The following is a 71,196-nucleotide window of genomic DNA, read 5'->3' on the forward strand; positions in this document are numbered from 1 at the left end:
CAGCAGTGAGCGATGGGACAATCTATCCTCAGTGTCTGAACATGTTTGCAGCTTGTCTGACTTCACACTTGATAGATATTCCACTAGAAAAACACCCGGCCCATGGTTTTGGAGAAGTAACTGGGGTTGGACTCACCCACTGCCAATATTTTCCAGTTCAGTATACTTCTTCATGGGATTTTCCATGTTCACCATTTTCCCTGAGGGAAACAAAATGGAAGATGCTCACTTTAAAGCAGAGATCCCAGCTTCCAGGAGATACAAAAGGCAGCCCCAGTGCCTGGGGCTCTGAACCCTTTGTGGCTGGGTAACAGCAACAGGAACCACACAGAGAGCTCTGCAGCACAGACAGATGGGCAGCACACAGACTCATTTTCCACAGCAGTTCCTGTGGGGATTCCAAAATGTCCCTGTGACATCAAACTGTGGAGGATCATTTGGTACACCTATGCTGGCACGTGCACACAATACACTGTCCCTTGGACAAGAAATACACAAGACATACTCAGTAGCTCCAGGGAGTCATCCTTGCTCTTGTGTTGCTGAGCAGCAGCTGTGTCAGTGCTGGGCATGAACAATCTGCCCGGGCTCTGCTTCTCGGGTTGGGTCACAAATGCCTCTTTACAGAGGCTGCAGGAGCCTCCTGCAGCAGCTTCAGTGACAGAGCCTGTGTAGATCTGAGACAAGAAATGAGTTTGTGTTAGAAAGCTGGCTGGCAGAGATTACCATGAGATCCCATTTCAAGTGCAAGCCCTCAGGAAGATGCTGTCAGCCATATGCAGGGCTCTTAAAATGGATTTTTGGAGGTCCACTTCTCAAACTGCATAGGTCAAAACCAAAGGTTGATTTTACTTGGGTTCATGGCCAGACTCATATTAAATTCTTGTGGATTTTCTGAAGGATGACTGCAACAATGACCATTCAGCTTCCTCCCAAGGATTCCTTTCCCTCTCCAAGGGCTATAGACACACTTGTAATTCCTGTTCAATTGTTCTACATCCCCCCGCTGAGTCCACTTTTCCTGCACCTTTTTTGACACATGCTGAACCCTCAGCTTCTCTGATTTTGGCTGTTCCTGTGCCTCACGCCGACCTTGGGACTCTTCATCTCCACTCATTTGCTGGATGCCTTTGCAGCCTGGCTGGTTAGATGTCAACACTTCCACCTGAAGTCAAACAGAACAAAGCAGTCAGAGACTAAAGCTTGGCCCTGTCAGCCAAGAGTCATTGACTGTGAGGAAAGGGACAAGGCAGGTTTATAAGGGATACAGACAGCTGGTTTCAATCCGCCCTCTGGGGCACCATGTTCTCCTGTAAAAACACCTCAAGAAACAAGGACAGCAGGAACAGGCCAGCAGGAATCAATTTGGATGACTGCTGGCCAAAAGGCCAGAGGATTAGTCCCATTGTCCAGGGCAACATTTGAGATTCAGCACACCAGGAAATGCCCTTCAGAAAGGCTGTGATAGACACTACAACAGGATGGCACTCAGAGGCATCCCACTACCCCTCTATGCTCTGCAGTAGAAAGGTGAGAAGGGCAGAAAACACCAGGCTGGTGACTGCAGTGTCTATTGCTCTTTCACTCACTTGCTTTTGTAGAGTCTGAGGGAGGGGACTAAATTTCTCTCTGATGGTTTGCATTTCTTGTTCCATGATCTTCTCCCTTGCATTGAACCTAGCTTTGGTTTCATGCAGCCGGGCTTGCAGCTTTTCCTTGATGTCTTGTAATAAGCAAGAGAGTGGAAGTTTTGTGACTGGAGTGGCTGCCACACTATCACTCTCTTGGTTTCCTTGATTGTCCTTCTCCTGATGAACATTAGTGTCTTCCTCGTGTCTCCTCTTCCCTACCACAATGTTACTCTGAGCTTCAGGCAACTCTGCTTGTGGCTCTGTCTTGATGTTCTGTACGCAAAAATGGAGAGCAAGTGACTTGGAGATGCCATCAGGCTCAGCTTTTTCCTCTTTCACCCTCAAAATCACACTCATTCAGTCACTTCTTTCTGCTTCCCCCCCATCTCTGCTTCCACTGTAACCCTCCTGTCCCTATGCTCATCTGTGCAGATTACAAGGCTCTGTGTTTTCAGTGCCTCTGGGACTCCTGGCCTCAGTCCCAAGAGCTGTGTTTTATGCCCCTCTTCCTGCCATTCACTCTGTCACCTGCTGAGTCAGGCTTACCTGGCCATTCTCCAGTGGCTCTTCCACCTGCTGCCCAAGCTGCTCTTCCTGCTCTCGGGCTGGCAACAGCTCTCTCTCAGTCTGGAACGGCGTCTCAGAAAAAATAATCTGCTCTTGCTCTTTCCCCAGAATGACCTGCACAGAAAGCAAGAGAACATGAGCTTCAACTTCCCATAAAACATTTGTGGGCCAAGACTCAAACACTGATTGGCTCACAGGTTCCCAAAGCACTGTGCTGCTGCTCTCCTGGCTTGTTCTCTGCCCATGGGGAGACCCAGATTCCAAAGGGACACTGGCAGTACAATCAGAGTCCATCTGGGTCTGAATCCCCAAGAGACTCTTGGGCAGCTGACAGGAAATGTGTGCCATTTCTCAAGGGTCTGCTGAGGGCCTCCCTCCCCTTCTCCTCTGTCCTCTTTGTCTTTCCATAGTGGCTGACACTCAGCCCTGTCCCACAGCTCCATCCTGGCTCTGCAGGTGGTTTCCTGTGTGATTTCATCCCTTGTGAGAGACACTTGTGGAGTTCATGTTCTCTTCAGGCCTGCACCAGCATTCCTGCCTTTCTGACATCTACACTCTTGTTAGAAATCCTGGTCATTGAGGAGAAAAGGATGTGTGCAATTTGATCCTCTGATGGAGGTCAGAGAGCCCCTATGGCCACCTGAGTATATGCAAGAGGACCAAGGTGTTTATCCTCCCTCTTTTGTCAGCTGAGAATTCTGAGCAGCACTAACAGAGACCCTCAAAAACGCCCATCAACAAATGAATTGACACACCCCTAGGGATGCCAATAAAGGAAACCATGTGTCATGTAATGCATGTATGGCCAGAGTCCCCAAAAACCACCTACAACATGGAATAGTTACACCTCACTAGGACAGGCAAAAATTTAAAGAATAAATTGGGGAATCAGGGCTGAAGAGGCAAGTGGAGGAAAAAAGCTCTGAGGGGAAAAAAAATAACCAGGTTTACATGGAGAAAAATCTCTGCCTGCTCAAGACAGATAGATAGATGGATAGACAGATAGATAGATAGATAGAACGACAGATGGACAGATAGAGAGATAGAGAGGAGAAATAGAGATAGATAGATAGATAGATAGATAGATAGATAGATAGATAGATAGATAGATAGAGAGATAGATAGAGAGATAGATAGATAGATAGATAGATAGATAGATAGATAGATAGATAGATAGATAGATAGATAGATAGATAGATCTCAGATATAGAGATTTGATAATTACAGACAAACCGTCATTACTATCCTTTCTATCCCTACACACTTCAACATTGTAGCCAGTGCCCTGATCAGCAGCAATGCTGAACTTGCTCTCCTGTTGCTTCAATAAACCACACTCTTGGGGAATCTGGAGCACACTGGTCCTTATGGAATGTGCTCTGGGAACTGCAGTCTTTGTCCATCTGTGTCCAGACAAGTTCTTCTCTTGGACTCACCCACACTGATGGTGCCTAAAGTGGCTGTAATCAGAAACAAACCCCAGCCCCTCCCAGTTCCACTGATCACTGAGGACTAGCTGGAGTGCAAGGGCACTGATTTCCAGCCCAATTCCCAAACACAACACATACTGCTCCCATGCCAGTGGCTGGAATGAGAGCGGCCAAAGACAGAAACACTGTTAATCAGAAAGCAAAGTGCAAGGGCCGACAATTGGCCAAGAACCAGAACAGCTCATTCTGGACCAAAATTCCAGCCTCAAATGAAGTGTTCATCTAAACTGCTCCTCCATCAGTCAGACCTGCGATGGGGAAAATTAAAATTATATCAGAACTTCTTTCAATACTGGAAAAAAAGCAAGAAATATTTAGCAAAAAAAAATATATTGGATGGAAAAAAAAAATAAAGAAGTCTTCACCGCCTAAAAAACAGTAAAGGAATAAAAAAAGGAAATAATTTAATAAGCTGCAATATATCAAATATTTAGATAGAGTCAGGGGATGCAGATTGTCCCTCATCAGATTCAAGTTCTAAAGAAGAATGAAGCCTCAGTACCTCCATATAGGACCTGTCCTCCACAGCCTTCCCCAGTGCCCTTGTCCTTCTCTGGACACGCTCCAGCCCCTCAATGACTTTCTGATCAGAGGGGCCCAGGACTGGACACAGCACTCCAGCTGCAGCCACGGCCCTGCCCAGCACAGGGGGACGCTCACTGCCCTGCTCCTGCCGCCCCACTATTGCTGGCACATGGCCAGCATGCCCCAGGCCTTCTTGGCCACCTGGGCCCAAGCTGGCTCACGTTCAGCTGCTCTTGAGCGGCACCCCTGGGTGCTTTGGGCCCAGGCAGCTGCCCAGGCACCACGTTGCGCATTTGACTTCAATGACCGCATCCAGAATTTGGAGATGCCTTTCCTGTTCTTAGCAACACAAGACAGCACAAAAAGAGACTTGCAGAGTCATCCCACATTGGAGGCTTCAAAGCAGCTTTCAAAGCTGCACTCCTCACCACAAAATGTATCCACAGAAGGTTGTTGCTTCTGCTTTTAGCCTCAGAGGAAGGCTTCAGAACCACGCAGTTTGTTTCTTTGGCCTCACGGGACAAGAATGGCCCCCCACAGCTTCATGGACATCACCCAGCAGCAGCTTAACAAAAGACAAAAGACTGGTGGGCCAACAGGCTCCGTAACGTTGGAGGTTAATTTTCTCACAGATGGGATGGGACTGCCAGGTGACACGTCATGAGCTTTTATTTTGGACATCAGTCTGTCCTGGGTTGATTATGATGTTAAATTGTATCCCTATTCGTCCACCTAACCCAGAGACAGGTTTTATATTCTTAAAATTCCATCTGAGACTAAAAGTGAGTGGAAAAGAAGCACCGAGTCTGTTATCAGAGACTGTACTTGCTCCCCCCGCATCGGGAGTTTTGACTACAGCACAGACAGACAAGAAGACACAGATCGCCTTGGCTTTCCAACTAGCCGGAGTAGAGAGGTCTTCCTGGACTGTTTTCTTTCCCTTTTTCTGAAACAAATCGAACCTGCTTTGGACTGGGGACTCGGGGGAGCACCGGGAGCTTGCACCCGTGGACTACCGGGAGCCCAGCCTGGGCAGCGGCATTTTCCAGCGCCAAAGGGACTTGTAACAGAGCGAACACCCACAGGAAAGAGACCCTCTGACGTTTGTCATCTTTTCTGAAGGGCAAGAGGTTTTGTAACTTGATATCATTCATTTTTGTGCTGGGTGGTGCTGTGCCTGTGAAATAAACAGGTTTTTTCCACTTCTCTCAGAGAAATCTCTTCCCGAACCGGTTGGGGGGTGGGGGAAAAGGGCCACGTGGGTTTGCTTCCCAGGAGGGGGGAGCCCCACTGGAGGTTTTCCCCTAAATTTGCCCTAAACCAGGACAAGTCTCACCTACAGATACAGGAGATGGCACAAGATCACCTCTACCATAAGCACCTTCAAAATCTCTTTTTTACAGAACATTTTATAAGGTCTTCAGCCAATAGCATATTGCTAAATCTTACAGACAATTCTTTTATCCAATCACGCAAAACATGCATACATCTTCTTCAAACAATGCTTGCTTGTTTGCTTTCTATTAACAATACTCAATACTCTGTTATTAGACTTAAAACTTTATACTATCTTGGTAAGCAGAGCCACGCAGTTTGTTTCTTTGGCCACATCAAACAAGAGTCACCTCCCCCAGCTTCATGGACAAGACAATCAGCGCCCAGCAGCAGCTTAACAAAAGCCAAAAGACAGATGGGCCAACAGACTCTGTAAGAATGAAGAATTACTCCAGACAACCACAGAACACTTCCACTGGCAGTACACAGGGTTCCAAAAAGGGAAAGCAAACAAACCAGACCCTTTGAGGCCCAGAACTCCCACCTGTGCCCTTGGCCATGGCATTGGAGAAGCCAAGAGACAGAGCTGCACTGAGCCAAGCAGCCGCATGCTCACCCGCAGATGAGCACCAGCGCTTTGGTGCCTCAGCACGACAGCTCAAAGCCCAATCCCCACCTGTCTTGTGCTGCAGGGAATCGCTAGGTGCTGCCAGGACTCCAGCCCTCAGCACCCTCAGCCTCCAACAGCAAGCGCTGGCTGGCCAGAAACTTGCAGCTCTGTCCCGCACTAAAGACAGCTCCACCCAGAACTGGCACTTACTGTCTGGAATGGCTCCGGCTCTTCTGTGAGCAACGCTGGATGCTCCTGCTCCTCTTGCTCAGATTCCCCCTCTTTGGCTTCTTCTCCTGGAGCAGAGGGAGCCAGGGGGGAGACTGCTCTTGGTTCTGGGCTCTGTGGAAAGAGACAAGCACGAGGGACAGGCCATTACCTATCACTTCCAACTTTCTTGCTTTTCACATCTACAGCCAACCTGCTCTACTCAGCAGAAATCATCAGCTTGGACAGCAAAGGGATTCTAAGTCACTCCCTCAAATTGAAAAAGGGCTAATTCAAGCCTACTGCATATGGCTCTGAATTCCATATTCCTCCTTGGCTACTAGCAGCAAGCAACATTCCCTGGGCAAAACAAGGCTTGTAGTTCTCTAAAGCCCTGACACGGAAAAGGAGGAAATAGCGCGCAATGCCTTTGCACTTCCTACTGGAGATCTGCAAAACTAAAAGTGTATGGGAATCTCATCCAGTGCTGGAAGAGTGCAACAAAGCTTGTGCAGAAGTAACTTTCTTTGCTGGAGCAAGGGAATAAGGAACCGGCCTTCTCCCCCTAGCAAAACAACAAACCAACAGATGAAAGTGTCACCTGCTCCAGTGTCTAATGTACTTGGAAGCAGGGAGGGCATCTTGGCCAGGGAAACGGCCCTTGTGGCGAGCACTGTCACGTAGGGATTGATGGAAGTCTGCCTGATGCTCCCTCATCATCCTGCCTGTCTGACACCAGGCTAAAGCTCCCTCAGCACCTCCTCACTGGACTTGTCCTTGTAGTGGTTGACATTTGCTAATTTCACTTTTCTGGCTAATGTACTAAAGAACGACATGGCTTTTAGTGCATGCCGCAATCACCAGGGAACTTACTCCATATATATATATATATATATTTATAGATTTATATATTTATTTATTTATTTATTTATTTTAGTGAGTTATGGATTAGGAGTAGGTTAAAACAGGTTGAAAACTTAGCCAGAATAAAGAAACTTTATTAACAGGATTGCAAGTATAAGAAACCAGAATAAAATTCCTAGATACTTTTCCTCCCCCTACGCAACTTTTTCTTTCCCTAACTGACTACGCAGAGACAAAACTTGGGATGGTAAAGCAGAACTAATTATACACTAGTCTTATATGAGTTTTCGTAGGATGAGGAGGGGGGTTTTGCTTATGTTAGGGAGACTTTTTTAGAAAAAACCAGGTTGTTTGTGTTTTTTCATTATCAGGAATTGCAGGAGCCCTGGAAAAAATTCTGCTATCCTCATATCCTTCTCATTTTCACAGCTTTCTCACAAGTATGTTTATGGGCTAGGAACTCATGGCGTATTATTTTATGGATGAGTTGTTGAAAGGCAAAGGTTTTTCTTCCTTGGTTTTTGCCATCATCTCTGGAAACAGAGGCTTTTATCTTCTCTCCCTGGGCGCAAAGGATTTGCATCACGCTCATCTCTTTCTCTCTGTAAAGTTTTGATGGGGTTACAGCTACTTTAACATTTGCTTGGCTTTATTACTGGATGTTTTGGTTCAGATTTACAGTCTTAGTACTTCATTCCCCCCCTACTCTCATGAATTAAAGGAGAAATTCTAGTCTATTATTGTTTATTTCTATGGTACTACTAAAAGAGTATTTTAGTCCTATTGGCCATTTTCTCATCCCTCTTTGATTTCAGGTTTGACTCATTCTTTTATTGACTTCAAGGTTTTTAGGTTGTTTTTTCCCATGCTGTCACTGTTCTTTTCTCTCCCGGGAGACAAGAACAAGGTCTGGAGGTCTCATCTGTCTATTTGAAAGGGTTCCATTTCTTATCTAGTGGCCACACCAGGCATGGTGCTGGATTTCAGGCCACTCTGGGCACCTCTCTGCCCTGGCAGGGGAAGCAGGCTCGGCCTGGAGCTGTCAAGCGCCACGGAGGACTCAGCGTCGGCAAGATGTCAGCAGCCGTGGCCAGGCCCAGCCTGGGGCCGGGCTCCTGCGGCCTCCATTCCTCGCCCGGGAGCCGCTGGCGTCCGGCCCGGCCTCCCCCAGGCCGCACAGGCCGTGGGCGAGCAGGGCCGGCCTCACCACAGCTCTGCTACCTCCTGGGTCCCGAAGCAAAAGGGTGAGCTCCCAGGCACGTGGATTTTACAGTGTTGCATTCCCAGGGGCAGACTGAATTTTTCAGTGCTGTTGTAAAATGTTGTCACTTCTCAAAACTGGCTAACTATTGGCTTCTTTCAGGCACAAAGGTAGTACCCAGCACCTTCTCACAAACAAATCATTTTTCCCCTGTGCTCCTTCCATCTTTCCCCAAATAACAAATAAATCAAACCACCACAGTCATCCACAGCCTTCCCCAGTGCCCTTGTCCTTCTCTGGACACGCTCCAGCCCCTCAATGACTTTCTGATCAGAGAGGCCCAGGACTGGACACAGCACTCCAGCTGCAGCCACGGCCCTGCCCAGCACAGGGGGACGCTCACTGCCCTGCTCCTGCCGCCCCACTATTGCTGGCACATGGCCAGCATGCCCCAGGCCTTCTTGGCCACCTGGGCCCAAGCTGGCTCACGTTCAGCTGCTCTTGAGCGGCACCCCTGGGTGCTTTGGGCCCAGGCAGCCGCCCAGGCACCACGTTCCGCATTTGACTTCAATGACCGCATCCGGAATTTGGAGATGCCTTTCCTGTTCTTAGCAACACAAGACAGCACAAAAAGAGACTTGCAGAGTCACCCCACATTGGAGGCTTCAAAGCAGCTTTCAAAGCTGCACTCCTCACCACAAAATGTATCCAACAGAAGCTTGCCGCTTCTGCCTTTAGCCTCAGAGCCACGCAGTTTGTTTCTTTGGCCACATCAAACAAGAGTCACCTCCCCCAGCTTCATGGACAAGACAATCAGCGCCCAGCAGCAGCTTAACAAAAGCCAAAAGACAGATGGGCCAACAGACTCTGTAAGAATGAAGAATTACTCCAGACAACCACAGAACACTTCCACTGGCAGTACACAGGGTTCCAAAAAGGGAAAGCAAACAAACCAGACCCTTTGAGGCCCAGAACTCCCACCTGTGCCCTTGGCCATGGCATTGGAGAAGCCAAGAGACAGAGCTGCACTGAGCCAAGCAGCCGCATGCTCACCCGCAGATGAGCACCAGCGCTTTGGTGCCTCAGCACGACAGCTCAAAGCCCAATCCCCACCTGTCTTGTGCTGCAGGGAATCGCTAGGTGCTGCCAGGACTCCAGCCCTCAGCACCCTCAGCCTCCAACAGCAAGCGCTGGCTGGCCAGAAACTTGCAGCTCTGTCCCGCACTAAAGACAGCTCCACCCAGAACTGGCACTTACTGTCTGGAATGGCTCCGGCTCTTCTGTGAGCAACGCTGGATGCTCCTGCTCCTCTTGCTCAGATTCCCCCTCTTTGGCTTCTTCTCCTGGAGCAGAGGGAGCCAGGGGGGAGACTGCTCTTGGTTCTGGGCTCTGTGGAAAGAGACAAGCACGAGGGACAGGCCATTACCTATCACTTCCAACTTTCTTGCTTTTCACATCTACAGCCAACCTGCTCTACTCAGCAGAAATCATCAGCTTGGACAGCAAAGGGATTCTAAGTCACTCCCTCAAATTGAAAAAGGGCTAATTCAAGCCTACTGCATATGGCTCTGAATTCCATATTCCTCCTTGGCTACTAGCAGCAAGCAACATTCCCTGGGCAAAACAAGGCTTGTAGTTCTCTAAAGCCCTGACACAGAAAAGGAGGAAAATAGCGCGCAATGCCTTTGCACTTCCTACTGGAGATCTGCAAAACTAAAAGTGTATGGGAATCTCATCCAGTGCTGGAAGAGTGCAACAAAGCTTGTGCAGAAGTAACTTTCTTTGCTGGAGCAAGGGAATAAGGAACCGGCCTTCTCCCCCTAGCAAAACAACAAACCAACAGATGAAAGTGTCACCTGCTCCAGTGTCTAATGTACTTGGAAGCAGGGAGGGCATCTTGGCCAGGGAAACGGCCCTTGTGGCGAGCACTGTCACATAGGGATTGATGGAAGTCTGCCTGATGCTCCCTCATCATCCTGCCTGTCTGACACCAGGCTAAAGCTCCCTCAGCACCTCCTCACTGGACTTGTCCTTGTAGTGGTTGACATTTGCTAATTTCACTTTTCTGGCTAATGTACTAAAGAACAACGTGGCTTTTAGTGCATGCCGCAATCACCAGGGAACTTACTCCATATATATATATATATATATATATATATATATATATATATATATTTATTTTAGTGAGTTATGGATTAGGAGTAGGTTAAAACAGGTTGAAAACTTAGCCAGAATAAAGAAACTTTATTAACAGGATTGCAAGTATAAGAAACCAGAATAAAATTCCTAGATACTTTTCCTCCCCCTACGCAACTTTTTCTTTCCCTAACTGACTACGCAGAGACAAAACTTGGGATGGTAAAGCAGAACTAATTATACACTAGTCTTATATGAGTTTTCGTAGGATGAGGAGGGGGGTTTTGCTTATGTTAGGGAGACTTTTTTAGAAAAAACCAGGTTGTTTGTGTTTTTTCATTATCAGGAATTGCAGGAGCCCTGGAAAAAATTCTGCTATCCTCATATCCTTCTCATTTTCACAGCTTTCTCACAAGTATGTTTATGGGCTAGGAACTCATGGCGTATTATTTTATGGATGAGTTGCTGAAAGGCAAAGGTTTTTCTTCCTTGGTTTTTGCCATCATCTCTGGAAACAGAGGCTTTTATCTTCTCTCCCTGGGCGCAAAGGATTTGCATCACGCTCATCTCTTTCTCTCTGTAAAGTTTTGATGGGGTTACAGCTACTTTAACATTTGCTTGGCTTTATTACTGGATGTTTTGGTTCAGATTTACAGTCTTAGTACTTCATTCCCCCCCTACTCTCATGAATTAAAGGAGAAATTCTAGTCTATTATTGTTTATTTCTATGGTACTACTAAAAGAGTATTTTAGTCCTATTGGCCATTTTCTCATCCCTCTTTGATTTCAGGTTTGACTCATTCTTTTATTGACTTCAAGGTTTTTAGGTTGTTTTTTCCCATGCTGTCACTGTTCTTTTCTCTCCCGGGAGACAAGAACAAGGTCTGGAGGTCTCATCTGTCTATTTGAAAGGGTTCCATTTCTTATCTAGTGGCCACACCAGGCATGGTGCTGGATTTCAGGCCACTCTGGGCACCTCTCTGCCCTGGCAGGGGAAGCAGGCTCGGCCTGGAGCTGTCAAGCGCCACGGAGGACTCAGCGTCGGCAAGATGTCAGCAGCCGTGGCCAGGCCCAGCCTGGGGCCGGGCTCCTGCGGCCTCCATTCCTCGCCCGGGAGCCGCTGGCGTCCGGCCCGGCCTCCCCCAGGCCGCACAGGCCGTGGGCGAGCAGGGCCGGCCTCACCACAGCTCTGCTACCTCCTGGGTCCCGAAGCAAAAGGGTGAGCTCCCAGGCACGTGGATTTTACAGTGTTGCATTCCCAGGGGCAGATTGAATTTTTCAGTGCTGTTGTAAAATGTTGTCACTTCTCAAAACTGGCTAACTATTGGCTTCTTTCAGGCACAAAGGTAGTACCCAGCACCTTCTCACAAACAAATCATTTTTCCCCTGTGCTCCTTCCATCTTTCCCCAAATAACAAATAAATCAAACCACCACAGTCATCCACAGCCTTCCCCAGTGCCCTTGTCCTTCTCTGGACACGCTCCAGCCCCTCAATGACTTTCTGATCAGAGAGGCCCAGGACTGGACACAGCACTCCAGCTGCAGCCACGGCCCTGCCCAGCACAGGGGGACGCTCACTGCCCTGCTCCTGCCGCCCCACTATTGCTGGCACATGGCCAGCATGCCCCAGGCCTTCTTGGCCACCTGGGCCCAAGCTGGCTCACGTTCAGCTGCTCTTGAGCGGCACCCCTGGGTGCTTTGGGCCCAGGCAGCCGCCCAGGCACCACGTTCCGCATTTGACTTCAATGACCGCATCCGGAATTTGGAGATGCCTTTCCTGTTCTTAGCAACACAAGACAGCACAAAAAGAGACTTGCAGAGTCACCCCACATTGGAGGCTTCAAAGCAGCTTTCAAAGCTGCACTCCTCACCACAAAATGTATCCAACAGAAGCTTGCCGCTTCTGCCTTTAGCCTCAGAGCCACGCAGTTTGTTTCTTTGGCCACATCAAACAAGAGTCACCTCCCCCAGCTTCATGGACAAGACAATCAGCGCCCAGCAGCAGCTTAACAAAAGCCAAAAGACAGATGGGCCAACAGACTCTGTAAGAATGAAGAATTACTCCAGACAACCGCAGAACACTTCCACTGGCAGTACACAGGGTTCCAAAAAGGGAAAGCAAACAAACCAGACCCTTTGAGGCCCAGAACTCCCACCTGTGCCCTTGGCCATGGCATTGGAGAAGCCAAGAGACAGAGCTGCACTGAGCCAAGCAGCCGCATGCTCACCCGCAGATGAGCACCAGCGCTTTGGTGCCTCAGCACGACAGCTCAAAGCCCAATCCCCACCTGTCTTGTGCTGCAGGGAATCGCTAGGTGCTGCCAGGACTCCAGCCCTCAGCACCCTCAGCCTCCAACAGCAAGCACTGGCTGGCCAGAAACTTGCAGCTCTGTCCCGCACTAAAGACAGCTCCACCCAGAACTGGCACTTACTGTCTGGAATGGCTCCGGCTCTTCTGTGAGCAACGCTGGATGCTCCTGCTCCTCTTGCTCAGATTCCCCCTCTTTGGCTTCTTCTCCTGGAGCAGAGGGAGCCAGGGGGGAGACTGCTCTTGGTTCTGGGCTCTGTGGAAAGAGACAAGCACGAGGGACAGGCCATTACCTATCACTTCCAACTTTCTTGCTTTTCACATCTACAGCCAACCTGCTCTACTCAGCAGAAATCATCAGCTTGGACAGCAAAGGGATTCTAAGTCACTCCCTCAAATTGAAAAAGGGCTAATTCAAGCCTACTGCATATGGCTCTGAATTCCATATTCCTCCTTGGCTACTAGCAGCAAGCAACATTCCCTGGGCAAAACAAGGCTTGTAGTTCTCTAAAGCCCTGACACAGAAAAGGAGGAAAATAGCGCGCAATGCCTTTGCACTTCCTACTGGAGATCTGCAAAACTAAAAGTGTATGGGAATCTCATCCAGTGCTGGAAGAGTGCAACAAAGCTTGTGCAGAAGTAACTTTCTTTGCTGGAGCAAGGGAATAAGGAACCGGCCTTCTCCCCCTAGCAAAACAACAAACCAACAGATGAAAGTGTCACCTGCTCCAGTGTCTAATGTACTTGGAAGCAGGGAGGGCATCTTGGCCAGGGAAACGGCCCTTGTGGCGAGCACTGTCACGTAGGGATTGATGGAAGTCTGCCTGATGCTCCCTCATCATCCTGCCTGTCTGACACCAGGCTAAAGCTCCCTCAGCACCTCCTCACTGGACTTGTCCTTGTAGTGGTTGACATTTGCTAATTTCACTTTTCTGGCTAATGTACTAAAGAACAACGTGGCTTTTAGTGCATGCCGCAATCACCAGGGAACTTACTCCATATATATATATATATATATATATATATATATATATTTATTTTAGTGAGTTATGGATTAGGAGTAGGTTAAAACAGGTTGAAAACTTAGCCAGAATAAAGAAACTTTATTAACAGGATTGCAAGTATAAGAAACCAGAATAAAATTCCTAGATACTTTTCCTCCCCCTACGCAACTTTTTCTTTCCCTAACTGACTACGCAGAGACAAAACTTGGGATGGTAAAGCAGAACTAATTATACACTAGTCTTATATGAGTTTTCGTAGGATGAGGAGGGGGGTTTTGCTTATGTTAGGGAGACTTTTTTAGAAAAAACCAGGTTGTTTGTGTTTTTTCATTATCAGGAATTGCAGGAGCCCTGGAAAAAATTCTGCTATCCTCATATCCTTCTCATTTTCACAGCTTTCTCACAAGTATGTTTATGGGCTAGGAACTCATGGCGTATTATTTTATGGATGAGTTGTTGAAAGGCAAAGGTTTTTCTTCCTTGGTTTTTGCCATCATCTCTGGAAACAGAGGCTTTTATCTTCTCTCCCTGGGCGCAAAGGATTTGCATCACGCTCATCTCTTTCTCTCTGTAAAGTTTTGATGGGGTTACAGCTACTTTAACATTTGCTTGGCTTTATTACTGGATGTTTTGGTTCAGATTTACAGTCTTAGTACTTCATTCCCCCCCTACTCTCATGAATTAAAGGAGAAATTCTAGTCTATTATTGTTTATTTCTATGGTACTACTAAAAGAGTATTTTAGTCCTATTGGCCATTTTCTCATCCCTCTTTGATTTCAGGTTTGACTCATTCTTTTATTGACTTCAAGGTTTTTAGGTTGTTTTTTCCCATGCTGTCACTGTTCTTTTCTCTCCCGGGAGACAAGAACAAGGTCTGGAGGTCTCATCTGTCTATTTGAAAGGGTTCCATTTCTTATCTAGTGGCCACACCAGGCATGGTGCTGGATTTCAGGCCACTCTGGGCACCTCTCTGCCCTGGCAGGGGAAGCAGGCTCGGCCTGGAGCTGTCAAGCGCCACGGAGGACTCAGCGTCGGCAAGATGTCAGCAGCCGTGGCCAGGCCCAGCCTGGGGCCGGGCTCCTGCGGCCTCCATTCCTCGCCCGGGAGCCGCTGGCGTCCGGCCCGGCCTCCCCCAGGCCGCACAGGCCGTGGGCGAGCAGGGCCGGCCTCACCACAGCTCTGCTACCTCCTGGGTCCCGAAGCAAAAGGGTGAGCTCCCAGGCACGTGGATTTTACAGTGTTGCATTCCCAGGGGCAGACTGAATTTTTCAGTGCTGTTGTAAAATGTTGTCACTTCTCAAAACTGGCTAACTATTGGCTTCTTTCAGGCACAAAGGTAGTACCCAGCACCTTCTCACAAACAAATCATTTTTCCCCTGTGCTCCTTCCATCTTTCCCCAAATAACAAATAAATCAAACCACCACAGTCATCCACAGCCTTCCCCAGTGCCCTTGTCCTTCTCTGGACACGCTCCAGCCCCTCAATGACTTTCTGATCAGAGAGGCCCAGGACTGGACACAGCACTCCAGCTGCAGCCACGGCCCTGCCCAGCACAGGGGGACGCTCACTGCCCTGCTCCTGCCGCCCCACTATTGCTGGCACATGGCCAGCATGCCCCAGGCCTTCTTGGCCACCTGGGCCCAAGCTGGCTCACGTTCAGCTGCTCTTGAGCGGCACCCCTGGGTGCTTTGGGCCCAGGCAGCCGCCCAGGCACCACGTTCCGCATTTGACTTCAATGACCGCATCCGGAATTTGGAGATGCCTTTCCTGTTCTTAGCAACACAAGACAGCACAAAAAGAGACTTGCAGAGTCACCCCACATTGGAGGCTTCAAAGCAGCTTTCAAAGCTGCACTCCTCACCACAAAATGTATCCAACAGAAGCTTGCCGCTTCTGCCTTTAGCCTCAGAGCCACGCAGTTTGTTTCTTTGGCCACATCAAACAAGAGTCACCTCCCCCAGCTTCATGGACAAGACAATCAGCGCCCAGCAGCAGCTTAACAAAAGCCAAAAGACAGATGGGCCAACAGACTCTGTAAGAATGAAGAATTACTCCAGACAACCACAGAACACTTCCACTGGCAGTACACAGGGTTCCAAAAAGGGAAAGCAAACAAACCAGACCCTTTGAGGCCCAGAACTCCCACCTGTGCCCTTGGCCATGGCATTGGAGAAGCCAAGAGACAGAGCTGCACTGAGCCAAGCAGCCGCATGCTCACCCGCAGATGAGCACCAGCGCTTTGGTGCCTCAGCACGACAGCTCAAAGCCCAATCCCCACCTGTCTTGTGCTGCAGGGAATCGCTAGGTGCTGCCAGGACTCCAGCCCTCAGCACCCTCAGCCTCCAACAGCAAGCGCTGGCTGGCCAGAAACTTGCAGCTCTGTCCCGCACTAAAGACAGCTCCACCCAGAACTGGCACTTACTGTCTGGAATGGCTCCGGCTCTTCTGTGAGCAACGCTGGATGCTCCTGCTCCTCTTGCTCAGATTCCCCCTCTTTGGCTTCTTCTCCTGGAGCAGAGGGAGCCAGGGGGGAGACTGCTCTTGGTTCTGGGCTCTGTGGAAAGAGACAAGCACGAGGGACAGGCCATTACCTATCACTTCCAACTTTCTTGCTTTTCACATCTACAGCCAACCTGCTCTACTCAGCAGAAATCATCAGCTTGGACAGCAAAGGGATTCTAAGTCACTCCCTCAAATTGAAAAAGGGCTAATTCAAGCCTACTGCATATGGCTCTGAATTCCATATTCCTCCTTGGCTACTAGCAGCAAGCAACATTCCCTGGGCAAAACAAGGCTTGTAGTTCTCTAAAGCCCTGACACAGAAAAGGAGGAAAATAGCGCGCAATGCCTTTGCACTTCCTACTGGAGATCTGCAAAACTAAAAGTGTATGGGAATCTCATCCAGTGCTGGAAGAGTGCAACAAAGCTTGTGCAGAAGTAACTTTCTTTGCTGGAGCAAGGGAATAAGGAACCGGCCTTCTCCCCCTAGCAAAACAACAAACCAACAGATGAAAGTGTCACCTGCTCCAGTGTCTAATGTACTTGGAAGCAGGGAGGGCATCTTGGCCAGGGAAACGGCCCTTGTGGCGAGCACTGTCACGTAGGGATTGATGGAAGTCTGCCTGATGCTCCCTCATCATCCTGCCTGTCTGACACCAGGCTAAAGCTCCCTCAGCACCTCCTCACTGGACTTGTCCTTGTAGTGGTTGACATTTGCTAATTTCACTTTTCTGGCTAATGTACTAAAGAACAACGTGGCTTTTAGTGCATGCCGCAATCACCAGGGAACTTACTCCATATATATATATATATATATATATATATATATATATATATATATTTATTTTAGTGAGTTATGGATTAGGAGTAGGTTAAAACAGGTTGAAAACTTAGCCAGAATAAAGAAACTTTATTAACAGGATTGCAAGTATAAGAAACCAGAATAAAATTCCTAGATACTTTTCCTCCCCCTACGCAACTTTTTCTTTCCCTAACTGACTACGCAGAGACAAAACTTGGGATGGTAAAGCAGAACTAATTATACACTAGTCTTATATGAGTTTTCGTAGGATGAGGAGGGGGGTTTTGCTTATGTTAGGGAGACTTTTTTAGAAAAAACCAGGTTGTTTGTGTTTTTTCATTATCAGGAATTGCAGGAGCCCTGGAAAAAATTCTGCTATCCTCATATCCTTCTCATTTTCACAGCTTTCTCACAAGTATGTTTATGGGCTAGGAACTCATGGCGTATTATTTTATGGATGAGTTGCTGAAAGGCAAAGGTTTTTCTTCCTTGGTTTTTGCCATCATCTCTGGAAACAGAGGCTTTTATCTTCTCTCCCTGGGCGCAAAGGATTTGCATCACGCTCATCTCTTTCTCTCTGTAAAGTTTTGATGGGGTTACAGCTACTTTAACATTTGCTTGGCTTTATTACTGGATGTTTTGGTTCAGATTTACAGTCTTAGTACTTCATTCCCCCCCTACTCTCATGAATTAAAGGAGAAATTCTAGTCTATTATTGTTTATTTCTATGGTACTACTAAAAGAGTATTTTAGTCCTATTGGCCATTTTCTCATCCCTCTTTGATTTCAGGTTTGACTCATTCTTTTATTGACTTCAAGGTTTTTAGGTTGTTTTTTCCCATGCTGTCACTGTTCTTTTCTCTCCCGGGAGACAAGAACAAGGTCTGGAGGTCTCATCTGTCTATTTGAAAGGGTTCCATTTCTTATCTAGTGGCCACACCAGGCATGGTGCTGGATTTCAGGCCACTCTGGGCACCTCTCTGCCCTGGCAGGGGAAGCAGGCTCGGCCTGGAGCTGTCAAGCGCCACGGAGGACTCAGCGTCGGCAAGATGTCAGCAGCCGTGGCCAGGCCCAGCCTGGGGCCGGGCTCCTGCGGCCTCCATTCCTCGCCCGGGAGCCGCTGGCGTCCGGCCCGGCCTCCCCCAGGCCGCACAGGCCGTGGGCGAGCAGGGCCGGCCTCACCACAGCTCTGCTACCTCCTGGGTCCCGAAGCAAAAGGGTGAGCTCCCAGGCACGTGGATTTTACAGTGTTGCATTCCCAGGGGCAGATTGAATTTTTCAGTGCTGTTGTAAAATGTTGTCACTTCTCAAAACTGGCTAACTATTGGCTTCTTTCAGGCACAAAGGTAGTACCCAGCACCTTCTCACAAACAAATCATTTTTCCCCTGTGCTCCTTCCATCTTTCCCCAAATAACAAATAAATCAAACCACCACAGTCATCCACAGCCTTCCCCAGTGCCCTTGTCCTTCTCTGGACACGCTCCAGCCCCTCAATGACTTTCTGATCAGAGAGGCCCAGGACTGGACACAGCACTCCAGCTGCAGCCACGGCCCTGCCCAGCACAGGGGGACGCTCACTGCCCTGCTCCTGCCGCCCCACTATTGCTGGCACATGGCCAGCATGCCCCAGGCCTTCTTGGCCACCTGGGCCCAAGCTGGCTCACGTTCAGCTGCTCTTGAGCGGCACCCCTGGGTGCTTTGGGCCCAGGCAGCCGCCCAGGCACCACGTTCCGCATTTGACTTCAATGACCGCATCCGGAATTTGGAGATGCCTTTCCTGTTCTTAGCAACACAAGACAGCACAAAAAGAGACTTGCAGAGTCACCCCACATTGGAGGCTTCAAAGCAGCTTTCAAAGCTGCACTCCTCACCACAAAATGTATCCAACAGAAGCTTGCCGCTTCTGCCTTTAGCCTCAGAGCCACGCAGTTTGTTTCTTTGGCCACATCAAACAAGAGTCACCTCCCCCAGCTTCATGGACAAGACAATCAGCGCCCAGCAGCAGCTTAACAAAAGCCAAAAGACAGATGGGCCAACAGACTCTGTAAGAATGAAGAATTACTCCAGACAACCGCAGAACACTTCCACTGGCAGTACACAGGGTTCCAAAAAGGGAAAGCAAACAAACCAGACCCTTTGAGGCCCAGAACTCCCACCTGTGCCCTTGGCCATGGCATTGGAGAAGCCAAGAGACAGAGCTGCACTGAGCCAAGCAGCCGCATGCTCACCCGCAGATGAGCACCAGCGCTTTGGTGCCTCAGCACGACAGCTCAAAGCCCAATCCCCACCTGTCTTGTGCTGCAGGGAATCGCTAGGTGCTGCCAGGACTCCAGCCCTCAGCACCCTCAGCCTCCAACAGCAAGCACTGGCTGGCCAGAAACTTGCAGCTCTGTCCCGCACTAAAGACAGCTCCACCCAGAACTGGCACTTACTGTCTGGAATGGCTCCGGCTCTTCTGTGAGCAACGCTGGATGCTCCTGCTCCTCTTGCTCAGATTCCCCCTCTTTGGCTTCTTCTCCTGGAGCAGAGGGAGCCAGGGGGGAGACTGCTCTTGGTTCTGGGCTCTGTGGAAAGAGACAAGCACGAGGGACAGGCCATTACCTATCACTTCCAACTTTCTTGCTTTTCACATCTACAGCCAACCTGCTCTACTCAGCAGAAATCATCAGCTTGGACAGCAAAGGGATTCTAAGTCACTCCCTCAAATTGAAAAAGGGCTAATTCAAGCCTACTGCATATGGCTCTGAATTCCATATTCCTCCTTGGCTACTAGCAGCAAGCAACATTCCCTGGGCAAAACAAGGCTTGTAGTTCTCTAAAGCCCTGACACAGAAAAGGAGGAAAATAGCGCGCAATGCCTTTGCACTTCCTACTGGAGATCTGCAAAACTAAAAGTGTATGGGAATCTCATCCAGTGCTGGAAGAGTGCAACAAAGCTTGTGCAGAAGTAACTTTCTTTGCTGGAGCAAGGGAATAAGGAACCGGCCTTCTCCCCCTAGCAAAACAACAAACCAACAGATGAAAGTGTCACCTGCTCCAGTGTCTAATGTACTTGGAAGCAGGGAGGGCATCTTGGCCAGGGAAACGGCCCTTGTGGCGAGCACTGTCACGTAGGGATTGATGGAAGTCTGCCTGATGCTCCCTCATCATCCTGCCTGTCTGACACCAGGCTAAAGCTCCCTCAGCACCTCCTCACTGGACTTGTCCTTGTAGTGGTTGACATTTGCTAATTTCACTTTTCTGGCTAATGTACTAAAGAACAACATGGCTTTTAGTGCATGCCGCAATCACCAGGGAACTTACTCCATATATATATATATATATATATATATATATATATATTTATTTTAGTGAGTTATGGATTAGGAGTAGGTTAAAACAGGTTGAAAACTTAGCCAGAATAAAGAAACTTTATTAACAGGATTGCAAGTATAAGAAACCAGAATAAAATTCCTAGATACTTTTCCTCCCCCTACGCAACTTTTTCTTTCCCTAACTGACTACGCAGAGACAAAACTTGGGATGGTAAAGCAGAACTAATTATACACTAGTCTTATATGAGTTTTCGTAGGATGAGGAGGGGGGTTTTGCTTATGTTAGGGAGACTTTTTTAGAAAAAACCAGGTTGTTTGTGTTTTTTCATTATCAGGAATTGCAGGAGCCCTGGAAAAAATTCTGCTATCCTCATATCCTTCTCATTTTCACAGCTTTCTCACAAGTATGTTTATGGGCTAGGAACTCATGGCGTATTATTTTATGGATGAGTTGTTGAAAGGCAAAGGTTTTTCTTCCTTGGTTTTTGCCATCATCTCTGGAAACAGAGGCTTTTATCTTCTCTCCCTGGGCGCAAAGGATTTGCATCACGCTCATCTCTTTCTCTCTGTAAAGTTTTGATGGGGTTACAGCTACTTTAACATTTGCTTGGCTTTATTACTGGATGTTTTGGTTCAGATTTACAGTCTTAGTACTTCATTCCCCCCCTACTCTCATGAATTAAAGGAGAAATTCTAGTCTATTATTGTTTATTTCTATGGTACTACTAAAAGAGTATTTTAGTCCTATTGGCCATTTTCTCATCCCTCTTTGATTTCAGGTTTGACTCATTCTTTTATTGACTTCAAGGTTTTTAGGTTGTTTTTTCCCATGCTGTCACTGTTCTTTTCTCTCCCGGGAGACAAGAACAAGGTCTGGAGGTCTCATCTGTCTATTTGAAAGGGTTCCATTTCTTATCTAGTGGCCACACCAGGCATGGTGCTGGATTTCAGGCCACTCTGGGCACCTCTCTGCCCTGGCAGGGGAAGCAGGCTCGGCCTGGAGCTGTCAAGCGCCACGGAGGACTCAGCGTCGGCAAGATGTCAGCAGCCGTGGCCAGGCCCAGCCTGGGGCCGGGCTCCTGCGGCCTCCATTCCTCGCCCGGGAGCCGCTGGCGTCCGGCCCGGCCTCCCCCAGGCCGCACAGGCCGTGGGCGAGCAGGGCCGGCCTCACCACAGCTCTGCTACCTCCTGGGTCCCGAAGCAAAAGGGTGAGCTCCCAGGCACGTGGATTTTACAGTGTTGCATTCCCAGGGGCAGATTGAATTTTTCAGTGCTGTTGTAAAATGTTGTCACTTCTCAAAACTGGCTAACTATTGGCTTCTTTCAGGCACAAAGGTAGTACCCAGCACCTTCTCACAAACAAATCATTTTTCCCCTGTGCTCCTTCCATCTTTCCCCAAATAACAAATAAATCAAACCACCACAGTCATCCACAGCCTTCCCCAGTGCCCTTGTCCTTCTCTGGACACGCTCCAGCCCCTCAATGACTTTCTGATCAGAGAGGCCCAGGACTGGACACAGCACTCCAGCTGCAGCCACGGCCCTGCCCAGCACAGGGGGACGCTCACTGCCCTGCTCCTGCCGCCCCACTATTGCTGGCACATGGCCAGCATGCCCCAGGCCTTCTTGGCCACCTGGGCCCAAGCTGGCTCACGTTCAGCTGCTCTTGAGCGGCACCCCTGGGTGCTTTGGGCCCAGGCAGCCGCCCAGGCACCACGTTCCGCATTTGACTTCAATGACCGCATCCGGAATTTGGATATGCCTTTCCTGTTCTTAGCAACACAAGACAGCACAAAAAGAGACTTGCAGAGTCACCCCACATTGGAGGCTTCAAAGCAGCTTTCAAAGCTGCACTCCTCACCACAAAATGTATCCAACAGAAGCTTGCCGCTTCTGCCTTTAGCCTCAGAGCCACGCAGTTTGTTTCTTTGGCCACATCAAACAAGAGTCACCTCCCCCAGCTTCATGGACAAGACAATCAGCGCCCAGCAGCAGCTTAACAAAAGCCAAAAGACAGATGGGCCAACAGACTCTGTAAGAATGAAGAATTACTCCAGACAACCACAGAACACTTCCACTGGCAGTACACAGGGTTCCAAAAAGGGAAAGCAAACAAACCAGACCCTTTGAGGCCCAGAACTCCCACCTGTGCCCTTGGCCATGGCATTGGAGAAGCCAAGAGACAGAGCTGCACTGAGCCAAGCAGCCGCATGCTCACCCGCAGATGAGCACCAGCGCTTTGGTGCCTCAGCACGACAGCTCAAAGCCCAATCCCCACCTGTCTTGTGCTGCAGGGAATCGCTAGGTGCTGCCAGGACTCCAGCCCTCAGCACCCTCAGCCTCCAACAGCAAGCGCTGGCTGGCCAGAAACTTGCAGCTCTGTCCCGCACTAAAGACAGCTCCACCCAGAACTGGCACTTACTGTCTGGAATGGCTCCGGCTCTTCTGTGAGCAACGCTGGATGCTCCTGCTCCTCTTGCTCAGATTCCCCCTCTTTGGCTTCTTCTCCTGGAGCAGAGGGAGCCAGGGGGGAGACTGCTCTTGGTTCTGGGCTCTGTGGAAAGAGACAAGCACGAGGGACAGGCCATTACCTATCACTTCCAACTTTCTTGCTTTTCACATCTACAGCCAACCTGCTCTACTCAGCAGAAATCATCAGCTTGGACAGCAAAGGGATTCTAAGTCACTCCCTCAAATTGAAAAAGGGCTAATTCAAGCCTACTGCATATGGCTCTGAATTCCATATTCCTCCTTGGCTACTAGCAGCAAGCAACATTCCCTGGGCAAAACAAGGCTTGTAGTTCTCTAAAGCCCTGACACAGAAAAGGAGGAAAATAGCGCGCAATGCCTTTGCACTTCCTACTGGAGATCTGCAAAACTAAAAGTGTATGGGAATCTCATCCAGTGCTGGAAGAGTGCAACAAAGCTTGTGCAGAAGTAACTTTCTTTGCTGGAGCAAGGGAATAAGGAACCGGCCTTCTCCCCCTAGCAAAACAACAAACCAACAGATGAAAGTGTCACCTGCTCCAGTGTCTAATGTACTTGGAAGCAGGGAGGGCATCTTGGCCAGGGAAACGGCCCTTGTGGCGAGCACTGTCACGTAGGGATTGATGGAAGTCTGCCTGATGCTCCCTCATCATCCTGCCTGTCTGACACCAGGCTAAAGCTCCCTCAGCACCTCCTCACTGGACTTGTCCTTGTAGTGGTTGACATTTGCTAATTTCACTTTTCTGGCTAATGTACTAAAGAACAACGTGGCTTTTAGTGCATGCCGCAATCACCAGGGAACTTACTCCATATATATATATATATATATATATATATATATATATATATATATATATATATATATATATATATATATATATATATTTATTTTAGTGAGTTATGGATTAGGAGTAGGTTAAAACAGGTTGAAAACTTAGCCAGAATAAAGAAACTTTATTAACAGGATTGCAAGTATAAGAAACCAGAATAAAATTCCTAGATACTTTTCCTCCCCCTACGCAACTTTTTCTTTCCCTAACTGACTACGCAGAGACAAAACTTGGGATGGTAAAGCAGAACTAATTATACACTAGTCTTATATGAGTTTTCGTAGGATGAGGAGGGGGGTTTTGCTTATGTTAGGGAGACTTTTTTAGAAAAAACCAGGTTGTTTGTGTTTTTTCATTATCAGGAATTGCAGGAGCCCTGGAAAAAATTCTGCTATCCTCATATCCTTCTCATTTTCACAGCTTTCTCACAAGTATGTTTATGGGCTAGGAACTCATGGCGTATTATTTTATGGATGAGTTGTTGAAAGGCAAAGGTTTTTCTTCCTTGGTTTTTGCCATCATCTCTGGAAACAGAGGCTTTTATCTTCTCTCCCTGGGCGCAAAGGATTTGCATCACGCTCATCTCTTTCTCTCTGTAAAGTTTTGATGGGGTTACAGCTACTTTAACATTTGCTTGGCTTTATTACTGGATGTTTTGGTTCAGATTTACAGTCTTAGTACTTCATTCCCCCCCTACTCTCATGAATTAAAGGAGAAATTCTAGTCTATTATTGTTTATTTCTATGGTACTACTAAAAGAGTATTTTAGTCCTATTGGCCATTTTCTCATCCCTCTTTGATTTCAGGTTTGACTCATTCTTTTATTGACTTCAAGGTTTTTAGGTTGTTTTTTCCCATGCTGTCACTGTTCTTTTCTCTCCCGGGAAACAAGAACAAGGTCTGGAGGTCTCATCTGTCTATTTGAAAGGGTTCCATTTCTTATCTAGTGGCCACACCAGGCATGGTGCTGGATTTCAGGCCACTCTGGGCACCTCTCTGCCCTGGCAGGGGAAGCAGGCTCGGCCTGGAGCTGTCAAGCGCCACGGAGGACTCAGCGTCGGCAAGATGTCAGCAGCCGTGGCCAGGCCCAGCCTGGGGCCGGGCTCCTGCGGCCTCCATTCCTCGCCCGGGAGCCGCTGGCGTCCGGCCCGGCCTCCCCCAGGCCGCACAGGCCGTGGGCGAGCAGGGCCGGCCTCACCACAGCTCTGCTACCTCCTGGGTCCCGAAGCAAAAGGGTGAGCTCCCAGGCACGTGGATTTTACAGTGTTGCATTCCCAGGGGCAGATTGAATTTTTCAGTGCTGTTGTAAAATGTTGTCACTTCTCAAAACTGGCTAACTATTGGCTTCTTTCAGGCACAAAGGTAGTACCCAGCACCTTCTCACAAACAAATCATTTTTCCCCTGTGCTCCTTCCATCTTTCCCCAAATAACAAATAAATCAAACCACCACAGTCATCCACAGCCTTCCCCAGTGCCCTTGTCCTTCTCTGGACACGCTCCAGCCCCTCAATGACTTTCTGATCAGAGAGGCCCAGGACTGGACACAGCACTCCAGCTGCAGCCACGGCCCTGCCCAGCACAGGGGGACGCTCACTGCCCTGCTCCTGCCGCCCCACTATTGCTGGCACATGGCCAGCATGCCCCAGGCCTTCTTGGCCACCTGGGCCCAAGCTGGCTCACGTTCAGCTGCTCTTGAGCGGCACCCCTGGGTGCTTTGGGCCCAGGCAGCCGCCCAGGCACCACGTTCCGCATTTGACTTCAATGACCGCATCCGGAATTTGGAGATGCCTTTCCTGTTCTTAGCAACACAAGACAGCACAAAAAGAGACTTGCAGAGTCACCCCACATTGGAGGCTTCAAAGCAGCTTTCAAAGCTGCACTCCTCACCACAAAATGTATCCAACAGAAGCTTGCCGCTTCTGCCTTTAGCCTCAGAGCCACGCAGTTTGTTTCTTTGGCCACATCAAACAAGAGTCACCTCCCCCAGCTTCATGGACAAGACAATCAGCGCCCAGCAGCAGCTTAACAAAAGCCAAAAGACAGATGGGCCAACAGACTCTGTAAGAATGAAGAATTACTCCAGACAACCACAGAACACTTCCACTGGCAGTACACAGGGTTCCAAAAAGGGAAAGCAAACAAACCAGACCCTTTGAGGCCCAGAACTCCCACCTGTGCCCTTGGCCATGGCATTGGAGAAGCCAAGAGACAGAGCTGCACTGAGCCAAGCAGCCGCATGCTCACCCGCAGATGAGCACCAGCGCTTTGGTGCCTCAGCACGACAGCTCAAAGCCCAATCCCCACCTGTCTTGTGCTGCAGGGAATCGCTAGGTGCTGCCAGGACTCCAGCCCTCAGCACCCTCAGCCTCCAACAGCAAGCGCTGGCTGGCCAGAAACTTGCAGCTCTGTCCCGCACTAAAGACAGCTCCACCCAGAACTGGCACTTACTGTCTGGAATGGCTCCGGCTCTTCTGTGAGCAACGCTGGACGCTCCTGCTCCTCTTGCTCAGATTCCCCCTCTTTGGCTTCTTCTCCTGGAGCAGAGGGAGCCAGGGGGGAGACTGCTCTTGGTTCTGGGCTCTGTGGAAAGAGACAAGCACGAGGGACAGGCCATTACCTATCACTTCCAACTTTCTTGCTTTTCACATCTACAGCCAACCTGCTCTACTCAGCAGAAATCATCAGCTTGGACAGCAAAGGGATTCTAAGTCACTCCCTCAAATTGAAAAAGGGCTAATTCAAGCCTACTGCATATGGCTCTGAATTCCATATTCCTCCTTGGCTACTAGCAGCAAGCAACATTCCCTGGGCAAAACAAGGCTTGTAGTTCTCTAAAGCCCTGACACAGAAAAGGAGGAAATAGCGCGCAATGCCTTTGCACTTCCTACTGGAGATCTGCAAAACTAAAAGTGTATGGGAATCTCATCCAGTGCTGGAAGAGTGCAACAAAGCTTGTGCAGAAGTAACTTTCTTTGCTGGAGCAAGGGAATAAGGAACCGGCCTTCTCCCCCTAGCAAAACAACAAACCAACAGATGAAAGTGTCACCTGCTCCAGTGTCTAATGTACTTGGAAGCAGGGAGGGCATCTTGGCCAGGGAAACGGCCCTTGTGGCGAGCACTGTCACGTAGGGATTGATGGAAGTCTGCCTGATGCTCCCTCATCATCCTGCCTGTCTGACACCAGGCTAAAGCTCCCTCAGCACCTCCTCACTGGACTTGTCCTTGTAGTGGTTGACATTTGCTAATTTCACTTTTCTGGCTAATGTACTAAAGAACGACATGGCTTTTAGTGCATGCCGCAATCACCAGGGAACTTACTCCATATATATATATATATATATTTATAGATTTATATATTTATTTATTTATTTATTTATTTTAGTGAGTTATGGATTAGGAGTAGGTTAAAACAGGTTGAAAACTTAGCCAGAATAAAGAAACTTTATTAACAGGATTGCAAGTATAAGAAACCAGAATAAAATTCCTAGATACTTTTCCTCCCCCTACGCAACTTTTTCTTTCCCTAACTGACTACGCAGAGACAAAACTTGGGATGGTAAAGCAGAACTAATTATACACTAGTCTTATATGAGTTTTCGTAGGATGAGGAGGGGGGTTTTGCTTATGTTAGGGAGACTTTTTTAGAAAAAACCAGGTTGTTTGTGTTTTTTCATTATCAGGAATTGCAGGAGCCCTGGAAAAAATTCTGCTATCCTCATATCCTTCTCATTTTCACAGCTTTCTCACAAGTATGTTTATGGGCTAGGAACTCATGGCGTATTATTTTATGGATGAGTTGTTGAAAGGCAAAGGTTTTTCTTCCTTGGTTTTTGCCATCATCTCTGGAAACAGAGGCTTTTATCTTCTCTCCCTGGGCGCAAAGGATTTGCATCACGCTCATCTCTTTCTCTCTGTAAAGTTTTGATGGGGTTACAGCTACTTTAACATTTGCTTGGCTTTATTACTGGATGTTTTGGTTCAGATTTACAGTCTTAGTACTTCATTCCCCCCCTACTCTCATGAATTAAAGGAGAAATTCTAGTCTATTATTGTTTATTTCTATGGTACTACTAAAAGAGTATTTTAGTCCTATTGGCCATTTTCTCATCCCTCTTTGATTTCAGGTTTGACTCATTCTTTTATTGACTTCAAGGTTTTTAGGTTGTTTTTTCCCATGCTGTCACTGTTCTTTTCTCTCCCGGGAAACAAGAACAAGGTCTGGAGGTCTCATCTGTCTATTTGAAAGGGTTCCATTTCTTATCTAGTGGCCACACCAGGCATGGTGCTGGATTTCAGGCCACTCTGGGCACCTCTCTGCCCTGGCAGGGGAAGCAGGCTCGGCCTGGAGCTGTCAAGCGCCACGGAGGACTCAGCGTCGGCAAGATGTCAGCAGCCGTGGCCAGGCCCAGCCTGGGGCCGGGCTCCTGCGGCCTCCATTCCTCGCCCGGGAGCCGCTGGCGTCCGGCCCGGCCTCCCCCAGGCCGCACAGGCCGTGGGCGAGCAGGGCCGGCCTCACCACAGCTCTGCTACCTCCTGGGTCCCGAAGCAAAAGGGTGAGCTCCCAGGCACGTGGATTTTACAGTGTTGCATTCCCAGGGGCAGATTGAATTTTTCAGTGCTGTTGTAAAATGTTGTCACTTCTCAAAACTGGCTAACTATTGGCTTCTTTCAGGCACAAAGGTAGTACCCAGCACCTTCTCACAAACAAATCATTTTTCCCCTGTGCTCCTTCCATCTTTCCCCAAATAACAAATAAATCAAACCACCACAGTCATCCACAGCCTTCCCCAGTGCCCTTGTCCTTCTCTGGACACGCTCCAGCCCCTCAATGACTTTCTGATCAGAGAGGCCCAGGACTGGACACAGCACTCCAGCTGCAGCCACGGCCCTGCCCAGCACAGGGGGACGCTCACTGCCCTGCTCCTGCCGCCCCACTATTGCTGGCACATGGCCAGCATGCCCCAGGCCTTCTTGGCCACCTGGGCCCAAGCTGGCTCACGTTCAGCTGCTCTTGAGCGGCACCCCTGGGTGCTTTGGGCCCAGGCAGCCGCCCAGGCACCACGTTCCGCATTTGACTTCAATGACCGCATCCGGAATTTGGAGATGCCTTTCCTGTTCTTAGCAACACAAGACAGCACAAAAAGAGACTTGCAGAGTCACCCCACATTGGAGGCTTCAAAGCAGCTTTCAAAGCTGCACTCCTCACCACAAAATGTATCCAACAGAAGCTTGCCGCTTCTGCCTTTAGCCTCAGAGCCACGCAGTTTGTTTCTTTGGCCACATCAAACAAGAGTCACCTCCCCCAGCTTCATGGACAAGACAATCAGCGCCCAGCAGCAGCTTAACAAAAGCCAAAAGACAGATGGGCCAACAGACTCTGTAAGAATGAAGAATTACTCCAGACAACCACAGAACACTTCCACTGGCAGTACACAGGGTTCCAAAAAGGGAAAGCAAACAAACCAGACCCTTTGAGGCCCAGAACTCCCACCTGTGCCCTTGGCCATGGCATTGGAGAAGCCAAGAGACAGAGCTGCACTGAGCCAAGCAGCCGCATGCTCACCCGCAGATGAGCACCAGCGCTTTGGTGCCTCAGCACGACAGCTCAAAGCCCAATCCCCACCTGTCTTGTGCTGCAGGGAATCGCTAGGTGCTGCCAGGACTCCAGCCCTCAGCACCCTCAGCCTCCAACAGCAAGCGCTGGCTGGCCAGAAACTTGCAGCTCTGTCCCGCACTAAAGACAGCTCCACCCAGAACTGGCACTTACTGTCTGGAATGGCTCCGGCTCTTCTGTGAGCAACGCTGGACGCTCCTGCTCCTCTTGCTCAGATTCCCCCTCTTTGGCTTCTTCTCCTGGAGCAGAGGGAGCCAGGGGGGAGACTGCTCTTGGTTCTGGGCTCTGTGGAAAGAGACAAGCACGAGGGACAGGCCATTACCTATCACTTCCAACTTTCTTGCTTTTCACATCTACAGCCAACCTGCTCTACTCAGCAGAAATCATCAGCTTGGACAGCAAAGGGATTCTAAGTCACTCCCTCAAATTGAAAAAGGGCTAATTCAAGCCTACTGCATATGGCTCTGAATTCCATATTCCTCCTTGGCTACTAGCAGCAAGCAACATTCCCTGGGCAAAACAAGGCTTGTAGTTCTCTAAAGCCCTGACACAGAAAAGGAGGAAATAGCGCGCAATGCCTTTGCACTTCCTACTGGAGATCTGCAAAACTAAAAGTGTATGGGAATCTCATCCAGTGCTGGAAGAGTGCAACAAAGCTTGTGCAGAAGTAACTTTCTTTGCTGGAGCAAGGGAATAAGGAACCGGCCTTCTCCCCCTAGCAAAACAACAAACCAACAGATGAAAGTGTCACCTGCTCCAGTGTCTAATGTACTTGGAAGCAGGGAGGGCATCTTGGCCAGGGAAACGGCCCTTGTGGCGAGCACTGTCACGTAGGGATTGATGGAAGTCTGCCTGATGCTCCCTCATCATCCTGCCTGTCTGACACCAGGCTAAAGCTCCCTCAGCACCTCCTCACTGGACTTGTCCTTGTAGTGGTTGACATTTGCTAATTTCACTTTTCTGGCTAATGTACTAAAGAACGACATGGCTTTTAGTGCATGCCGCAATCACCAGGGAACTTACTCCATATATATATATATATATATTTTTATAGATTTATATATTTATTTATTTATTTATTTATTTTAGTGAGTTATGGATTAGGAGTAGGTTAAAACAGGTTGAAAACTTAGCCAGAATAAAGAAACTTTATTAACAGGATTGCAAGTATAAGAAACCAGAATAAAATTCCTAGATACTTTTCCTCCCCCTACGCAACTTTTTCTTTCCCTAACTGACTACGCAGAGACAAAACTTGGGATGGTAAAGCAGAACTAATTATACACTAGTCTTATATGAGTTTTCGTAGGATGAGGAGGGGGGTTTTGCTTATGTTAGGGAGACTTTTTTAGAAAAAACCAGGTTGTTTGTGTTTTTTCATTATCAGGAATTGCAGGAGCCCTGGAAAAAATTCTGCTATCCTCATATCCTTCTCATTTTCACAGCTTTCTCACAAGTATGTTTATGGGCTAGGAACTCATGGCGTATTATTTTATGGATGAGTTGTTGAAAGGCAAAGGTTTTTCTTCCTTGGTTTTTGCCATCATCTCTGGAAACAGAGGCTTTTATCTTCTCTCCCTGGGCGCAAAGGATTTGCATCACGCTCATCTCTTTCTCTCTGTAAAGTTTTGATGGGGTTACAGCTACTTTAACATTTGCTTGGCTTTATTACTGGATGTTTTGGTTCAGATTTACAGTCTTAGTACTTCATTCCCCCCCTACTCTCATGAATTAAAGGAGAAATTCTAGTCTATTATTGTTTATTTCTATGGTACTACTAAAAGAGTATTTTAGTCCTATTGGCCATTTTCTCATCCCTCTTTGATTTCAGGTTTGACTCATTCTTTTATTGACTTCAAGGTTTTTAGGTTGTTTTTTCCCATGCTGTCACTGTTCTTTTCTCTCCCGGGAAACAAGAACAAGGTCTGGAGGTCTCATCTGTCTATTTGAAAGGGTTCCATTTCTTATCTAGTGGCCACACCAGGCATGGTGCTGGATTTCAGGCCACTCTGGGCACCTCTCTGCCCTGGCAGGGGAAGCAGGCTCGGCCTGGAGCTGTCAAGCGCCACGGAGGACTCAGCGTCGGCAAGATGTCAGCAGCCGTGGCCAGGCCCAGCCTGGGGCCGGGCTCCTGCGGCCTCCATTCCTCGCCCGGGAGCCGCTGGCGTCCGGCCCGGCCTCCCCCAGGCCGCACAGGCCGTGGGCGAGCAGGGCCGGCCTCACCACAGCTCTGCTACCTCCTGGGTCCCGAAGCAAAAGGGTGAGCTCCCAGGCACGTGGATTTTACAGTGTTGCATTCCCAGGGGCAGATTGAATTTTTCAGTGCTGTTGTAAAATGTTGTCACTTCTCAAAACTGGCTAACTATTGGCTTCTTTCAGGCACAAAGGTAGTACCCAGCACCTTCTCACAAACAAATCATTTTTCCCCTGTGCTCCTTCCATCTTTCCCCAAATAACAAATAAATCAAACCACCACAGTCATCCACAGCCTTCCCCAGTGCCCTTGTCCTTCTCTGGACACGCTCCAGCCCCTCAATGACTTTCTGATCAGAGAGGCCCAGGACTGGACACAGCACTCCAGCTGCAGCCACGGCCCTGCCCAGCACAGGGGGACGCTCACTGCCCTGCTCCTGCCGCCCCACTATTGCTGGCACATGGCCAGCATGCCCCAGGCCTTCTTGGCCACCTGGGCCCAAGCTGGCTCACGTTCAGCTGCTCTTGAGCGGCACCCCTGGGTGCTTTGGGCCCAGGCAGCCGCCCAGGCACCACGTTCCGCATTTGACTTCAATGACCGCATCCGGAATTTGGAGATACCTTTCCTGTTCTTAGCAACACAAGACAGCACAAAAAGAGACTTGCAGAGTCACCCCACATTGGAGGCTTCAAAGCAGCTTTCAAAGCTGCACTCCTCACCACAAAATGTATCCAACAGAAGCTTGCCGCTTCTGCCTTTAGCCTCAGAGCCACGCAGTTTGTTTCTTTGGCCACATCAAACAAGAGTCACCTCCCCCAGCTTCATGGACAAGACAATCAGCGCCCAGCAGCAGCTTAACAAAAGCCAAAAGACAGATGGGCCAACAGACTCTGTAAGAATGAAGAATTACTCCAGACAACCGCAGAACACTTCCACTGGCAGTACACAGGGTTCCAAAAAGGGAAAGCAAACAAACCAGACCCTTTGAGGCCCAGAACTCCCACCTGTGCCCTTGGCCATGGCATTGGAGAAGCCAAGAGACAGAGCTGCACTGAGCCAAGCAGCCGCATGCTCACCCGCAGATGAGCACCAGCGCTTTGGTGCCTCAGCACGACAGCTCAAAGCCCAATCCCCACCTGTCTTGTGCTGCAGGGAATCGCTAGGTGCTGCCAGGACTCCAGCCCTCAGCACCCTCAGCCTCCAACAGCAAGCGCTGGCTGGCCAGAAACTTGCAGCTCTGTCCCGCACTAAAGACAGCTCCACCCAGAACTGGCACTTACTGTCTGGAATGGCTCCGGCTCTTCTGTGAGCAACGCTGGACGCTCCTGCTCCTCTTGCTCAGATTCCCCCTCTTTGGCTTCTTCTCCTGGAGCAGAGGGAGCCAGGGGGGAGACTGCTCTTGGTTCTGGGCTCTGTGGAAAGAGACAAGCACGAGGGACAGGCCATTACCTATCACTTCCAACTTTCTTGCTTTTCACATCTACAGCCAACCTGCTCTACTCAGCAGAAATCATCAGCTTGGACAGCAAAGGGATTCTAAGTCACTCCCTCAAATTGAAAAAGGGCTAATTCAAGCCTACTGCATATGGCTCTGAATTCCATATTCCTCCTTGGCTACTAGCAGCAAGCAACATTCCCTGGGCAAAACAAGGCTTGTAGTTCTCTAAAGCCCTGACACAGAAAAGGAGGAAATAGCACGCAATGCCTTTGCACTTCCTACTGGAGATCTGCAAAACTAAAAGTGTATGGGAATCTCATCCAGTGCTGGAAGAGTGCAACAAAGCTTGTGCAGAAGTAACTTTCTTTGCTGGAGCAAGGGAATAAGGAACCGGCCTTCTCCCCCTAGCAAAACAACAAACCAACAGATGAAAGTGTCACCTGCTCCAGTGTCTAATGTACTTGGAAGCAGGGAGGGCATCTTGGCCAGGGAAACGGCCCTTGTGGCGAGCACTGTCACGTAGGGATTGATGGAAGTCTGCCTGATGCTCCCTCATCATCCTGCCTGTCTGACACCAGGCTAAAGCTCCCTCAGCACCTCCTCACTGGACTTGTCCTTGTAGTGGTTGACATTTGCTAATTTCACTTTTCTGGCTAATGTACTAAAGAACGACATGGCTTTTAGTGCATGCCGCAATCACCAGGGAACTTACTCCATATATATATATATATATATTTTTATAGATTTATATATTTATTTATTTATTTATTTATTTTAGTGAGTTATGGATTAGGAGTAGGTTAAAACAGGTTGAAAACTTAGCCAGAATAAAGAAACTTTATTAACAGGATTGCAAGTATAAGAAACCAGAATAAAATTCCTAGATACTTTTCCTCCCCCTACGCAACTTTTTCTTTCCCTAACTGACTACGCAGAGACAAAACTTGGGATGGTAAAGCAGAACTAATTATACACTAGTCTTATATGAGTTTTCGTAGGATGAGGAGGGGGGTTTTGCTTATGTTAGGGAGACTTTTTTAGAAAAAACCAGGTTGTTTGTGTTTTTTCATTATCAGGAATTGCAGGAGCCCTGGAAAAAATTCTGCTATCCTCATATCCTTCTCATTTTCACAGCTTTCTCACAAGTATGTTTATGGGCTAGGAACTCATGGCGTATTATTTTATGGATGAGTTGTTGAAAGGCAAAGGTTTTTCTTCCTTGGTTTTTGCCATCATCTCTGGAAACAGAGGCTTTTATCTTCTCTCCCTGGGCGCAAAGGATTTGCATCACGCTCATCTCTTTCTCTCTGTAAAGTTTTGATGGGGTTACAGCTACTTTAACATTTGCTTGGCTTTATTACTGGATGTTTTGGTTCAGATTTACAGTCTTAGTACTTCATTCCCCCCCTACTCTCATGAATTAAAGGAGAAATTCTAGTCTATTATTGTTTATTTCTATGGTACTACTAAAAGAGTATTTTAGTCCTATTGGCCATTTTCTCATCCCTCTTTGATTTCAGGTTTGACTCATTCTTTTATTGACTTCAAGGTTTTTAGGTTGTTTTTTCCCATGCTGTCACTGTTCTTTTCTCTCCCGGGAAACAAGAACAAGGTCTGGAGGTCTCATCTGTCTATTTGAAAGGGTTCCATTTCTTATCTAGTGGCCACACCAGGCATGGTGCTGGATTTCAGGCCACTCTGGGCACCTCTCTGCCCTGGCAGGGGAAGCAGGCTCGGCCTGGAGCTGTCAAGCGCCACGGAGGACTCAGCGTCGGCAAGATGTCAGCAGCCGTGGCCAGGCCCAGCCTGGGGCCGGGCTCCTGCGGCCTCCATTCCTCGCCTGGGAGCCGCTGGCGTCCGGCCCGGCCTCCCCCAGGCCGCACAGGCCGTGGGCGAGCAGGGCCGGCCTCACCACAGCTCTGCTACCTCCTGGGTCCCGAAGCAAAAGGGTGAGCTCCCAGGCACGTGGATTTTACAGTGTTGCATTCCCAGGGGCAGATTGAATTTTTCAGTGCTGTTGTAAAATGTTGTCACTTCTCAAAACTGGCTAACTATTGGCTTCTTTCAGGCACAAAGGTAGTACCCAGCACCTTCTCACAAACAAATCATTTTTCCCCTGTGCTCCTTCCATCTTTCCCCAAATAACAAATAAATCAAACCACCACAGTCATCCACAGCCTTCCCCAGTGCCCTTGTCCTTCTCTGGACACGCTCCAGCCCCTCAATGACTTTCTGATCAGAGAGGCCCAGGACTGGACACAGCACTCCAGCTGCAGCCACGGCCCTGCCCAGCACAGGGGGACGCTCACTGCCCTGCTCCTGCCGCCCCACTATTGCTGGCACATGGCCAGCATGCCCCAGGCCTTCTTGGCCACCTGGGCCCAAGCTGGCTCACGTTCAGCTGCTCTTGAGCGGCACCCCTGGGTGCTTTGGGCCCAGGCAGCCGCCCAGGCACCACGTTCCGCATTTGACTTCAATGACCGCATCCGGAATTTGGAGATACCTTTCCTGTTCTTAGCAACACAAGACAGCACAAAAAGAGACTTGCAGAGTCACCCCACATTGGAGGCTTCAAAGCAGCTTTCAAAGCTGCACTCCTCACCACAAAATGTATCCAACAGAAGCTTGCCGCTTCTGCCTTTAGCCTCAGAGCCACGCAGTTTGTTTCTTTGGCCACATCAAACAAGAGTCACCTCCCCCAGCTTCATGGACAAGACAATCAGCGCCCAGCAGCAGCTTAACAAAAGCCAAAAGACAGATGGGCCAACAGACTCTGTAAGAATGAAGAATTACTCCAGACAACCGCAGAACACTTCCACTGGCAGTACACAGGGTTCCAAAAAGGGAAAGCAAACAAACCAGACCCTTTGAGGCCCAGAACTCCCACCTGTGCCCTTGGCCATGGCATTGGAGAAGCCAAGAGACAGAGCTGCACTGAGCCAAGCAGCCGCATGCTCACCCGCAGATGAGCACCAGCGCTTTGGTGCCTCAGCACGACAGCTCAAAGCCCAATCCCCACCTGTCTTGTGCTGCAGGGAATCGCTAGGTGCTGCCAGGACTCCAGCCCTCAGCACCCTCAGCCTCCAACAGCAAGCGCTGGCTGGCCAGAAACTTGCAGCTCTGTCCCGCACTAAAGACAGCTCCACCCAGAACTGGCACTTACTGTCTGGAATGGCTCCGGCTCTTCTGTGAGCAACGCTGGACGCTCCTGCTCCTCTTGCTCAGATTCCCCCTCTTTGGCTCCTTCTCCTGGAGCAGAGGGAGCCAGGGGGGAGACTCCTGTTGCTCTTGCTGTGCGCTGTGGAGAGAGGCAAGCACGAGGGACAGGCCATTACCTATCACTTCCAACTTTCTTGCTTTTCACATCTACAGCCAACCTGCTCTACTCAGCAGAAATCATCAGCTTGGACAGCAAAGGGATTCTAAGTCACTCCCATTAATTGAAAAGGGCTAATTCAAGCCTACTGCATATGGCTCTTAATGCCACCTTCATCCCTGGCTACTAGCAGGAAGCTAGGTTCCCTGGGTAAAACTGGGTTTTTATTTCTTTAAAGCTTTGAAATGGATAATTAGAAAATAAATAGCCACACCTTTCCTATTGCTGCTGCACACATGTTAAATATTTACTTTCAGCCTTGTCTACTGGCTATCTATACTCTTGTGTTACAGGCTAAGGTTACCCCTTGCTCTACCATTCCTAAACACCTGCAATACCAAAGATTGCTTTCTTACTCACCTTTGAATGGCCACATCTGCATACGCGCCTCAGGTGACCTGCAGTGAGCAAGCGAAAATTAACCCAATGGGGTGAGAAAACTGCCTGGGCTGCTGAATCCCACAGATTAAGTTAATTCAAACAGAGGGTCTTTTTCTTCGACAGCCTTCCACAGGAGACACAATTCTTTCACACATCCAGCGAGGAACTGGGCAATATTCTTGCTTGTGCCTACATTTTGGCCTCTTTTGCTAGTATATGATTACAAACTTGATCAAGATAATGCCATTTCTTCTTTAACACTCAATGCTTTTGTTCTACCCAGGACATAAAGCAGCTTTTTCATTTCTCTCCTTCAAGTACTCCTTTTTTTCTTTTTTTTTTTTTTAATTTTATTTGTTGCATGCAGTAGTTCTCATTAACTTGCTGAAAAGAATTCCTCAGAAAATCTTCCCCCAAATCTGGGCTGTGGCAGATCTATTGTGAAACAGAGCAGCACCAGCTCCAGGCTTCAGGAGCAGACACTGCTTCGGAGTTTGCCCTTCATTGCAAAGGGAATTACTATTTTAGCCCTCAGAAAAGGGTGAACTTAGATAGTCATATCCTTTCATGATTTTTTTTTTTTTTTAAGAAGCTTTCTTTGAATTCTGGGAACAACTGCAGAGATTTTAGAAGGCCTTTCAAGAAGGTCTCTCAGTCTACATTTTCAAAGTTGTCCTCCTTCATCCAGCAAACTGAGGAAATGACAGACTCTGCTGCCACAGACTCCCCTTCTCTCCTTTTCCTCACTTGTGGAGGGAATGGAACCCCTGCAGGTTGCCCTGCAAATGCTGCCTGCAGACCCCTGGCTACAGACACCCTGTTTTTTGCTGAATGTGTTGACAAGAGCTCTACCATACCAGTAGCATCCTAATAGTCTTTCTGTTTCAAAATCAACCCAGGCGCTAAGAAAAAGCAGGAAAACATACAAAAGCTGGGTTAGGTTACACCCAGGGAAAACCTCTACTTACATGCCAAGTTTGTCAGATAATAGCCAGAATAAATGATGCCATAAACAGTGCCTACTGCAGCAGCAAATTGCTCCATAATTGGAGCACTGCTGTGGCAGTTTGTAGACTGTGCTCCAACACAAGAAAGAATAAGGCTCCTTTGCACTGCCCACTGACAAACGCTTCAAGCAGGAGAACGCTCCTGCACTGAGCAAGCCCAAGAGCTGCTCTGACCCTGAGGCCTTCCATGCACCAAGGCAACCTTCTGATGTCACCCCGACAATGGTGGCAACCATGCCCTGACATCACAAAGCAAGTGTTCTGCGTTGGAATTTATGCAAATTTATGCAAAGCAACCCAACCTTCCCTACAGCAAGCACAAAATAGCCTGGGAAGTTCTCCTCTGTCACAAAGCTGCACAAACTCCCCTGGTGAAACAAACCCTGTTGTTCAAGGGATCCAAGAGTAAAAGCAAGAGTGGCCCAAGCACCTACAGCCTGTTCCCCAATTGAGCACCCAGATGAGACCAAAGACAAGGAAACCAGTCCAAGAAAATTGCCCAAAACATTGCACAGAACCATGAAAGAAAGCACTGTTGCCATAACAGCTGAAATAATTCCTAACAAATCTCTCCACATATTTGCACATTTATTGGACATGCCCAGGGTTCCTTTGTATGTCGGTCTCTACCTCGGCCTTTATTCCCCTTTGGAAGCAGCCAAACTGGCAGGATTTGCTCACCAGCAGCAGCTGCTGCTCTAAGCTGGGAATAATGACTGGTGGTGCTGATTTCCAGAGGATTCTGTCCCCCTGGTGAAGCCAAGGCAGGAGCAGGATGAAAGGTGCTGGCACTGCTGCTGCTGCTGCTGCCCTGTGCCATAGTCCTGGCTGGGCAGGGCACAGTGCCCTCTGTGCTGTGGGCTCTTTCTCCTGACAGAACTGGACACACCTGGGAACAAGTCATGATGGGAAAATCATGGTGTTGGGAAATCCAAGGCGTTTGTGGGGACTGCATTGCTCCTCACACACTCAGGCCACCTGCAGCACAGAGCTTTGGCCCCCAAAAAGGTAAACCAGAGGGAAACTGCAGCAGCGCAACAGGAGCTGCTAAAGCCTTCCCGAGAGCTCTGTGTCTCCAATGGAAAGGGATAGCTCTGAGCACCAAGCACTCATGCACCACTGCGTTGTCTGAGGGTTGACAAATAAGTACGAGAGGTGTTCTTTCTATGGCGTTCCTGTGGAGTCTATTGCTCTCACACAGAAGGGAACCAGGGACAAAGAACCCAGAACAGAGGAGGGACTACGGTTATCCACAGATAGGGAACATCAGAACTGAGGACCACTGGTTGAGGGCACAGGGGCAGTGCAAAAGTGGAGCCAACCAGGGTCTTGGTGGTGGGGTGACAGGGAATGGCAACCAACAGGGAAAACAAAAGCAGGGAACATTCTAGAACTGGAGTAGAGACTAGGGATGATATAATTCTTGGCTGGGACAAGGAATGACATAACTAGGATGCTGTAAATGGGGTACATAAAACACCAAAGGAAACATAGGAGAACATTCTTTAAACAGAGGTCACATCCCAGGGCATCTTGCTAACAACTTCCCCCACCAGCTCCTGGGGTGCAACAGGAAACAGTTGGAAAATGTTTCATTTGGACTTTTCTTACCTGCTCAACAGAAATTGCCAAACTTAACATCACCAAGCAAGGCCCAATCCCCATGGCCAGCTCAGGGTTAGAAAGGAGGCATTACTTTATTTCTGCTCTGGGAGTGTGGGGAATCCCTTCCCTAACTTGTGCACACCCAGCAATCTCACCTACTAGTTTGTATCCATGGAACTAAGACATATTCAATACTTTGCTGAAACTCACAGGCTAAACACTGCCCCAAATTATTGGACATACTTAAATCACTTCTCAGAATTTATTGACATGAGAGCAGGGCTGTCCTGAGGCTCTCTGGTAGTCATTGTCATAGGTTCAAGAGGAAACCAACACACAAAAGAACCTGACCCAACTGGGGTTGCAAAGCAAATTTATTCTAGTAGTTGCAGTAGCAAATAATACATACCAACCCCTGAATTCTCAAAAACCCACTGAGTAGAAGAAGGAGAGGAAGCATAGTGCTTGGCAGGAGGGCAGGTAGGCAGTGCACTTTTAGGACATCCCATGCATCAAAATGGTGATTGTTTTGTATCTCACCCTTCTCACCCCTCCAGCCCAGAACCAGGCCTTATATCTCCTGCTCAGGAGTGGAATTTTCCCAGTGACAGCATCAGCTCCCACATGGCCAGCACATGAGATGAGACCACGATGGCTCAGAATACCGACTCCATGCCAACAACGTCTCCATTATGTACTGTTCCTCTTTCAAAAGTTAACTGCCCACCTATTAACCAATACATTGTTTCTATTGCAAGAGCCAAGTTCCCACCCATTAAACTGTATAGTTTTCTTTGAGTTTTCTGAAAGAGTCAGAAGGAGGGGAATCTTCCAAATGAGTTGATGTTTCAGAAAACTTTATTTATTTGCAATCCTACTCTATAATCCTACTTTACAAAACTACTAGGCAAACCTACACTACAGTCCTACTCTACACTAGTTATGAAGATAATGTCTATGTCTTCTGTCACATTTTTGTCATCATCTTCTTCTTCAATGAAGTGATGAGTGGTGACAGGGTGGATGCTGGCTTGGCTGATGTTACAAATGGATGCTGTCCACAGGAAAAAAAACAAAAAAAAAAAGCATTGAATCATGACTTCCCAAGCTCAAGAGCTTCACAGGCTCACTCAGGATTCCTCTGCTTCCTAGAAAGACCCAGAAAGGGGGCAGACAAGACCATCTGCACCTCCATCTTCATGTGCAGTACCACAGGCAAACCTGGCCCAGAGTGCCACTCATCCATTAATTCTGGTGTCTAAACTTGATGGGACTTTTTCCCCACCAGTGCTCTAGAAATGGTGCTTTCTGTCCCTGGGGTTTCTACCTTTCAGGAAACTCCAAAGCCTCACATAGGTCCCTCTCTTTGAAAAACAGGCACTGTGCTAATTTCCACAGGCAGACAGAGCAGTGTCTACCTTTCCATGCTCTGCTCCTCCAGTGCTGAATGGCACCTTCCTTCCCAGCAGGGACAGCCGAGTGGCACTGGGTCCTGCAGTTCCCTTTCTGCCACACAACCTGGCAGTAACCCTGGGGTTAGTTGCTGTCTGCTTGACTGTGCCAGGCTGAGGATGGGGCAGGGACAAGTCCCTCTCAGCTGTCCCTTTTTGCGTGGCAGAAAGCTGTAAGAGAGGGGCAGGGGGCACAAACCAGGGCCCCTCAGAGTCTCACAGTGAGCCCTCGACAGCCCCTCCTTCCCACAGCCAAATCTCTGACTGCTCGGCCGGGACTGGTTTCCTTGGCTTCCTCCACCACCATTTCACACCTCTGTACCCTGGATTGCTCTACTTCAATTCTCTTGCCATTAGATAAAACTGAACACCCCACCAAATTACAGAACAGGGCAACAGAAACAGTCCAGGAACAGAGCACCTCTCCTCTGAGAACAGGCTGAGAGACCTGGAGTTATTCAGCCTGAAGAAGAATAGACCCCAGGGAGACTTCATTGCCACTTTCCAAATCTTCAAACTGGCTTCAGAGGGAGTGTGGGACATCTTTTTGAACAGGTCCAGTTACAACAGGATGTGGGCTACTATTTTTAAGAAAAAGGGGAGTGAGTCAGTGTCCCTAAGGTCTAAGGAAGAACTTCACTCAGACCATGGTGCAACACTAGCACAGATTGCCCTAAGAGCTTGTAGGTGCCTCGTCCCTAGAACCATTCCAGGTTAGGTGGGAAGGGGCTCTGAGCATCCTGATCCCTTTAAAGATCTCTCTGCTCATTGCAGGGCACTTGGATCAGGTGACCTTTACAGGTCCCTACAGGTGAGGAGGAGAGGGGCTCTTCTGATGCCTTGGATTTCAGTGGAGGAGGAGCCCATCCCTGGGTCACTGTTTCACCTACAGCCCCTTGGCATTTTACCTGCAGGAGCTCCTTGGCAGACCAGCGCCGCGCCTCGTCTGTCTGCAGGCAGCAGCACAGGAAATCACACAGGCATGGTGAGAATCGGTTGGGCTGCCGGAGCTTTGGTCTCCCTCCTGTGGCTATCCGTTGATGCTGGAGAAAAAGGAAACACAAGGCTCCACCTGTTTCTTTCCCATCTCTAACTGCTCTCCCAGAGTCCATTGTTTAAGCTCCACTCTGCACTGGCAGTTTCTGCCATGGCAGAGAGGCAGAGATGACTGTCCTATACCAAGAAAAAACCTAATCCCGATGCAGCTTTTCCAACATCCAGCAGAACTTGCCTTGGCAGCTGATTTCATTGACTGACTTGGTTATGGGAACTGCATCACCAAAAGCATGTTTCCTTCTCTGAGGATTCACACCAGCTTGACATACTTTGTCATATGACTATTTTGGAGACTTAGCTATACTAACTCTACTGTTTCCAAGGATTATTACATGAATAATCTCTGCAGTGCTTGTTGGTCCCTTAAGCACAGCTGACAGAAAACAAAACTCATCAAGCTGTTTCCACTGTTGTTCTTGAAAACAATGGTAATTGGAAGAAAAGAAAGGAAATCCACCAGGCATTCCTCAGGCAAGGAAACAAGCATTTGGAATCTCTTATTCAACAGACACATTAAGATGCCTGTACAAATGTATTGGGATGAAAATGCCAGTTTGGGCATAAAGGAGCAAACAAGGGCTGCCTGCAGCTCTGTGTCTCATCAGTCTGCAGGTTTCAGCTTCTTTACGTGGCAAAAGGAAACCTTTTCATGGTCAACTCAGAAGAAGGAGAAGTGCCATCCCTATGGTAACCCTCTGCTCACTTGGATACTCAAGTCAATGCATTAAGGATGTGCCCATTCCACAAAGTGCCAGGCAAGAAATGGGAGGTGTTAGGAAGTTGCCCATGACACCAGGCTCTGCCATGGTCTCTGTAAAAGTACCCATCCCAATGCTAACAGCTCTGTGCTGGTGGCACTGAAGTAGGGGGTAACCAAAGAGACTTTGTTATCGTGTGTTCTTCAATCCAGAGGACAATTTCCAATCCTAAAACAGCCAACATATTCCCCGTGAGTAAAAGTAATTCTTGCAGCTTTCTTTCCTTTTCCCACATCACCAGAGGTCACAAAGGAGGTTTTAATCTGTCCCTGTGGAGCTGAGCTCAGCCACAGGACATGGTGGGGAGCTGGAGTCCTCACTGTCACTGTCACTGTGCAACCCAAGGATGGCCCTGCTCCTGTGCTAAAGGAACAGCACCAGTGTCAACTACACACCTTGGATCCCGGCCCCAGGCACCTGACTGCAAGTTCATCCACTTGTTAAACGACCAAGAAACAGACAAGGGTGATTTTTTTTTGTCTTTCTCTTTTTCTTTTTTCTTTTTCTTTTTCCTTTTGCTACTTCTATTTCTTTTCCTTCTCCTCTTTTCTTATGTTTTCTGTAAAACTGAAACTGGGAAGATTCAACCTCCATTTTGAAAGATATTTATCACACATCTTACTGTTCCACTGAAATATTCAGAGACAAAGCTCCAACAGTGTTCAAAAAGCAAAAGAGAAATGTCAGGAATGGCAGAAGGACCAAATGGCACGTTTCTGAACTGGGTACCTACCACTTCTCTTCTGATGCAACCAAACCTACAGCAGATGCTGATGTGCTGCAGGGGCATTTTTAGAAGGGGACCTTGGTGGAAGTGGTGCCAGCAGATGGCAATGGCATTTTGTCCAGTGGCACACAGAACATGGGACAGGTGAGAAAATCAGCAGGATCAGAGAGTATTTGCTCCTTACCAAGACAGGAATTTCATTCCAGGAAGGAACTTCTCGTTCCACCATTTCGATGCCCACAATTCCAAAAGACCATATGTCCATTTTGGGGCCATATGGTTGACCTGTCACGACTTCAGGCACCCTACACCCAGAAGTGCCGGCCACTGAGCACCGTCTTCTCTGCTCAGGGGTGAGCTGAGCAGAAAGGCCAAAGTCAGCTGTGGAGAAAACAACACACCATGAAAGGCAGCTCCAATTAAGAAACCAAGCAAAAGAATTTCCCACTCCCAGTCTCAGAATTGTTGTTCAATCTCCTGGAGAACTTTCCATTCTCGGTTTCCTTGGAGCCGTAGCCAAGAGAGTATGGTATTGGCCACCTCCCAGAAAACCCAGGGTTTTAAGCACTGCTCACAGCAATGGCCTTTATTCCCCTGAAGGTTCAGAATGTTGCTCCCTCCCTCTGGTAGGGACACACACACACACACAGGCCAATGCCACTCTTGACTGCTTGTGCTTCCTTGTCATACCTCTGTGCACATCGCAACTGTGCCTTCAGCTCACATCAGGGCCCCTGCCCCGGCAGCAGCACAATTTTTGGGGAGCTAGCAGTCACTGAAAGCAGCCCCACACTGTTACCGCTGAAGATGAACAGATCACACGGACACAGGTCGAGGTGTGGTGAAGAGAAGAGCGAGGTTTATTTTTCCCTCCAGGATTTATAGGCTCCTGACCACAGCCAGGGATTGGATGGTCAGGATAACACTTTCTCACAGCACTGGCCATGAGAGATGTCCATCACAAGACGTGTAACAGAAAGAATGTACACATATCTATGTTTACAGTTACTGTCCTGGGAAAGTCTTTAGAAAACCATGTCAGCAAGCTCAGAAGCTGAGTTTTCAGGGCGACACCACACCCCACATCCCTGGAAGGCTGAACCTGACCAAGAATACACTGACCCAGCTTGACAGAGCCGTCAGTTCTGAGAAGGATGTTGCAGCTCTTCACATCTCGATGGATGACATGGTTGGAATGAAGAAAATCCAGTCCTTGCAGGCACTGAGAGAGAAAACAGAAACAGGGGGGCAAAAAGGAGTGATGTGATTTAATCACACAAGAAAGGAAACAGCTGTAAAAATTCCCTTTCCCGGGGAATAGGGAGCAATGGCAGAACACAGTGCCACTGAGAGGAAGAGCCTGCTGCTGCAACAGTAGCAGAGCAGGAGCTTTGTCAGGAAAGGCATGCCAGCTTTTGAACCAGCAGCAGCAACTGCTGTTGTAGACTGTCCCCTGCAAACCAGGCAGAGTGACTGCAGCTGCAGTGGATGTCCTCTCCCCATCCAGAGGACAAAGGAAGGCTCTCCAAGACAGAAAAAGTCCCTCCCTTTGGTGTGAAGTGGATCACTTTTGGGTGTGAGGCTGCATGACAAAGGATTTATTGCTGGCCTCAGCAGAGACTTGGAAGCATCACATCAGTCACCTGCCAGAAGCAAACAGCATTTTTGACGCATTACTACCCTTTCCAGCTGAGGACTGTGAGAAATGAGCCTCTTTTTCTTCTCTGCTGTTCATTTCAAGTCCTGCCAACCAGCACCTTTGCTTTTACAGGCAAGGAATGCAGTGCAGGCAGGCTCAAGATAAACGTTTAGAGAGGCAAGGTGGAGAACAGCAAATCCAAATACAAGTGACAGAACTAGAATACAACAGCAGGAGATAAGAGTACAAGAAGTGAGTACAGTGAGTGCAGGGACACTGGCAGGCAGTTCACTTGAGATGCTCTTGATTGCTCATAGCATACCAGCAACACAGAAACAAAGCCTGGCACATGAAATCACTCCCATTCTGAGCCCCAGTTTCCCAGACAATCCTGCCCAAATTCTTGGAAGCATAGATGGGATCACTGACCTCCCGACTGATGGCTGCCATCTCGTCTTCAGACAGGTAGGTCTGGCTGATAACATCACTCAGAGTGCCTCCGTCCATGTACTCCATCACCAGCCACAATTGCTCATCCACAAGGTAGCTGAAAGAGGGAAACGAGTACATGGAGACACACATGCATGACTACTTTGTTTTCTTGGTTGATTCTTGTTTCTAGGTGTCTTTGTGATGAGGACAGAATAACAGGAATAGCCACCTCCTCTAGGCTGTGCAGTGTTTGCAATCTGTCTCAAGAAGAAAGACACAAACTGCAAAAAGGAGATGTCTTTAGGTGGCCAGCAAGTGAAAAATGCAGCTTAGTAACAGATAAGAAATCCTGTCACGCCATGTCGTTCTGGAAACAAGCACCTTGTCTTTCTGGCATGGACAGCTATGGGAAAAAGGGGACCCAATTCAAGGGAAATCCTTGTTTCTTTATCCGCACATAAGAAATCATTTGAAAAAAATCAAGCCCCAAAAGAACGTGGTGAGCATGTGAACTTACAGGCTATTGATTTAGTAAGATATGACTGATCCAGGTTTTTGAGCAATTCTCAAACTACATGTGCAGGAGAAGACTCATGCAGACAAGATGCACTCTCTGCTGATACTTTGGAGATGAGCAATGTCAGGAAAATCCATCCACAAACACCAGAGGTTTACGTCCAGAAATGAGACAGAGGAGTCCTTTTACTTCATTTGAATAAAGAGAGAGGCCATGGGGCATTCGCCTGGGGTCTCTCAAATTTTTGGAGGGCACAGCCTCCTTTTCATCCTCATTTGCCAGCCGCATGTCCCTTCTCTCTTTCCCCATTGGCTGAGGTACTTGAGCGATACAGACTTCCCAGAATGCCTAATACCTAAGATTCCCCTCTAATGTATAACTCCCCTCGTAATTCTTAACTCTTGTGGAATTTATAGTGTTTCCCCATGTCTCAGCAATAATAATTCACCAGTAATTAACAGCTCTATTTTCTGCCAGGGACCAAAGTGGGTTTTTGCCTTGCATGTCTGCAGTATGTAAGCAAACATTCATGGGCAAAAAGCACAACAACTCACCTGTCTAAACAGGTAACCACGTTGGGATTCCTATTCTTCTTCAGGACCATGAGTTCATTGATTCTTAGTCCCTTCTTCCTCAGTCCTTGGAGATTTATTTTCTTTATGGCCACCTAAAATGACATTGAAAATCAGTAACTTAAGAAGTTGGTGGCACAAGACCACAACGCACACGGCGTGAGTAATTTTGCAGTGACACAGCTGAGCTGTGCCAAAGTGCCTTTGGTTAGACATTGGAGTAATTAGGAACTGACATTCCAACAGCCCATTTTCTCTGCTCCCTTGGGTGTCAGTGACAGGACACATGGCCACTGACATTTTGCCTTGCCCACTTGGCTACAAAGATGTCCCAGCTATCACCCACAAAGCTCTGACCACACTCTTTTCTGCTCAGTCTGGGATTCAGAAGAAACACTCCATCCCTTAGTACTCAGTGGATACGTCGTGTGCTATGGGCAGCGCTTGGGGCTTTTAGGAGCACATTGCAGATCTCTCCCTGCATGTGGCTCCCAAGTGCAGCACTGCAGGTGGCTAAGCAGCTACCAGTAACATTCAGATGTATTTGCTGGCAGTCAGAAATGACTCTTCAGGACTCTGAATTGTAGCCTCAAAGAGCAGTGAGATGCCTTAAGGCACCACCTTTGTTTTAGCAATTGAGAGTGAGTGGGCTCCTTGCCTTCCTACTGGCAGCTGAGAAGGACAAAGACTGTCCCAAGTGCAATTTGCAGGCTGGCACCAGTCTGTGCTTCTTGTGCCTTTTCAGCACAGCTCTACCCAAAGTTCCAGGCACAGCTCCCATCAGTGGGGAAACGCCTTGAGAGCAGCAGAGTCTGTGAGGGTTGTTGACATTTACCTCTCCTCCTGTGGCAGTGTCAAGTGCTCTACAAACATTTCCAAAAGCCCTAGAAACAAAACAGCAGCAAAGAAAGGAGAAGCCACTTAGATCTTGGAGTGAAAGCCAGTCCAGACAGGAAATCTCTGCTGTAAATGCCTAAAAGCTGCAGGATGCAGGAGGGGTCTGCCAGAAGGCAGATGATGCATTTTCCCCTCAAGTCCACGGGCAATGGGCCTGTTCCTGAAGCATTGGGCTTTCCTGCCTCAGCTCAAAAAGACAGCTTATTCCTTCATCTCAGCTATCAGTTTCTAAACTGTGCAGTTCTAATCCTGAGCATGGAGTATTTCCTTTAGCAAACTCTTGGAAATAAATGCTCTCGAGAGCTGTTATCTGACAGCTCTCATTAGGGGTAGCTTCTTCTCCTTTTATTAGTGTGGATGTATGATTTGGAGATATGCAGAAATGCCAAGGAAATTAACACAGAGCTGTCCCACACTTGAGAGACAAGACTGTCTTCTTCCACGTCCTCCTCCTCGCTGCAGTCAAGACCTTGACAGCATGGAGATGTCTTTGACAATGCTTTCTGACCACACTTGCCAATTTGAGCCAGCAGTGAGCGATGGGACAATCTATCCTCAGTGTCTGAACATGTTTGCAGCTTGTCTGACTTCACACTTGATAGATATTCCACTAGAAAAACACCCGGCCCATGGTTTTGGAGAAGTAACTGGGGTTGGACTCACCCACTGCCAATATTTTCCAGTTCAGTATACTTCTTCATGGGATTTTCCATGTTCACCATTTTCCCTGAGGGAAACAAAATGGAAGATGCTCACTTTAAAGCAGAGATCCCAGCTTCCAGGAGATACAAAAGGCAGCCCCAGTGCCTGGGGCTCTGAACCCTTTGTGGCTGGGTAACAGCAACAGGAACCACACAGAGAGCTCTGCAGCACAGACAGATGGGCAGCACACAGACTCATTTTCCACAGCAGTTCCTGTGGGGATTCCAAAATGTCCCTGTGACATCAAACTGTGGAGGATCATTTGGTACACCTATGCTGGCACGTGCACACAATACACTGTCCCTTGGACAAGAAATACACAAGACATACTCAGTAGCTCCAGGGAGTCATCCTTGCTCTTGTGTTGCTGAGCAGCAGCTGTGTCAGTGCTGGACATGAGCAATCTGCCTGGGCTCTGCTTCTCAGGTTGGGGAACAAAGGCTTCTTTGCAGAATACTGATGCTGCAGGAGGTTCAGTGACAGAGCCTGTGTAGATCTTAGAGAAGAAATGAGTTTTTAAATAAATTGGGTAAGACTAGAGGTCCTTTTTTAATGCCTTTATTCTAAGAATCAGCTTAGGCAGCACCTCCACTGCTCCCAGATTCCACGCAGAGGAGTAGGAGGTTGACTTTGCAACACAGCAGAGTCGAACCTTCCATACTCACAGGATTCTACAGGAATGCTTGTCTTCTTTGGCTCGGAGTCTAGGATGTCATCCTGATCAAGTTCCCTCTTGGTCATGTCAGCACTTGGGAGGAAGTCAGGGGATTCCTCTGGGTCTTCCTCATTTGGTGGTGCTGTTTTTATTCTTTCTTTTTAGTGTGGCTCATTGGCTCCGGGTTCTTGTCTGTCTATGTGTGTCCCATGTGTCTCTGGTCTCAATTACTTATAGGCCCTTATGTCATCCTCCTCCTCAGGGCCAGGCGCACCATTTTTGGGAAGCAGCAGTGGAGATCTCCCAACGGGACAGGGACATGACAACAAAGGGTAAGTACAACTAATACATAATAAGAAACGAATTAACGACTTGAATTTGGGATAGACAACTGGTTTACAACAAAACACTAACCAAGGTTTAACATTTGCATCCGGGTTCTCAAAATTGTTTCTCACAAGTTTGTGTCAGAAAGCTGGCTGGCAGAGATTACCCTGAGATCCCATTTCAAGTGCAAGCCCTCAGCAAGATGCTATCAGCCATATACAGGGCTCTTAAAATGGATTTTTTGGATGTCCACTTTTCAAACTGCACAGGTCAAAACCAAAGGTTGGTTTTATTTAAGTTCATGGCCAGATTCATGTTAAATTTTCCTAGATTTTCTGAAGGATGACTGCAACAATGACCATTCAACTTCCTCCCAAGGATTCCTTTCCCCCTCCAAGGGCTACAGACGCACTTGCAGCTCCTTCTTCAAATGTTCTACGTCCTCCCACTGAGTCCACTTTTCCTGCACCTTTTTTGACACATGCTGAACCCTCAGCTTCTCTGATTTTGGCTGTTTCTGTGCCTCATATCCACCTTGGGACTCTTCATCTCCACTCATTTGCTGGAATCCTTTGCAGCCTGGCTGGTGAGATGTCAACACTTCCACCTCAAGTCAAACAGAAAAAACTGTCAGAGACTACAGCTTGGCCCTGTCAGCCAAGAGTCATTGACTGTGAGGAAAGGGACAGAGCAATCCGCCCTCTGGGTCACCATGTTCTCGTGTAAAAACACCTCAAGAAACAAGGACAGCAGGAACAGGCCAGCAGGAATCAATTTGGATAACTGCTGGCCAAAAGGCCAGAGGATTAGTCCCATTGTCCAGGGCAACATTTGAGATTCAGCACACCAGGAAATGCCCTTCAGTGTGGGTACAGAGGAGCCCGCTGGGCCTGAGATACTGGCCCTCCCCTGGAGAGGAGATACTTCTCTGTAAGAGCGACACAATGTTGCTCCCAGGGGTCTTTGAGTTAGTTCTGTTAAACTGTTGTGTTTCATTGGTGTTCCCCCTGCTGTCCCACCCCGATACAGGTATCTCGGGCTTCCCCCCGCCCCTCTCCTTCCCCATAAATATCCCGGGTTTTCCTCTGTTCAGGAGATTCGCTGTTACCGGCACCCTTTGCCGAAGCTTTGCCTGAATAAAGGCTTGTGCCTCGGTGGAACGCTGGACCAGCTATCTCGTCCCTGCTTCCTGTGTTGCCTGCCGCCGCCGCTGCCGAGCTGAGCTGAGCTGAAATCACTATACCATTACTGAGCTGAGCTGGAATCACTCGACTGCTCGAAGCTGCTCACATGCGCTTCGGGTCAGCCTTTCTCAAGGCTGCTTCTGGAGAAGTCGCGGTGTTCCGGGCTTTCCGCCGCCGCGGCAACTGGCGCCCGACCGTGAGGCTTTGAAGAAGCCCTGAAGAAGCGTCCGCCCGCACCTTCAGCTGTGAGGCGAGCCGCCGTTGGAGCCGCCGCCCCTCGAGGAAGCTTGCTTGCGTTCTAGCAAGGAGCAATCCAAGAGGCTGCGACCGGGACCCTCGCTGACCATCTGGGGCAAGGGAAAGCCCCTGAGGACCGGTCGCCAGGTGACCACCCACCCAGCAGCTTTGTTTTCGCCCGCCGGCATCTGCCGAAGAGAAATTGTAAGTGTATCCCTTGAAAGGTTTTTTTTCGGGCTTTTTTCTTTTTTTTTGCTGTTTTACTGCTGGGTGGGGAGTGAAAAAGGATGGGGAATGAGTCCTCTGTATTGAGGCTGACCCCACCTGAGAGGGACTTTTATATCCAAGTTGTAACTACCTTAAAAGCGGGAAATTTTAAGTTTTCTAAAGGGGATTTAAAAAGATTTATTCATTGGGTTTTTAAGCATTTTAAGATTAATTCGGACTCTGCTAAATCAGGAATTTTTTGGGATAATGTGGGGAGAAAGTTATATACAGTTCAAGCTAAAGGGGATTTTTCTGTTGCAAAGTTTTTTCCTGTGTTTCAAAATATTATTTTCTCATTGGAAAAAGAGGGAAAAAAAGAAGAGGGAGTTTTGGGTCCCCAGTTAAATCCCCCAACCCCGTCAGCCCCTCCAGGTGTCCCTGAACCCCTTTCCCTGCCTGAGAGCCAGTCGGCGGGTGGACATTGCCCCCGGGCACAGGGCTGCTGCCGTCTCCCTGACACCCCCCTACCGTCTCTCTACCCGTACCAGGGTGGCAACGGCCATGCCGCTCTGGGTCTTTCCCCTACCCTTTCTCCTATGCCCTCACACCCGGTTGTGTCCCCCCCAGTTCCTAGCGTTAGCACAGATGGTGCCGGCAGCGTGGCCAGCCCCGCCATTTTGTCCCACTCCCACCCCAGTTTTCCCGCCCTCGATGCCCAAAATGGCCGCTTTCCCGCCTTCACCCCTTCTCTTCCTGCCGCGTCCTGCTCCTCCTTCCCCCCCACTGCGTCGTTGGGTGTAACCGCGTCGGGCCCTCCCCCATCCATCGGGAAACTTCTCGTCGTGGGCCCCGCTCCTGTCCCTTTGTGCCGGGGCCCCGTCCCCAGCGGCGCGCCCGCTCCAGGGTCCCAGTGCCCCGGAGGTCAGGACGGCTCCGGCCGGAGCGGGGCCACCCCCGCTTCCCCACGCAGCCACAAAAGGGCCAGCTCTAGACACCCGAGCCGGCCCCGCGCTGCCACCAAGCACCCCCATCTCCACTAGGAGAGGAGAGCAGTGAATCTTCTTATTCAGATTCTGAGTATGAAGATCACTGGGCTGAGGTGCAGAGGGAAGCCACACGGGCGGGGAACTCAGCTCTGTCCCAGAAAATACTTGCCTTTCCTGTAATAATGAGGAGAGACAGGACAGGGGCACAGGTTGCTGCATGGGAATCCCTTCACTATAAGGAACTGCAGGAACTTTGCAAAGCTGCCAAGGAACATGGCAGGAGTTCACATTTTTTTAAACACTTGTTGGAAGCCTCCTTCTCTGCCCACGTCATGGTCCCTCATGACATCAAAAATATTATGAACTGCCTCCTCTCTCCAGCAGAATACATGTTGTGGGAGAGGCAGTGGAAAAAACATTTAAAGCAATTGGCAGATGTTTATGCAAGAGATGCTAACAGACCCAATTTTACTTTAGAGCAATTAGCAGGAGAAGGAGATTTCCAAAAGCCCTGAGATCAGGCCCGGGATCTGCCTGAAGCAGCTTTACAGGATATAGCTAATGCTGCCAAGATATCTCTTTTTACCACCCCTGATGATAAAGTGCCAACGCAGTGCTTCACCAATATTAAGCAGGGGGCAACTGAGTCTTTTATTAAGTATATTGATAAGTTAAAAATAGCCATTGAAAAGCAGATAGAGAGCCCTCAGGCACAAAAGGAATTATTAGTAAAAATAGCAATGGCCAATGCTAATCAGGAGTGCAAAGCAGTTTTGCGAGCCCTCCCTCTGGACCCCGAACCAACCATAGATCAGATGGTTGAAGCCTGCACCAAACACTCCTCTGCCTCAAGTGAGAATACAGTGGCACTTGCAGTGGCTAAAGGAGTGGCAGAGGCGATATCTGGAGCTTATGCTGCAGACCCCAATAGAAATTGTTGTTTTAATTGTGGTGAGCCTGGACATTTTTTCAAAGACTGTCCGGAGAGACATTCTATACAACCGCCAGCCCACCAACAGTTCCCCAGACAGAACTGGCATTCGGGAAACTTCAAGCAGAGCGCGGGACGGCCCCGCGCTTCGACATCAAATCAAATGCCGCACCGCTCCACCCCTCCTGCCAAACCCACCATCCTGCCTCCACGGGGGCCTCGATATTAAACCCAGCAGGTGGAGCGCTTCAGATGGGAACCCGGCGTCAACTGGTAACTAGACTCTCTTTACATATGAAAGGTGACTGTGTTTACAAAGTCCCCACAGGGAAACGTGGACCACCAGGCGGTCCCTCTAACATCTTAATACTTGGGGATCCAACTAACTGTCCAGGACAAATTCAGACTGTTCCTGAAGTCCAGACTATATACCCTGGAGATGAAATTTCCATCTCTTTGACCTGCATAGACCCTCCTTATTATTTAAAGGAACAGACTCCTGTGGCACAGGCCTTTTTACTTCCTAGTGACTGCCCAGATCATGTTCCCCTCAACCCCAGTGCTATGTGGACACAGGTTGTGGGTTCCTGCAAACCCATTGTGGACTGTAGCCTGTTTTGTTATGGGGAAAGGATTCAGCGCCCAGGAATGCTAGACACTGGAGCAGATGTTACCATCATCGCTCGCTCCGAGTGGCCAGACAATTGGGAATTACAACCTGTAGAAGGCATGATTTCAGGAATTGGAGGGATGACAGCTTCCATGAGGAGCAAACGGAATATTGTCATCGAAGGACCTGAGAGATAAATGGCAACCATCAGGCCATTTGTGGTGAGAGCACCAATCACCCTCTGGGGACGGGATCTCCTGTCCCAATGGGGAGCTTCTCTGAGGATTCCCAGCAGGGATTTTTAGTGGGGGTCACTGAGAAGCGCGCCACGCCTACCATCCCCCAACTCACCTGGAAACAGCACCATCCAGTGTGGGTTGATCAGTGGCCCCTGTCTGAGACCAAACTGCGCGCACTGGAAGCCCTTGTGGAAGAGCAGCTTGCCAAGGGCCACATCACTGAGACCAATAGCCCTTGGAACTCCCCTGTCTTTGTTCTGCGTAAACCAGGCAAAGACAGGTGGAGACTCCTTCATGACCTCAGGAAAATCAACGATGTCATTGAAGACATGGGCCCCCTCCAGCCTGGCATGCCCTCCCCTTCAATGCTCCCCCGAGATTGGAAGCTGGCTGTCATTGACATAAAAGACTGTTTTTTCAACATATCCCTCCATCCTCAGGACGCCCCCAGATTTGCATTCTCGGTTCCCTCTCCAAACAGACAAGCACCTTTAAAAAGATACCATTGGCTAGTCCTTCCTCAAGGGATGAAAAATTCTCCTACCATCTGCCAATGCTACGTGGCCCGCATCCTGTCACCTGTGAGGACCCTGTTCCCAGATGCCGTCATCCTCCACTACATGGATGACATCCTGGTTTGTGCTGCTGACGATGACTATCTGCACCGGACTTTACAAAAAACTATCCAGACAATCGAGGACGCTGGATTTGAGATCCGTGAGGACAAGATCCAGCACACCTGCCCGTGGACCTACCTAGGACTCCAGATCCGTGAGCAGACCATCGTGCCCCAGCAGCTGAGCATCAAAGACGACCCCAAGACCCTGCGGGACTTGCATCAGCTCTGCGGGTCCATCAACTGGATACGCCCTCTGCTTGGGGTAACAACAGAAGTCCTTGCACCCCTCTTCAACCTGCTCCATGGCAGTGAGGCCCTCGATTCACCACGCTCCCTCACGCCGGAGGCTCGAGAATCCATCACCAAGGTCCAGGAGGCCCTGTCTTCACGGCAAGCCCACCGCTATGAGCCCAGCCTGCCCTTCCAGCTGGTTGTCCTGGGTAAGGCCCCGCGCTTACACGCGCTCATCTTTCAATGGGACACTGCATTGAAGGATCCTCTCCTTATCATCGAGTGGATCTTTACACATAACCAGCCCACTAAGACTATCACCACTCCACAAGAAATCATGGCTGAACTCATTAAAAGAGCTAGAGTCCGTCTCCGCACTCTTGCAGCCTGTGAGTTCACCTGCATCTTCCTCCCATTGGCAACTGGAAGTTTGGAGCCTTTGCTCCAAACCAATGAGAGCCTTCAGTTCGCTCTCGATAGCTATTCAGGCCAAATTTCTATACACCCACCTGGCCACAAACTTTTCAAAACCACATTTAATTTGGTCCCCAAATCATTACAGAGCAAAACACCGCTCCAGGCCCTGACGGTTTTCACAGATGGATCAGGGAAATCCCACAAGTCAGTCATGACTTGGAAGGACCCCAGAACACAGAAATGGGAGTCTGATGTCCAAGTGGTCGAGGGATCACCACAAATTGCTGAATTAGCAGCCGTTGTCAGAGCTTTTGAGAAATTCCAAGAACCTTTCAATCTCGTGACTGATTCAGCTTATGTGGCTGGAATAGCTATGAGAGCAGAACATGCATTTCTGAAAGAAGTCTCTAACCCAAATTTATACAAATTGCTTTCTGAATTAGTATATCTTATCTCTCACAGAAAGCAACCTTACTATGTCATGCATGTGAGGGCGCACACCGACCTCCCAGGTGCCATTGCCGAAGGAAACAGGAGGGCAGATGCCTTAGCCATGCCTGCTGGAGCAGCCAATGTCCCTGACATTTTCGCACAAGCGAAATTGTCCCACCAGTTCTTCCACCAAAATGTGCCTGCACTGATGAGAATGTTCAGATTACCCAGAGACCAGGCTAGGGCAATAGTTGCCACCTGTCCTAATTGCCAATCATTCCAAATACCTGTCGTTAACTCCGGGGTTAACCCCCGAGGACTTAACAGCTGCCAGATATGGCAAACCGATGTCACTCACGTCCCATCCTTCGGGAGAGTCAAATACGTACATGTCTCCGTATACACCTTCTCTGGTGCAGTGTTTGCCTCAGCCCATGCAGGAGAAAATGCCAAGCACACCATCCGACATTTTCTCCTTGCTTTTGCTACCCTGGGAGTCCCAGAACAAATTAAAACAGACAATGGACCTGCTTACACCTCTCACAAATTAAGAGACTTTTTCAATGAGTGGGGGGTGAAACACACCACGGGCATTCCTCATTCCCCTACAGGGCAATCAATAGTAGAAAGAACCCACCAAAACCTAAAAAGAGTCCTTGATCACCAGCGGGGAAGAACAGAGATCATTCCTCCCATTGAGAGGCTCTGTAAGGCTCTATATGTCATGAACTTTCTAAATTGCTCGCCTACAGAGCCTGACCCCCCTGTAATACGGCACTTCTCTAACTCAACTCATGCCAAACTCACAGAGAAGCCGCCAGTGCTGATCAAAGATCCTGAATCACAACAGACATCAGGACCCTTCCCACTGATTACCTGGGGGAGAGGGTATGCGTGTGTGTCCACACCATCAGGACCTAAGTGGCTCCCAGGGAAAAATGTAAAACCTTACTTAGGCCCTACAAACCCTGCACCAGATTCAGAACTTTCAAAGTCTCCTGAGACCCACACAGGTCCAGAAAAACAGCAGCCCACTGCAGCCTGGAAACGGAGACGTCGTCAGAGTCCACAGAACCGACCTGCCACCAGACCAACAACCAGACAGAGGCCAAACCATCCTACCAGAGCTGCAATGAGACGACTGCCAACATCACGCCTGACACCGTGACAGTACACAAGTCTTCTTAACCCCCTCCCCCTTCCCCTTCTTGCCCTCGTTGCCTAGCCCAAATTGCCACCTTACACCCAAGTGCACCTCTGCTGCTGCTGGTGTCGAGTCTTGTGTCCCCAATACACAGAATAACCTTGCTTATAATTGTTTGTTTTTTTGTTTTTGTTTTTTTTTAAGAGGGGGGAGACGGGAGAGGAAAGGGAGAAAGAAAATAGCTCCCCCCCCTCCAAAAATTAGAGCTAATCTTCTATGTCCTGTTGTAGAAAATGTAGAGCAAAACCATCCTTGAGTTCCTGATTTCCCTGATTATCTGGATGCTCCTGAAAACATCAGCTGTGGATGCCTGGCTAGTAGCACAGCCCCAGGAGAACGTGTGGATCACCCACGCAAAGACACTCCAACAAGACCACATGTGCTTGTCCATGGGCAGCGCCACCAACCCTCTGTCATCCTGCCTGGTAGGGATTCCTTTAAAGCCCCATGAATATCCTTTCACAGGGAAAGAACCCAACCCAGTAGACACTTGGGATGAGTGGACAAAGATCTTGCCCCATGCACCAGAGGAACCCCAGGAATTAGAGCTTCTGGGATCCTCCAAAGCTGCCTACTGCATAAATTTTATTTATCACCCAGTAGCCAATGCATGGCCTGCCTCGAAATACCAAAAGGCAATTAAATCAAGGAAAAATGTGACTCCCAACAGTAAAATTTACAGTCAGTCCAAATAGTGCAATTACACCAGCAGCACACGATCCACCTCCTCTCACTATCCCAGAGTGCTGCCCCGGGGAGTGTTCTTGATCTGTGGGGATAGAGTGTGGGCAGGAATCCCTTCCCGACTCCGGGGAGGTCCTTGCACACTTGGACAGCTTACCATCCTCACTCCAAATTCAACTCTAATAAATGATTGGCTGAAAAAGAATGAATTGGCCCACCAAAAGAAAGATCTCACACAATTAGATGAAAAATGTGATAACCAAATTAAAGATCGGTCCTACACGAAGAAGATGGTGATGTCAGCATTTTTGCCGTGGGCAGCTGCTGCTAAAGCCCTTGGTGAGCCTTCTCACCTGGAGTGTTGGCTTGGTAAGCAGGCCAACCGGACCTCCTCTGTCCTGAGTGACCTCCTGACAGATGAAGAAACTGTTAGGCATGCTACGCTACAAAACCAAGCTGCCATAGACTTTCTGCTCCTGGCCCATGGACACGGCTGTGAAGAATCAGATGGTTTATGCTGCTTTAACCTCTCCAGCCCCAGTGAAGACATCCACGCCCGCATCCAGAGACTCCAACATGCAGTCCAAAAACTCCAGGCTGAAAAGGAGCCCCAGTGGCTTGAAGACCTTTTTGTGAGCTGGGGACTCGAGAGATGGGTTGCCTTCGTTCTCAAGAACATTTGTTGGGTTTTCTTGATTGTTATTATCTTCCTAAGTATGTTTTCATGTTTTAAGAAGCTATCAGCTAACTCTCTAGGGGATGCTTTTTTAATAAATAAAGAAGTGGGAGTTGTGGGTACAGAGGAGCCCGCTGGGCCCGAGATACTGGCCCTCCCCTGGAGAGGAGATACTTCTCTGTAAGAGCGACACAATGTTGCTCCCAGGGGTCTTTGAGTTAGTTCTGTTAAACTGTTGTGTTTCATTGGTGTTCCCCCTGCTGTCCCACCCCGATACAGGTATCTCGGGCTTCCCCCCGCCCCTCTCCTTCCCCATAAATATCCCGGGTTTTCCTCTGTTCAGGAGATTCGCTGTTACCGGCACCCTTTGCCGAAGCTTTGCCTGAATAAAGGCTTGTGCCTCGGTGGAACGCTGGACCAGCTATCTCGTCCCTGCTTCCTGTGTTGCCTGCCGCCGCCGCTGCCGAGCTGAGCTGAGCTGAAATCACTATACCATTACTGAGCTGAGCTGGAATCACTCGACTGCTCGAAGCTGCTCACATGCGCTTCGGGTCAGCCTTTCTCAAGGCTGCTTCTGGAGAAGTCGCGGTGTTCCGGGCTTTCCGCCGCCGCGGCACTTCAGAGTGGCTGTAATAGACACTACAACAGGAATGCACTCAGAGGCATCCCACTACCCCTCTATGCTCTGCAGTGGAAAGGTGACAAGGGCAGAAAACACCAGGCTGGTGACTGCAGTGTCTATTGCTGTTTCACTCACTTGCTTTTGTAGAGTCTGAGGGAGGGGACTAAATTTCTCTCTGATGGCTTGCATTTCTTCCTCCAGCCTCTTCGCCCTTGTTTTGATCCTAGCCTCAGTTTCCAGCAACTCTGCCTGCCGCTTTTCCTTGATGTTTTGTAAAAAAATAAGAGAGAGGAAATTTCATGAATGGAGTGGCTGCCACTCTTTCACTACCCTGGTTTCACTGATCACCCTTCTGCCAATGGAGCCACATTTCCTCTTGGATGTTTCTGATGTTTTCCTCATGCCTCTCTTCACTACCATGATGTTACTCTGAGCTTCAGGCAGCTCTGCTTGCGGCTCTGCCTTGATGTTCTGCACACACAAATGCAGAGCAAGTGACTGGGAGCTGCCATCAGGCTCAGCTTTTCCCTCTTTCAGCCTCAAATCATACTCATTCAGTCACTTTTTTCTGCTTCCCTGCCCGCCTCTGCTTCCACTGTAACCCTCCTGTCCCTGTGCTCATCTCTGCAGATTACAAGGCTCTGTGCATTCAGTGCCTCTGGGACTCCTGGCCTCCTCAGTCCCAAGAGCTGTGTTTTATGCCCCTCTTCCTGCTCTTCACTCTGTCACCTGCTGAGTCAGGCTTACCTGGCCATTCTCCAGTGGCTCTTCCACCTGCTGCCCAAGCTGCTCTTCCTGCTCTCGGGCTGGCAACAGCTCTCGCTCAGTCTGGCACGGCATCTCTGACAAAGCAATCTGCTCCTGCTCTTTCTCCAGAATGACCTGCACAGAAAGCAAGAGAAAGAGGATGGGCTTCAACTTCCCATAAAACATTTGTGGGCCAAGACTCAAACACTGATTGGCTCACAGGTTCCCAAAGCACTGTGCTGCTGCTCTCCTGGCTTGTTCTCTGCCCATGGGGAGACCCAGATTCCAAAGGGACACTGGCAGTACAATCAGAGTCCATCTGGGTCTGAATCCCCAAGAGACTCTTGGGCAGCTGACAGAAAATGTGTGCCATTTCTCAAGGGTCTGCTGAGGGCCTCCCTCCCCTTCTCCTCTGTCCTCTTTGTCTTTCCATAGTGACTGACACCCAGCCCTGTCCCACAGCTCCGTCCTGGCTCTGCAGGTGCTTTCCTGTGTGATTTCATCCCTTGTGAGAGACACTTGTGGAGTTTATGTTCTCTTCAGGCCTGCACCAGCATTCCTGCCTTTCTGACATCCATTTTTAACTCTTGTTAAAAATCCTGATCATTCAGGAGAAAAGGATGTGTGCAATTTGATCCTCTGATGGAGGTCAGAGAGCTCCTATGGCCACCTGAGTATATGGAAGAGGACCAAGGTGTTTATCCTCCCTCTTTTGTCTGCTGAGAATTCTGAGCGGCAAGAACAGAGATCCTCAAAAGGCCCTATCAACAAATGAATTGACACACCCCTAGGGATGCCAATGAAGGAAACCATGTGTCATGTAATCCATGTATAACCAAAGTCTCCAAGCTCCACCTATGCAGTGGTTTAGATTCACCAATTTGATTTCCTGGCCAAGGCACTAAATAATGTGGTGGGTTTAGTGTTGGCTAAAATCACCAGTGCATTCACTCATTTCTTTCTGTGAAATATGGATTAGGAGGAGGGAAAAACAGGCTTAAAACTTACAATATATGAAGAAAACTTTATTTAAAAAATTAAATAAGAAAAATCAGAATGAAAACCTTCAGAACACTTTTCCTCCCCCCACACAACTTCTTTTCTTTCCCAAGAAAATGACAATGTAGAAACAACACATGGGATTTTAAATCAGTTACCAATTCTACGATAGTCTTTCATCAGTTCTTGTAGGGAAAGGAATTTTCTCTTGCCAAGCCATGGGGACTTCTCCACAAGAAACAGTTCTCTTGTGGCTTTTCATTTCCATGAATAGCAGCTGCCCAGGAAAAGATCTGCAATTGTGAAATTTCTCCCATTTTCATAGCCCTGCTACAGTTGCATTCATGGACCATATCAAATTATGGGGTATTATTTTAAGGATGAGCTGTTCAAAAAGCAAAGGCTGTCTTCATCTATCTCTGGGATCATCTTTCTCTCTAGGAGCAGAGGCCTTCTTGTTCTCTCCCTGGGGAAAAGGGTCTTCATCACTCTCTCTCTCTCTGTTCAAGCTTCCCATTGAATCAGTCTCTTCAGCATCTAGTTTGCTTCATCATGGATGCCTCTGTTCACATATACAGTTTAAACACTTCATCACCCCATACTCTCTCATGAATTAAAGGGGATATTTCAGTGTATAATTGCCCATCTCCATGGCCTTACCAAAAGAACTTTCAGCCTCAATACTAAGGCATCTCCTCATTCACCTTCCATCTGGCACTTGCCTCTTTCTTTACTGACCTTGGTGTCTTCATGTTGTCTTCCTAAATGTCTTCATTCTATCCTTTTTTCTCACCCAAGGGGGCAGTTGTGATCTGCAGGTCTCATCTGTGCACTGAAAGGGTTAACATTTCACCCAGGCCTACAGAAGACTGTCACTGCTGGCAGTGGCAAATTGTCCCCACTGGGACCCTCCCTCTGCCAGACGATGGCAAGGGGGGTGGGGGGACATGGCAGAGAGGGGCTTGGCCTGGCCTAGAGCTGCTCCCGCAATCTGGCAGACTCAATGTAGACTGGTGGTGGAAGTGGGGGACAGAGCTTGGTGTCAGCAAGATGTCAGCAGATGTGGTTCAGCCCAGCTTCAGCCAGGGCCCCAAGGCCTCCTGTCCACTGCCCAGGGGCCACTGGGGCCCAGCCTGGCCCCAGCCAGGCCACAAAGGCCATGGGAGAGATGGACTGGCCCCACCAGTGCTCAGTTACCTTTCAAGGCTGGAAGCAAGAGAGACCTTTCCCAGGCTTGCCTGTTTTTAAAATGTGGAATACACAGAGGCCAATCCAGCTTCTAAATAGTTCTAAATTCTCAGCGCAAGCCAGCTATCATTTTTTTTTTTCAGGCACAGAGGAAGCTCTCAATAGCTTCTCTCAGAAATCTCATTCCATGGGTGGCTTCTAGCCTCAATAATGTCAATCAATGCGAAACCAACATGACCTAAAACATGGAATTGTTCCACCTCACTACGACAGGCAGAAATTTAAAGAATAGACTGAGGACTTTAGGACAGAAGAGGCAGGAGGAGGAAAACAGCTCTGAGGGGAAAAAACAATCAGATCTACAGGGGAAACACCTCTGCCTGCTCAAGACTGGTCGATGGAACATATCTCTCCTCCTCTCCTGAAAGGGATGCCTTTAGGTCAGCTTTGTACCTTCAACTGCTTTGCACCAGAGCCCGGAAGATTCCACAATGTAAATGTTAGATAGATAGATAGATAGATAGATAGATAGATAGATAGATAGATAGATAGATAGATAGATAGATAGATAGATAGATAGATAGATTGACTGATCTCAGATACAGAGATCTGATTATTACAGACAAACTGTCTTTACTATCCTTTCTGTCCCTACACACATTAACATTGTAGCCAGTGCCCTGATCAGCAGCAATGCTGAACTTGCTCTCCTGTTGCTTCAATAAACCACACTCTTGGGGAATCTGGAGTGTGTCAGTCGTTATGGAATGTGATCAGACCCAGAACACTGCTCTGGGAACTGCAGTCTTTGTCCATCTGTGCTCAGACAAGTTCTTCTCTTGGACTCAGGCACAGTGACGGTGCCTAAAGTGGCTGTAAACAGAAATGAAGCCCAGCCTCTCCCAGTTCCACTGATCCCTGAGGACCAGCTGGAATGCCAGGGTGTTGATTTCCTGACCAATTCCCAAAACACAATACATATTGATCCCCTGCCAGTGGCCGGGATGAGAGCTGCCAAAGACACAGACACTGTTAACCAGAAAGTGATGTGCAAGGCCCTGCTGGCTGGTCAAGAAAGAGAACAGCTCCTTCTGCACCAAAATCCCCACCTCAAAGTAAGTGTTCTCATGCTAACATACTCCATCATACAGAACTGTGAGCTGGAAAATTAAAATTATATCAGAACCTCTTCCAGTTCTGGAAAAATGCAAGAAATATCCCACAAAACCACCTTTGCTTCCTGGAAAACGTGAAAAATAAACACGTCTTCTCCTCCTAGCAAACCAAAAATGCAACAAAAAAAAGGCGAGACTCCCAAGTCCAATCTGGGCTGTGTTCCGATTCTTAATATGGCCACTGGTAAACACCTGACCCATGACAATTGGGTTTTAATCATTAATTTAGCCAGAGTTCTCTTGAGAGGTTGGTTCATCTTTCCAATCAACCCTGAACTTTGTGGGTACCAGGGAATGTGTAATTTCCATTCTATACCTAGATCTTGAACAAGTTGTTTTAATATTTTTGATATGAAATTAGTTTCTCTGTCAGAGTTAATATTATTAACTATTCTATATGGAGCGATGATTAGTTCTAGCAGAGTTTTGCATACTACATTGGCAGCAGTCTTAGCAGTTGGCACCAATTCTACGTAATGGCTTAACTGATCTACTATTACAAGTAAAAAATTCCACCATTGCACTTGGGTGAGTTCAGTGAATTCTACTTGGATACTCTGAAAGGGCCACAGGACTCCCCCCCGCCAGTGTGTTCCCCTCATGACCTTTCTGTTTATGTTTTGCTATATTGCACACTTTTCAGTTATTTACTTCGCCATTCTAAAAATTCTTATGCAACCTCAAGTTCTCAGGAACTGATCACTTAAGGCTTGGTGTCTTGATTTTGGAAGACACATGCCTGCTAGGGAGAGCAGGAGCCTCCCTTAGAATGAAATTTCTTTTTGAACAATCTCACTTCAGAGGAGTTGAGTGAGACAGTTACAAACCCAATTTCCCCCGGTCCTCTCCCAGTGGAACTTCTCAGAGGGGATATAGTGATACTACTTGGTGGTCCTTTCTTAATCCCTCCCGCTGAGCTATTCTTCTCCACATATTTTGACTAGGCCTGTCAGGGGGTGGAGGGGGTGCATGAGGTGCTGGAAGATATGGAGGCAGGAGACAGTCTAAGGGGTCCCAATTCTTGTCTTCGTCTAATTTAAACACCTTTATTTCTCCCAGAGAGTTTCCCTTCCCCCAGCAAGCAGTATAATCTTTTTCTTCTTGGCTATCAGCTTCCTTGGCATTTACATGTGTATTTAAAGCTTGACACAATTCCTTTTTGAAAGACCCATGTAGGGGCCAGAATAAATTATCTGATTTTATCTTTTCTTTGGTCCACTGGATTATACAATAATGTATAATTTTAATCTTATTTTTATTTTTTGGGTCTGGGTTGCATTCCTACTGTGCTAGTTTTATTCCTAGGGAACTATCGAGGGGATATATTGGCCTTTCTTCCCCTTGGTGGCTTTCTTCTTGCTTGTCTTGTGTCCCATTTTATCAGTTTCTATCCCACCACTTCTTGCATAGCGCCTTTGTCTCTCTTTTACTTTAACTTCCACACAAATCTAACTATAAACATCTTACAAGTTTTCTCCCAGCCCCCCTCAGATATAATCAAAATTCTGGGAACTAAATACTGTCTACCACACACTACTTCAATTATTTCTGCTTGTCATGATTCAGCCTCTATTTCCCTACGGGCTGTTCTTATTCTTGGGCTAATTCCTCATGTCCTACAGTAATTAAGAATCACACTGCCTGATATCTGGCTCTTACTTCAGCTTCTTGACCCTCCTGACACCAAGCACCTCTGAGGGTAGCAGTGCAATACCACCTCTTGTGACAATTTTTACACTCGCACAAAACCCAGGGCTCACAGCCAGGTCCACAACACAAGCAAAAAACTCCACTCATACAGACACCACAAAATCTTTTTTATAAAGAAAACCAAAAAACACTTTACTCTTTTTCAGCTGCCCCAGTCGTCTGATCCATTTAGCAGTTATATCTGTCAGTCACACTAAACTAAGAACAAACACGTACACCTCACACACATTTACACAATAATAGTGTTACTGAATTAGGTGTTTGCCTTCCTTTTTAAATGCTTATTCATAACACACTGACCTACCTCTAAAAGCAGTCCTAAATCTCTCTAAAATTCCCTTAAACTTAAAACTTTCTCTTATTAGCCACACACCTATAAAACCCTAGTCATAACAGCACTTGAAACAAACCTCAATGCCTTACTGCAGGGGTTTCACTCCCCCTGTTATTAAACAGGTTTAATCTGTCTCTTCAGATGTCTCAGGAAGTGTTTTTCTACTTAGAAGCATAACACCCCAGATCAGCCCAACCATTCATGCCTCAAGGGTATATTGGGATTTCAGGTTCTCAGCATCTCATCTTTTGCAGACTTTGCAACAAGTTTTTAACTATTGCAACCTCCAATATAGCTAAGATTTCTATAGGCAGTCAGACATGGGTTGAGTGCAGTACTACCTTGGAATTAGGATTCTTGCAGTCAAAATTGCAGGTAGTTCCAGTCCCCTTTGTTTCCTTAATCCCCATGTTAACCCCAAGGCAGCTAACTGTTACCCCCAAGGGTGCAATGCAAATTGGTAGTTTTCATGAATGAGAGTCATGCAGTGATTCCCACAGGGGTCACTGGAACATCATGGAATTTTAGTTATAGGCAAGGGTAGAAACAATACTCTAGGGCTCATTGTCTATCCATCAGTCATCTCAGTGAACTATAATGAGGAGTTGACAGTTTTGGCCCAGCCCTTGTGTCCTCCATTGATCGTTCCACAGAATACTTCAATAGCCAAGACCATTGCTTTGCCATCTAATGTGGTACTGCAAGTCAAGCCAGTGGCAAGCCAACAGATTTCACCCAACAATGAGGACACAGATGTCCATGTCTTCTGGATAAAGCAAATAGGCCGTGATCAACCCTAAATTAACTGCAACTTGACATATGGTGACAAAACAATCACAGTTATGGGCATGTTGGACCCATGTGCAGATGCCACAGTCATTTCTTGTCCTTTGGCCCAGAGAAGGGAGCTTGGTGATATCTCTGAACTCCCTCTCAGGCACTAGAGGAAGCACATTATGAATGCAGAGTGAACATGCAATTGTTGTTTCAGGGCCAAAAAGAAAGACAGTAATCATTCATCCCTTTGTTGTGCACAAACCCATCATGGTTTAGGGAAGAGACATCCTATCACAATGGGGCACAAAAATAGAAGTGGATTTTTGATAGAGGTCACTGCAGCACTCACCACCCTAAGATTGACTTGGAAAACAGATATGCCTGTCTGAGTGGACCAGTAGCCCCGGACACGGAGGAAATAGAGTGCTTTCAAAAAATTAGTGAAGGAACAATTGCAGAAAGGACACATCAAACCAACAAATAGTCCTTGGAATTCTCCAATTTCTTGTGGATTCATCATCCACAAGAAAACCTCCAATTCATGGAGGTTGCTTCATGACCTCAGAAAACTCAACTAGGTCATTGAAGAGATGGGACTACTTTAATTAGATCTGCCTTCTCTCTTGATGATCTCAAGAGATTGGCCACTTGTGATCATTGGTCTGAAAGATTGTTCCTTCAACATTCCACTTCATCCAAAAGATGCATTTTCAAACAAGCATTAACAAACAAGAACTTTTATGAAGATACCATTGGGTGGTCCTTCTTCAAGGACCAAAAAACAATCATCAGTGATGAGTTTGCACCACCTTTTGATCTACTGAGAGGAGAAAGCAACATTAAATCTCCCAGAACCTTCACTCATGAGTCTCAAGGAGCCCTTGAGAGGATCACTGAAACCTTTCAATAAAGACAAGCACACCATTGTGCAATGTCGCAATAATTTTTTCTTGCAGTGTAAGGAGAAAACATACAATTTTATGGTCTTCTATTTCAATGGAACACTTCAAATCAAGATCCACTGCTAATAGTTGAATGGATTTTTCCACCATACAGGTTTTGGAAAACAATTTTCACAATAGAAATGATAGTACAGATCACAACTGGGACAAGAATGAGATTGTTGACAATGGCTGGCAAAGGTTTTGTAACAATTTATCTGCCTTTGAAAAGGGAACATTTTGATTGGGCAATGTAAAAATTAGAAGAAATGCATTGCTGAATTATTCAGATGCCTGTTCGATTCACTTTCTAAGCCGCAAGTTGTTGCAGTCAAAACTAAGATTGAGAGAGAAGCCCATGTTGAGTGAAGTGCCTTCAAAAATAAATTAGAAAGCTTATGGATATTGCATTTTTGATAATATCTAATGTTTTTGCCTTTTATAAGTAACATGAAAAAATGATGAATTTCATTAATATTAAGAAGTTCAAAAGTTTTTTACTTTGTTTCAGTTTTATTGTTGATGCATGAAAGTTTTGGAAATACTATCTTTTTTACACATTTGCTGCTGATGTGTCATTGTATGATATAAATTTGTGGATTTTTTATGATAAGCATGGTTTATAAGGTATAATTACTGTAATTATAGCCAGCTTTTCATATCTTCTATTATTTTTATTCTCTAACTGCAAAATGTGTTTCCTTTAACAGATTGTTTAGCCTTTTCCGTTGTTTGAGCAGGTTTGTTATAGATTTAATCCAATGCAGTTTCATGGCTTTCCAGAATTTCCAAAGTTAAACTTTGAAGGGAACCAAATTTTGGATGTTTGATTAAATTCTAATTGTTAAGAGTTTCGTTTAGAAAAATAAGTTAGGAACATCCTTCCTAGGCCCTGGCCAGGCCTTGACATTACCTGGATGGGAAATTTACCAACAGACCCAGATGTTTTCTTCATCAAAACAATATTCAAGTTGGTTTGGCTTGCTAATTTGACCTTATTAACATAGCAGCTGAATCTACTTTTTAAGTGAGCTTGGAGAATTGTTATCCAGACATAATTTTCCAATTCATCACTGACTTGAGGTTTATCAGCTGTTGCAGACACTGGGATGATAGTACATCTAGTACATTTAGTAATTAATGATCTTCTAATTTCGCATATATTATCAGTTATGTGTATTATCCAATGGATTCCTAATTATTGTAAGTTTGTTGTTTGCTACATGTATTGTTTTGCTTTGTTGTTTTGTCATGTTCATAACAAAAAGACACATGTCTTTAAAAACAAAAAAGAGGGGAGGCAGAGGCTGCGCCTCAAATGCAATTAAACAAGACCCTATACATTTTAAATTTTCTGAATAGTTCTTTTGCAGAACCAACTCCTCCAATTATCAGACATTTTCCCAACAGTACTCAGGCAAAATTAAAGGAAAATCCCTTGGTTCTGATCAAAAATCCAGAAACAGGACAGATTGAAAGTCCATTTCAATTCATAACCTGTGGCAAAGGGTATGCTTGTATCTCCACAGGTTCAGGGCAGAAGTAGCTTCCAGTGAAGAACATGAAACCTTATTGACTGCAGAAACAAGCAGACAACCCCAGGAACAGAGGAGCAAGCATGCAGGCGTGAACTGCATCGAGACCGCAGTTAATGACAGACATCTTTTATCCCATATGTAGAAGCAGTGAACTTTGAGTTTTATGTAAAAAAGCATGGGAAGTTCTTAATATTGTAAAACCTTGTTTCTTAAAGCATGGTGTGGATTGTATCACGATTCATAATATCATATGAGAAATAAGGCCATTGAACATGAAAGTAAATCAGGTATCACCCTTGTGCCTTATCACTTCATTGACTGCTTTAAGTAATGTGATCCTGCCCATGAGTCAACCAAAAGAAAATGTCTGGGTGACTCTGGCCAATGTATCAGCCCAGATGTCATATGTTTGACTCACTCAAGTCTGGGGAAACCATTCTCGACTTGCTTGGTCAGTTTGACAGTAGACAACTGGCTAATTCCATAAAACACCCCTCTGGACCAAATTCCTCCCTGGGGCATCCTATGAACCCTAAGAAGCGGAAATCCTTGGCTCAGTGAGAATTGATTTTTGCATAGTATTCAATTCTCCTGTGTCAAAACAAAACAAAGTTACAGATATCACTCCAAATCACGCTTTGTACAAAAATGTGACATCTTGGTTCAACCTCACCTCAGTCCTAGTCACACCACCCAACCATGTTCCATTGCAATTGCCACAAGGGACTTTTATTTGTGCAGACAGAATTTGGCTTGCTGCCGAGGCTTTCATTTCTTCATGCTGAAAGAGAAACTATGGCACCAATATGATCATCAGATCATTTGTTTATTCTCTTGTACCAGGTTATAAATGTACCAGTTTGAGTACATTTATACTGTATACAAATCTCTACGCTCGAGTATCTCTTCTGCAATTGGCTGCATGCGCTGTTCACATGCCCTTATAAGCATTTTTATTGGATAATTACATTTGCGTATATTGGACCACATCTTGTTCAATTTCTTTATTTCTCATCGTGTTTAGCTCTTTTTGTTCTTTTGCTGACCATGACTTGTTCCTTTCCTGTCTGATAACCTTGCCCTTTGTTCTTAGCTGTTTCTCTTTATGGTCAAATTTGTTCTAATGCAGCTGAGACTCCTACAGCTTGCCATTCCATCAAATATTAAAGGTGGTCCATGCAGCGCTGGAAAACTCTCTCTGCTGACACCTAAAGTAACAATGATAAAAGAGAGGCAGAGAGAAGAGTTTTGTAGATCGGTACACACCAGATTGCAATAATGAGTTTCATTCATGGAATCTTAGGCAGAGATTTTTAATACTTCTCCTTTTACCTCAGGCAGCTTCAGCAGCAGCCCTGAACCAATTGGATCAACTAGGCTGCTGGCTAAGCAAGCAATCAATTCCATCTCTCTTGCACTGAGCAAGTTGTTAACTGACGTTTGAAATGTGAGACACACTACTCTGCAAAACAGAGCAGCAATTGATTTTCTCGTGCTAGCACATGGATATGGGTGTGAAGAATTTGAAGGAATGTGTTGTATGAATCGCTCCGATCATTCAGGGTCTATCCACAAGAACGTAAAACAATTGAAAGAGCGTATAGCCAAACTTGGAGTTGAAAAAGGGTCATGGTTGGATGGTCTGTTTGGTTGGTTGAGCTTTGCACCATTGTGGGGGGAACTTATAAGGATAGGTATATCCATATTGATTGTCAGCGTAGTCCTCCTGGGTTTTGTGCCATCTACCTCAGTGGATCCAACAGATGATAGACAAGGCTGCTAAGGAAATGTTCAAATAGGAGGGGGAGATGTTGCAGTCAGAGACACAGGAAATATTCCTTTATCTGTGCTCTGACACCCAAGAGAACACTGGGTTTGTTGCACTATATTGGGAACAGCAAGAAGGGAACGACATGGACTCTCTTGTGAGTTGAACAGGAGAGCAAGGTTTATTACTCCAGATCTTCTTTTATAGACCAATACACAAAGGTCCAGAAAGGTAAAACTCCTATTGGTCAGTGAACTAACACATCACCATCATTGGTCAGTGGAGTACACCACCCCTCGACCTTCTCTTGCAAGAAAACCAGAAACTGACAAGCAACACCTGCAAGGCTGTCTTCTGTCTCTAAGGATTGTTTTGATTCCTCCTTATGATTTCCTAGGCTGCTTTCTTAGGCATGTCTGAGAAAGTTATGCGGCTTGCTTTTCCACAGGAACTGTGCAAACTGCTTGCTGCTTGCATTTAGCATCCATAATTCCCCTTTTTTGTTTTAGAGCAAAAAGGCAGTGTTTGTGATTTCCTGCTGGGCCCTTGCAGGAAAGAGAACAAGCATAGCACAAGAGGTCTCCTTTCAGTTATCAGTGAAACCTCGAATGGACACTGATTTAGAATGATCAGGGCGATTTTCTGACGTATGTTACCGAATCCTTGATGTACCACTGTCAAGTCTTGTTTTTTCTTGCAAGGAACTAATGGCTAACTGTAATACAACTCCTTAAACTTACACAGCAAACAAAACGTTGTTAGTCTGCTCAAAACTGACAGTCTAACTTGTCAACAGGTCAGAATGCTCACTTTTTACTTGGAGAAGGACCATCTAATTGATGATCAGCATCCTGGTCATCATCCAAAGATTGCCTGTTGGCTACTTTCTGCCCTTGGTGTCACAGGTCAGGGCGAATGCACCTTGCAGGTATCCACTGTATCCCAATATCTGTGGAAATGTATGCATACCCACGACCCCAAGTGATGAGCTCACACAGGCCTTGCCACTTGTTAGTGGTTAGGTCTCTCATCCAAACTTTTGCTCAATGCAGGTGTGTCTCACCTGAGGACTGCAACAAAAGGAAATTATTCAAAATGACAGGGTTGTTGGAATTTTTTGGCACTATGAGATGATTGATTGTATATAGGGCTTTCTCCAACCAACTGTGTGGGGTTTTTCCAGTCACTCCCGTTTTTTGTTTTTCCAGAACACACTTTAGGGTACCATGAGCGTGTTCAACAATAACTTGCCCAGTGGAATACCGAATTTGCGTGAAACTCCCCACAATTGTAAAAACTGTTGTGTTTTCTGTGAGGCGTAGGCAGGACCATTATGTTTTCACAGAAGGTATGCCTAAGACTGCAAACACAATCTTCCAATGAGCAATAACATCACAACCTTTTTCTCCAGTTTGAGCAGATGCCCAGATAGCAGATGAGAAGGTGTCAATAACACATGCACATACTTAAACCAACCAAATTCAGCAATGTGAGGGACATCTGTTTGCCAAAGCCGCAAGGCCTTTAGACCTCTGGAGTTTACCCCTGCTGGTAAAAGTGCAGCAAATCCATGACAGTCAACACAAGAGCTGACAATGTCACAAGCCTCAGTTGGTGTTAAGTGAAATTGCTTTTGC

At 47.6% G+C, this 71,196-nt stretch overlaps 2 protein-coding genes across 2 annotated transcripts; one reads left to right on the plus strand and one right to left on the minus strand.

Moving 5' to 3' along the window:
• The first annotated feature begins 8,243 nt into the window (after window positions 1-8,243).
• LOC131572606 (collagen alpha-1(I) chain-like) lies at window positions 8,244-34,954 on the plus strand. The gene is made up of 9 exons (XM_058825852.1): window positions 8,244-8,413; window positions 11,438-11,725; window positions 14,742-15,029; window positions 18,054-18,341; window positions 21,358-21,645; window positions 24,702-24,989; window positions 28,021-28,308; window positions 31,342-31,629; window positions 34,663-34,954. Exons 1-9 carry the CDS (start codon window positions 8,244-8,246, stop codon window positions 34,952-34,954), a joined length of 2,478 nt encoding a protein of 825 aa, XP_058681835.1.
• A 377-nt stretch (window positions 34,955-35,331) lies between these two features.
• Window positions 35,332-48,862, minus strand: LOC131572607 (serine/threonine-protein kinase PAK 3-like). The gene is made up of 12 exons (XM_058825853.1): window positions 48,787-48,862; window positions 48,087-48,146; window positions 47,836-47,888; window positions 46,505-46,617; window positions 45,431-45,548; window positions 44,485-44,584; window positions 43,547-43,743; window positions 41,708-41,771; window positions 40,301-40,424; window positions 36,738-36,775; window positions 36,165-36,250; window positions 35,332-35,376 (listed from the first exon to the last, which is right to left on the minus strand). The coding sequence occupies exons 1-12, from the start codon at window positions 48,860-48,862 to the stop codon at window positions 35,332-35,334; spliced, it is 1,074 nt and encodes a 357-aa protein (XP_058681836.1).
• Window positions 48,863-71,196: the final 22,334 nt, after the last annotated feature.

Source organism: Poecile atricapillus, chromosome Z, assembly GCF_030490865.1.
Source record: "Poecile atricapillus isolate bPoeAtr1 chromosome Z, bPoeAtr1.hap1, whole genome shotgun sequence".
In the NCBI taxonomy this organism is placed as follows: domain Eukaryota; kingdom Metazoa; phylum Chordata; class Aves; order Passeriformes; family Paridae; genus Poecile; species Poecile atricapillus.

Bases quoted from the DNA above. Each gene is read 5' to 3' on its own strand.
- LOC131572607 (XM_058825853.1), bottom strand. From the start codon at position 48,862: ATGACCAAGAGGGAACTTGATCAGGATGACATCCTAGACTCCGAGCCA. The intron at 46,618-47,835 runs GTGTGGGACAGC...ATGTCATTTTAG, and splicing joins AAGACAGTCTTGTCTCTCAA to GTGGCCATAAAGAAAATAAA. The intron at 41,772-43,546 runs GTAAGGAGCAAA...TGCTGCCTGCAG, and splicing joins GGAATGAAATTCCTGTCTTG to ACAGACGAGGCGCGGCGCTG.
- LOC131572606 (XM_058825852.1), top strand. From the start codon at position 8,244: ATGTCAGCAGCCGTGGCCAGGCCCAGCCTGGGGCCGGGCTCCTGCGGC. The intron at 8,414-11,437 runs GTGAGCTCCCAG...TTTCTTATCTAG, and splicing joins CTGGGTCCCGAAGCAAAAGG to TGGCCACACCAGGCATGGTG. The intron at 11,726-14,741 runs GTGAGCTCCCAG...TTTCTTATCTAG, and splicing joins CTGGGTCCCGAAGCAAAAGG to TGGCCACACCAGGCATGGTG.